Source organism: Aythya fuligula, chromosome 2 (assembly GCF_009819795.1).
Source record: "Aythya fuligula isolate bAytFul2 chromosome 2, bAytFul2.pri, whole genome shotgun sequence".
Taxonomy (NCBI): Eukaryota; Metazoa; Chordata; class Aves; order Anseriformes; family Anatidae; genus Aythya; species Aythya fuligula.
This window is the reverse complement of record NC_045560.1, coordinates 135,276,766-135,348,654: the sequence shown is the minus strand read 5'-3', so window position 1 is coordinate 135,348,654 and position 71,889 is coordinate 135,276,766. Positions and strand designations below refer to the sequence as shown.

Sequence of the window (71,889 nt, the reverse complement as noted above, 5' to 3'; positions counted from 1 at the left end):
AGAGCCATGCATCCCTCACAGCAGACCATATTTAGCTGTGCTTTGGTTGCTGCTGATCTTCTATACAGTAAAAAGAGCACGGGAGGGGTGAGATAGCCAGACACTGTGTTATAGCTACGGCTTGATCTTGCTTTGTGTGATGAGCGTAGCTGGTTTAGCCATCATGATCCAACATGTGTTGAGCATTTTTACACATCGCCTTCCTCCAGGTGCAGATATCAATAACAGTCTAGGTATGACTTTGATTGAAACTGAATCTCAAAGTGGCTGAGGCCAGCAGGGACCTCGGAATGACATCTGGTCCCACCCCTGCTCCTGTTCCTTCTCCACATCCAGGCGGCTTCTGAAGGGCTCCAAGGAGGAGACCCCACAGCCTCTGGGCAGCCTGTGCCAGGGCTCCGTCACCCGCACAGCACAGAAGGGCTCCTGGTGCTCAGGGGGAGCCTCCTGGGAGCCAGGTTGTGCCCAGTGCCTCTCGTCCAGACAGGCTGAATTCAGCTGTGCCTCAGCTAAACCTGAACCAAGGGCCACCGCCTTTTCTCAGGCCCAAACTCCTGTGAGTGCAGGATGGACCCAAGCCCTCAGGCAACATCTTAGGATGCCATGGGCTTGCAGTGGCAGAGGATATGACCCATCCTCCCTCTTACTGACTGCTGAAAATATGTCTCCTATGCAAAAGGCATAGAGAAGTGCACCAAGGGGGTGTCAGACCCTAAGGGTACCCACAGCCTTGCCCATTCCTGCCCCCCCCAGGCCCAAGGGTCCCCTTGCAGCCCCCCAGGACCACCAGTGATCCTGCCCAGGGATTATCACGCCACCCGCCTTCTCCCAGCCCACATGGCAGGGACTCCTCCATGCAGATAACAGCCCCCAGCTGATGGGAAACCAGAAAAAGTTTCACAATCTGATGCTTATGTGGGCTGCAGAGCAAAGTGCTGTGCTCGGGAAATGAGGCGCTCTCTTCCCACCCTAGATGGGTTTATCACCGAGATAAATGCAATCAGAGAGCAAACCGGTGGGTGCTAGTTGGTGAATGTGTGTCCATGCATGGAGAGCTGGAGAAAATGGCAATAAAAACTGAGAGGCAGCGATGACAGCTGGAGCAAACCTCCCTGGAGATTGTGGGACCGTTTGCCGGGAAGCCTCTGATGGTACATCTCTGCTTTCTGTCAAATGTGGGGAAGTTTTTGAAGGATAGGCAGGTTTTTGTGACCCAGCACCCCCGAATCTTGGCAATGAATGTTGGTTGCCCTTTGTGTGACAGCTTCGGGTATCGCAGGGAGGAAGGAGAATTTGTGGTTGGATCAAAAGACCTTTTTCTGGATTTCTCTTTAGTACTTCTGAAGATCAGAGACCCGGGATATTCTGCTGAAGCTTCCAACCTATGTTTTGCTGATGCAGAGGTTGCTTATCATTAAATACCACCACGGCTTTCTACTATAAAAGCAAGTGGGATTTGTTTTGGAAAGTCACGACCCCAAGTTGAAAAGGAGACTGTGACTCACGAGCCAGACTCCACGGAAGACTGTGACGTGCTGCAAAGATCCCAGCTGCAGAAAATGGTCTATGCTGCTACCATTTCTCTAAAGGCTTTTTTAGCTCTGCATTCAAAGAACATTTACGGCTAACTCACATCCTGCTATTATTAGGATATTATGATTTAAAAAAATAAAATAAAAATATTTGCATCAATTCTACTTGAAAAGTACGTTTATTTATGTCATGCATGACTTAATCCTGTTCTCTGGGCAACTATCAGCAGAATTCTTTAATGTCATTCAACGCAAGGGTGGGAAGTAGGCCCTCCTTTTTCTAACTCTTGCTGAAATAATTCACTTCTTCCATTTGCTTTTTGTTATTGTTGCTTTTTTCCCACATCTGATAGCTGTTTTATTTTATTTTTTCAGTTAAATAGTCTAAAAAGTAACTTATAATTTGCAATTTATTATGGTTCTGACTGCATTGCTTCCTTTGGCTGCTCATTTTTCACCCTCTACTTAATATTCGTTTTTGACACCTTACCGTATTAATGGGGAAAATACTTTTTGGACACTCATCACAATTACAAAAGCTCTGCAGAGCTCAAACGTGGAGCACACCTTCCTTTTGGTACATCAGAATCCAGATTATCTGCCAGAAATAGACTAATGAGGGGTTCCCTAATGAGGCAGCTGATTAAAGGCAATCCTATTCCCTCAGAGCTCTAATGCCAGCTTTTCCTGCTGTCTTGCACAGAGGAAGAACAGATCAATGCTTCTCCCCCATCCTTGTGCTCCACCACCAAAAGATCATGTTCTGCTTTTACTGTCCAAGTAAAGAACTGTAAAATGCTGCTGTGGTGTGGGAGAAAAGGAGGTGCTGGAACAACGTCAGTACCCTTTGCAAGCAATTGCTGAGATAGAGGCAACCAAATCTGCCCTTCTAAGGGGAGCACTGGCTCATTTATTAAACATTTTTAGGTAGGGAAGCACTTTCAGGAGCATTTTTTGACTCTCTTTCCAGTAAAATAGATCAAAATTTTATTATTCCTTAGTTTCGGAGTCTCCTTCTCTCCCTGTCCCCACTTAAGACCCTCAGTAGTTATTCCCAGACACACGATCCTTCATTTACCTGCCCCATACCAGTGGGTCCGCACTGTCCTGCCCAGCATCATGCCTGTCCCCCCCCCACATTTCTGTCCACTGGCAAGCTGATAGATGATGCTACATGGGGACTGCGAGTTTCCACGTGGCCAGCCAACACTGAGGGATATGGGAGGTGGAAAAAAATGTAAAATGCTGGTATGGTGTGGAGGGAAGAAGGGTGGTGGACTGGATTCACTGCCTTTGCAGGCAACTAACTATTGGGAACACAGGCTGCTGAAGTAGGTCATTTACAGGGAAAACCAAAGATATACCCTTCTGCTGAATGTACAGGGAGCAAGTGTACTTTCAGACACAGCATTCAATTTCAAGCAAAATAAATCTGAGTTTTGCTCTCCTTGGTTTTATCGTTGTCGTTGTTGCTTTTCCCTTGCATTTCCCTTCCCCTCCAAGCTGATTCAGACCCCCTCTAGCACGACCTTCGTGCTAGATGGCGATTTGAGGAACTACTTTTGCCTTCATATGCATAAATACAAAACAGCTAATAAAGTGCCAGCCTTAAAATGCACTCCTGTTTTATATCCAATGGAAAATTTCTGCCTAATTGCTCTGGGCATCACCTGGTGTAACTGTAAGTGGCCAGAGAGGGATTGCAGAGCTGTTGCTCTGCAGTGTTTATTTCAGCCTGGCTGCAGGGAACATTCCTCCAAGTTGCGATTATTGAAGCACACGATGGATAAGATGGGCAAAAAGCAATCACTCTCAGTTTAGTATTGCACCAGCCAGCAGCATCCAAGCGCTTGTGTGTTTTACGACAGCACTTGGCCTTATGTTTTTTCTCTCCTTGTACCTACGTCTCAGGCGGTTTTTGTTGCAGAAGTGCTGACCGGCAAAGAGTGCAAGAGGACAGAGCAGTCCGGGACCGCAGAACCACCCATCAGTCTGCGGAGCTGTATTTGGAAGTGCAAGCCGATAGCCAGCCCCCTTGGGAAGGGCTCAGTTCATGATTCATTAATCAATCTGCTCCTATTCCTCGTAAGCAAGTAGCAGAAGGCTGAAAATGATGCAATTTTCCCTAACTTTTTTTTTTTTTTTTTTTTAAAGGGAAGAAAATGTTTTCCCCGCAGTTGTAATGATGGATTCATGAGGTCTGAAGGTGTTACCTGAGGACTAAGAGCTCTCTGTCACGTGCAGACCCTATCCAGAATGGGGGCTGCAGGGTTAAATGTCAAAGATACATCAAGGCATTGCTGGAGAGCTGTGTTTTCTGCGTCTGCCTTGCATTCCGCGAGGAAAGTACACAAGATGATGTCCAACGACTCCTGATCTAACACTAACCATAGCTAAACACGAAGGCTTTTCTGACTGTGCTTTATATCCACTGCCTGTGCTTTCTGCTATGATATAAGTTAAACATTTGGACAAGATGCTTGAGCCTACAGTTCTGCTGGCAGCAATCCGACCATAAATATCTCCAGCCCCGTGGCAGACAGGTTTTGCTTGTGTCACACGTGGTGACAAATGAAGGCAACCTAAAGAGAGCTCAGTGAACCCCGGGTGCAGCACACACTTCTCCAGCCACCCACTCACCTACATCACTTCCAATGTTTCATAAAATTAAAAAAAAGAGCAACTGCAGAGCTGAGTGTACCGGCAGCACAAGAGCAAAGTGCTCCGTGTTGGTTTCCACTGGCCATGCCATAATCTTCCCCTGATGGAGGTTTTGCTGTGTTTTTCCATGCACAGTGAGCACAAACAGCAAAGGGATGCACTGCTCCGCGTGGGGATGCAGGACCCAGGGTCAGGGCAGCTGCTGGTGAGCAGGGTGATGCAAAATCAGGGCAAGTTTGCATTCAAGGCTCCCCCCAGTACCTCTGACTAATTTCCACATCTACTGATGAATGTGCATGACTTTGGGAAACGCTCTTGGCTCCTTGAGGCTGGGCTCAGGAGATACCTGAAAATACTCATGAAAGATGCAAGAGGACAACAGAGGCAAAGGGGGAAGAAAGCAGGCATATTTCAATGGAAGAATTTCATAAAGGTCCACTATCTATCCACTAGACAGGGTTTAATCAAGGCATGAAAATATAGAGGTCTGCTCCGTAAGTGCTGGGCAGCAACCAGAGGTTGTTCTCCTCTGCAGCTTGCTCACAGGGAACAGAGGAGAATGGCACCACGAAACAAAATGCTCCTTCCTCTGCTCAGAAGTGAAATTTTTCAGAGTTCCTAAGTGCAAGGCGAGGGATTGTCAGCAGTTCATCTGGGAAGGAAGGAGGGGGGAATGCAGAGGGCAGTAGAAAAACTAGGAGTTTGTTAAAATAAGAGAAAACTGTAGGCGTTTTCCATAATTTTCTGTGTAACCAGTGCTGTGCCTACCAAGTCGTTTGTGGATGTTTATTATTCTTTCTCTGTTAATCAAGAAGTAATTTCCACATTTGTTAGAAGTGTCACCCAGGGGCATACATTATGGCTTTGGATTTACTCTTTTTTTCTTTTGCCAAGGAGTTATGAGATGATAAAAATTTAAGGAGCAGGCACTTGTTTTATGGCACCTACACCATAGATTCGTCTCTCCTAATAAACTACGGGCAGAATCAGCACTACACTGCCCAGACTTTGTGCCCACTAGTGCTCATACATCTTTTCCAGTGCCAGCATCCTGCTGGAGCAATGCTCAGTGTGCGGCCAGGTGTTTTGGCAAGCCCTTGCTAGTGGAAAGCAATAGGAGCAGAACTAGGAGCTGGTTATGCAGGTCAGAAAACTGGGTGCAGTGACTTGGAAGTTAATGGAGAAAAATAGAATTGTATAAATTCGATTTAAAAAACAACAGGGTAATATTCTTACTTGTGATGCAATTGTGAAATAACATTCAGATACCTTATTCCAAAGAATCATTTTGTCCAGCAGGGAGTCAGCTGCATTCTGCAGACAGAGAACATCCTACATTTACAGCATTTTATGCATTAATGAGATGTGTCATTTTTAAAACATCATCGATTTTAATAGCGTTTGCTTGAAAAACTGAGGTGGACGGGCACGTATTATTATGTGTTTTTCCACTTTCCTGTTTTCATCGTGTAAGACCTAAATGTGTTTGTTTTGCTGGCAGTACTAAGCCAATCATATGATTTCAAGTAAGTCTTTTGAGCCTGTTTGTAAGTTTTTGCTCTTCTGCATGTCTGCTTCCTCCCAGCTGGGGGCTGGCTGTTGTATGGAAAGGCCGACCACGTCACGGAAAAGCCCTGTCTCTGATCAGATGGGCTTAATATAAACCAGGTTTGCCGAGAGGGAATTAAAGAGGCAGCCCGTAAGCGGGAGAGGATTTACTTGGGCAGAGCAGCGCGGTGTAGCACGGTCCACGGGGAGAGGAGGGCAGCGCGAGCCGACTGCGAGCAGGAGCCAGGCACAAGTAAGACACTGCTGGACGAGGTGCCCTGGGTCGTGTGCGGTGTGTAGTGCCTAATTTGCTAGATCTCAACAAGCTCCGGGCAGCTTGTGGCACCAAAACCAGCCTGCACTCGGACCACGATGTGCAATCGTGCCTTATAAGCCTTGGTCTCGCTAGGATTTGCTTAGCAAGGGATGGTAGTTTGCTGGAGAAGAAATCATTAGATGATCGTGAGTGAGGCTGCTCAGGGATTGTTTATTGAAACTTATCTTTAGGTGTTGCTGTGTGGCTGAATTAGAGCTGGCTTTTCTCATCTGATCTTTTAAGCAGGGAAACTCCAAAAAATATATATAATTAAAATTAAATTGTGGTTAATAATTCACTTCATTTGTGAAGCAGTCTGCTTGCTGCCTGGTCTCCAGTTAGATCTAATTTTGCCTCTCAGCACTGTGCATCACAGAGAAATATTGCATATGTTGTACTAAGCTCAGACAGTGTGCTGTTTGTTGGTTTGTTCTCTGACCTGCCGTGTGCTTTTTTTAAGAAGTTTTCAGAGTGTTGTGTGAAGTGGACCAGCGACTTGTACATGTTGTTTTGATGTGTTGCTGTACTTTTTTTTTTCATTCACCGTTTATTATTCAAGTTTGGAAGTGATCCGATGAATTTTATGGGCATTTATCCTGCCTACTAATATGGAGAAGAGAGCTGAGAAACTTCATATATATATATATATATATATATATATATAAATGGAAAGAAAAAGCAAAATGTCTAAATAACTGTCACTTTGAGAACTGGAATGCATCAAAGTAACTTTCCTAAAAATGGTAGCTGTTGGCCAGTGGGAATGACATCACTGTCCTCTGACTCCAACCAAGGCAAAATAGAGTTTGCTAAATAAAATGTAATTAAGAGCCATGCTTGGACAGGAAGAGCTAACCTATTTAGCCAATTGTGCAGTAAATGAAGTTGTTGATTTAATATCTTTAAATTTATGAGCTTCTTCTCCCAGTGCTACCTCCTGTAGTAGCTCAAACCTGTACCTCCTCAGAAAAGCCATTGGGCTTGGCTGTGTCCCTCCTTTTAGCAGCCAGAAAGCCACCACCTGGAGCAGTCATTGTCCTGCCATAGGGGAGACCCAAATCCACCCTCCCACAGCAAGGCTTGCTTGCTTGGCTTTCTTCTCTTATGAGGGTTTTCTGAGTTTGTTAGCTGGAGGCAGCTGGGACTGGTTCCTCTGTTTGCCCCCAGGCAGCCACGAAGGGTAGGGAGCGGTGCCTCCAGGGCTGTCCCGGCAGAGATGCAGCAGTGTGTGTGCTCTGGTCCTCCCCATGCCTCCCCCAGGCTGGGCTGCACCTAGCACTGCAGTGAGCTTGTAAAGGATGGGATTTAGCATGTGAGGGTGGCATCATCCTTAGGAAGAAGCCTCTGACTCACTAACTAGAAATATTTCTTTGCATACCAGCGACTGCGAAAGAGTGCAAAGCCTCAGTTTTCTTCTGTTGTATACTGGATACAAGAGCAGGACGCGCTGCCTTGAGTTAACACGAGGGTGCTAGTGCATTTGTTTTGTGGGTAACAAGTGTGATTTCCGTATTTCTCACCAGGGGTAAAAAATGACCCTCAACAACGTTACCATGCGTCGCACCCACACCAGCAGCCTGCAGCAGCAGCAGCAGCGGTGGAGCATCCCCGCTGATGGCAAGAACCTGCTGGTCCAGAAGGACTCCAACGAGTACAACGCACAGAAGCGATACACCATCAGCCCCGATGAGTACTACAGAAGGAGCTGGTCCTCGGAGTCGTCCGACTCCGTCATCTCCTCTGAGTCCGGCAGCAATTGCTACCGGGTGGTGCTGATCGGGGAGCACGGCGTGGGCAAGTCGTCGCTGGCCAACATCTTTGCGGGGGTACATGACAGCATCGACAGCGACTGCGAGGTGCTGGGAGGTAGGTCCTTGTGCTCTGGGGTGTTTGTGCTTGCTTGCAATGGGCCCTGTCAGCAGAAACTGGCACAGAAAATCAGAGAGGCCATTTAAACTAAAATTGATGCAGCAAATGTTTGAATCTGATTGTCAAAACTAAGCAGAACAAGCTCCATAGAGTAAAATGCTCTCCAACAACAACCTAAAGCCTCTGAAAGAGGACAATACAGATTCTCATGCTCTTTCATTTCAAAATACCTGTTTGAAGCTGTTCAGATTTCATGCTGGTCCAGCACTTGTGTCATTGCAGGCTCCGTGGGGTCACCTCCAGCTTTCTATAAGGCACGGAAAGCCACTGGAAGTCCTCACGGTCTATGAGAGTGCAGTGCTTAGAAATAAAACATAATGAAAAATAAAATAAAATAAAATAAAATAAAATAAAATAAAATAAAATAAAATAAAATAAAATAAAATAAAATAAAATAAAATAAAATAAAATAAAATAAAACCCTGCCCAGTCCTTCAATCACCTCAAAAACTTTTGCCATTAGAAGTCATCTCAGTCTTATATATAATGGTGTTGCCTCAGTGTAGGCTGTATGGAGTTTGAGTAAATATTCCTACCCCTCCTTCATGCTCCTTGCACAGGTTGGGTTCCCCCAGGAAAAAAATAGATAAAGATGCTTCAGCACTGTAGGGAAATTTCCGTTGCCCAAACTGGGGGAAAAGTCAGAAGCTGTAGGGTTTTCTTCAGTGCTTTCCCTTTGCTATTTTCGTCTGAATTTCTGAGGATTGTGAAACCTTCCTTAGTCCCAAAGACCAGCTAATGCATGGCACCCAGCTGTTTTGTTTTGTTTTGTTTTGTTTTGTTTTGTTTTGTTTTTTGTCTTTATGCCAGGATTTAACACAGTTTGGATTTAATATAGCCCAGGGCTAGGAAGGTGGGAGCCACCTTCTTGCTTCTCCCAGACTGGAGGTACAGCTCTTTGTGCCTTTGGGGAATCTGATGTTCCCCACAGTGCTGTGACCCTGGGTCAGTAATTCAGGCAGGCTTTGACTTCACCTTCCACTGGCTTTTCCTGAAATTCCATCAGCTTCACCACCTGCAATATCTCTGATAAAACCTTTCCTATTGCTGCTCCAGCAACCTGGTTAGGACCCCTGGGCAATCATTCAGAAAACACAGCTGATTTACTTCGCACACTTGTCAGATGGTTTCCTTCTCCTCCATGCAAAGCAGTGTGGTTTCTTCCTTCACTTGCACTCCCAGAACTATTGCTTGGAGTGTAGCCATGACAGATTTTCAAGGTCAGCTCATTGGAGGTATCAGAAAATTTGCTGTTGTTGTATTTCTCCTTTATTTTTATTTTTTTTTTAGTGTCAGCTTCAAAATAAGCATGAGATGAACTAATTGCTCACTTTCGGTGTCTTTTATACCCTATAGAAGTTCCTTAGGATTGTCCGAGGTGCAAATCATTGCTGAGTATGACCATTTGGGGCACAACATTTTCAAGGAGTGTGGTTATGTATTTGTAGCCCCTCCCTGTGCCACAGAGAAGAAAGTAGTCCTCTAAATGTTGTCCTCTGGTGCCTATGGAGCTTGTTCCCATGCAGATGCTTGATCAGTTGAAGAAACTCCAAACTTTAGCTTGCAAAGTGGAAATATTATTACAAGAGTTGATGGTTTCTGGACAGCCAATTCACAGAGGGAATACAGCTGCTTTGTTGGAGTAGTTTTGCTACTGGCAGCGAGATTAATCAAACTCACAATCACAAATGTCATGCTCTTGGGCCTACAATGGAAAGGGCTCCCCTTGATTAGCTTTGTATTTTGAACCCCTCTACTTTAAGCTGTGCCAAACCTGAGCTCTTGTTTACAAAGTTTGATTTTATTTTAAATGTGGAATACTTTTGGCTGATTCTTCTGCATGGATGTAGATTCCTGGCTTTGAGGAAAGCCTGTGATTACAATTTAGGGGAAAGTTCACTCTGCTAATACCCAGCAGAAGTTTTATGACTCAAGAGTTAAGACATGGCTCTATCTACAAGCATGGTTGGGACAGATCCCTGACACAGTGCCAAGAAAGGTGTGGTACACTCAGAAACCCTAAACCCAACATTTTCACTGACCAGCAACACAGGACTCAGGATAGGTCCGAACCCCATATTGCTCATCAAAATGTCCCTGGATTTGGGGGAGAAGAAGGAAGATAGTATTTGAAGTGGAAGCTAGATTGAGATTTAACATCACGGATTGATTGTGATTGAGTGGAAACAGCCACACACACACACACAAACACTGATCTAAGCAGAACTTAGTCATGTGGTGTTTATAGTCTAGATATGAGTTTTTGTGGTTTCGGCACAAAATAATTATCTTCTGTGGTTTGTTGACTCCTTTGCTTTTTGACATCAAAGGTAATGTGGGAAGCTGTGAAATGGGAAAGAAATGGGATGCAGCAGGCGTTTCGGTCTCCCGAAACTCAACAGCTCCCGTCTCACAACCCCCTGTCCTCTTTGCTTGGTAGGCTGTTAACTGTATTGCTCTCTCTGCAGCAGTGACTGTTCACCCGTAAACTGTCCCTGCTAAAGAGAAAGCAAATATTTTCCATTACTCAGCCTCGCTGGACTCCGCTGCTCCCATGGGGCAAATGTTCAGCCTTTGGTTATTTCTTCCACTGGTTCTATTTTCTCTCTCCCACATAAGATAAAGAGAATATCGACCTAAATAATGAACATTTCGTTTCCTGATCTCTCTGTCTCCTTCATATATCATGGAAAGTTAGACAACCAGTAATGAGCAGAGGGCAGGTTTAGTGCTGATGGAAATGAGGAAAGAACTGAATGTGAGCCAGCGCAAAACTTGGCTCAATAACTTGAACTGTGAACAAATTATACATAGTCAACTATTTGTTTTTTTTATAATGTACATGATGCCACAAAATAATGTATTACCAACATTTCTGATTTTCTTTCCAGAAGACACATATGAAAGAACCCTGATGGTGGATGGGGAGAGTGCGACCATTATACTGCTGGACATGTGGGACAATAAGGTACTTTTATTTTTCGTACGCCAATCACATGCCAAAAGAAAAGTGCATATAGATGAGTATTAATAGAAAAAGTAGGTATCTTTTCAGAAAGAAAGAAAGTGTTTTCCATAATTCAGCATAAGAGAAGATACAGGATCAATCCCCTCCCTGCACCAAGCCAAGCAAGCCAAGCTCTGTAATGTGAGCCTGAGAAGAGCAAGCCTTTATTTTTTTAATGATAAAACAGAACATTCAAGCCATTTTCCAGACCATGTTCATTCCAGCCTAAATCCAACACAATGAATTATTCGGGGCAAGTTTTACCCTCCTTTGTGATGAAGTATTCATATGGTCACCACTTTGGAATGGCTTTTAGTACAACTGTGATTCAAACCATACCCAGTGCAGCTACAGCAGGAATGTATTTGGATTCGCTAATGTTATATTTTCTGAGTAAAACCTGTTCGGGGCATAACATTGTCTGACCATTTCGTTTGAACAGCGTGAAGGAGAATGGATTCGAGACCACTGCATGAAAGTGGGAGATGCATACCTGATTGTCTACTCCATCACAGACCGAGCAAGCTTTGAGAAGGCCTCCGAACTCAGAATAGAGCTCCGCAGAGCTCGCCAGAAAGAAGATATTCCCATTATTTTGGTTGGCAACAAAAGCGACCTTGTCAGGTGCCGTGAAGTTTCAGTGGCAGGTAAGGAGAACGATGAGGATAAAAACTACACAAAATTTGAGTCGTATAATAGCTTTTGAGCAACATAGGGAGCTCTGGCTGAGGGAGCACACTGTGATTGGGACCAGGCAGTAAGAGAGCAATAAAGCAACAGAGGAACAGCTGACAGAGGACTGGGGAGGGTCTACCATTTTTTTCAGCAATCCTTTTCCCAAATTTAAGTTCCATCATAAAAGCAGTTTGAATTGTTTCCCTTCCAGCTCCTAGCATAAGACCACTGCAAAATGAGATTGCTCTGGTAGCTGGAAACCCCTTGGGTTTCCAATACATTTATGGAAAACCCCCTTTTTTTTTCTGATGCCAAAGATTTTCTCCTTGATTAATGAGTTCCTTATCCTCTCAGACATTTTACTACTTGATGAGTTAAAATTCCCTCTCACTTTTCATTTCAATAACCTGGGCAAGCACTTCACAACCTTCCAGGAGAGCACTCCTTGGTGCCTTGCTCTGGGATGCTACAGCAGTCCTCCCTCTGCTGCAAGTAGAGGGATAAATAAACAGCCTGTGCCCTGCACCCAAAGCATGGGGAGTCCTAAGCCTATAAAAAGGAACAGAGAGACCACCAGGAAAGCTGCTGCCAACCCTCAAGCTCTTCAGTCAGTAAAATCTCTTCTTAGACAGTCCTCCCTGAGGTTTAGGTGGCTTAACACAACACACAGCGGTGTATTAGATAATCTCATCTTGGCCAGAGCCAACAAGAAACATGGGTTCCTCAGCTCAGCATTCCTCTCTCTGTAGCTGTTCTGCTTTTTTACTTCCCAGTTGAACTAGGCTTTTGTTTCACTGGGGATATGCACAGTCCCTCTAGCCCCTGTCACAATTGCTCTAAGTGAAGAGTTTGAACTGAAGTAGGTCTTCAGGAGCCCAGAGATGACTATTTTCCTTCTCATGCCTCTCTGGCCTACTTGAAAAATCCTTTGAAAGATGGCAGATTGGTTAGTGTCATTTTAGTCATCCTGGAGATGAGTTCACACCAAGACAGGAGACAGCATAAATTGGCTTGCATGTGAAAGAAGGCTGCTAGGGTTAGTGTATGTTCGGGCAGTTAAGGATAAGGACAGTGATTTCACATGTACCTCTGAATTTATAGGCATAGTTCTGCCTTTATTTAAGGACTTTTGTACAATTTCACACCAAAACTGATACCATCTGAAGACCCTGGTTTATACACACAAGCTATGGAGGGGATAGGGTCCTGCCTGCTGTGGTAACAAGAGATGTGCTGTACACATGGGTGGCACTACCACCGTCCTTTAAGGTGACCTGGGGGAGTCTGCACACGAGGTGACCAGGTGATTTTGAGTCATGGCTGAGCTCTCCCCCCTTGATGTCTCAGCACGTCAGCCAGCCCCGGCTCCCTTCCTTCACAGCTGATGACAAGAACCGGGCTTCTCCACAGGGAGACTGACCCCCCTCGCTGCGAAGGGAGTGTGACACAGACCAGATGAATCATGGCCTACCAGGCAGCATTAGATGATTAAAGACTTATCCCTGGCTATATTAGGCTCAAGGAATTCCCCCGGTGGTGCTGGCTCCCCGCACGTGGCAGCCCGCAGCTGTGCTGTCTCCCTCCCAGGCTCGTGACATCTCATGACATGTCCCTGTTGCCATTTTGCAGAGGGCCGAGCATGCGCCGTTGTGTTCGACTGCAAGTTCATCGAGACCTCGGCAGCCGTGCAGCACAATGTGAAGGAGCTCTTTGAAGGCATCGTGAGGCAAGTCCGGCTCCGGAGGGACAGCAAGGAAAAGAACGAGAAGAGGCTGGCTTACCAGAAGCGGAGGGAGAGCATCCCGAAGAAAGCCAGGCGGTTCTGGGGCAAAATAGTTGCCAAGAACAACAAGAACATGGCCTTCAAACTCAAGTCCAAGTCTTGCCATGACTTATCAGTACTTTAAGAACATTGGACTCTGCCAGATCTTGTGGCATTTTGTGGACATTACCTAACGATGTTGTGGGAAATAATCAATCTATATTAGATTGGGTTATGAAAATGACTTAGATTCACAGTTGTGATTGTGATGATACGTGCTGGCATAAGAACAGCACAGTGCATGGAAATATCTCTTTCTTTTTATGTTGGTAGTTTTAAAAGTATAGACCAGAATGACCCAAAGTTATGCTGGGAAGTGTTCTGGGATATACCTATTGCTTCTCCTCTCGGCTTTGGATAATAGCTTAAGAACCTCAAACTGTCATCACTTGGGAAGTAAATACTGCTTTCTTTACTCTTTCTCACTGTCATTATTCTTTCCTTTCTTTTTCTCTCTCTCTTTTTTTTTTTTTTTTAATTGTGTAAAGAATTGAGGAACTGACCAGGGATTGCCAGGGATTGGTCCTCTGCCAGTTGGCTGGTCAGGTTTGAGCACCCGCAGCTAAAAAATTTGCATTTCTGTAGAATAGCCACCAAGCCACTTGTTTTTATTATTTCAAGGATTGGTTTCAATGAGTTTACACATCTCTTACTTTGAAAATATTTAAAGGCAAAATCCTGTAATCAAACAAATTTTCCTCTCATCTTTCCATTTTATGGGACTGTTTAAAAACCACGGTAAATATAAAATTAAAGCACAAGTTGTATCAAAGTACATCAAGTGCAAGATGCCAAAACTTTATAAATCACCTGAGCTTTTTTAAGAAACCATATGGACTTCTTGTATCTAGTCTTGGCTTTTTTCTATGCTAGAGCTATGCTGTATTTATTGTCATGCAAAATAACAAGCATTTTAATGTTGAGGGGAAATGTATTTATTACCAAGTTTCTTAAAACAATAATGTTAATTTTATTACTGTTTTCTATCTGGTATCTTTTTTTTTTTTTTTTTTTTTTTTCAGATATGCAAGTTTTTACTTACATGCCTTGTAATAAAATAAATAAAATATATGACTGCCTTTGAGCCTCAGCAGGAAATCCCTAAGAATTCTTTCAACTTGAGAAAATATTTTGGATGCTCGTGAAGATTGCTGCACCACAACTACCGGGAGGATTCCTTGTGTCTCTGAACACAGAGGCTACTTAGCAACCTAAATCACAAAGCAAGAATCACCCACAGCCTGAAAGCTATTTGTGTACGGTGTCCCTTATGAGCAATTGGAGTTGTGGTGTCAGAGATAAAAATAAGTCATTCTTAAAAAAGGTATCTGGCCCTGAGTCTGAAAACACATCAGAAATGTAGATAAGTACCATTGTCCCTATTTTGGAGACAAAATTAAGTGAAATGTTATGTTCAAGGATAGAAAACATCAGCTGGCACAGCATGCCCTAAACCTTAACTTACGTTGGAAATAATGATGTTAGCATAGATTTTCCTCCTGACTATACGGGTTATGTGGGCACATCTCTGAGTTCCAGGTAGATGTAGAGCCATTTCACTTTGCCAACAGATAGCTCAGGAAAAACAAACCTCTAGCCTGACAGCTTGTCTTCCTTGGGAGAACAGGAGACACCTTAAGATGAGAACTGCCTTCCACATCTCATACTGCAGCTTTTTTCCACCAAACACTCTGGAAAGGAATGAGCTTGCTGAGTGTTTGCCCAAAACTGCCTCTGCTGAGGGGATGATTAAAGGGGCAGGAAAAGAGTTTTAGGGGTAGAAAAAAGAGTTTGGGGATTTATCTAGGGGTAAAATATCATATTGCAGGGTGGCTCTATGCATGTGCAGCATTCAGATCTCCCTGGAAGGGAATTCCTTATCTAGAATAAATAACAGAAGACAATATTTTGAATACTGCATTGACAAGTTTCCTGTCATTGGATGTTGACTGAGAACTTCTGAGCTGTCAGGATGCAACTTCAGTTCAATCCAGAGCACTCTAGAGAATACAGAGCTCTCCAGTACAAGATTTCAGAACTTTTTAGCTATCAGAACTTGTTTTCTGTTCATGAACAGAAATAAAATGGCACAAATTAAACAGATGTTTATTTTCAAGAACTGAAAGTGTAGCTGAACACAAGGGGGGCAATTCCTTAGCCTGTTCTGTATCTGTCAACCTATGGACCCTACAGTTCTAAACCAAGCAGGTTTTGAAGAAATGTAAAGTGTCCACGTTGATCATATAGCCATTCATATTCACAGCATTGCTTCATGCATAGCAGGTATCCATAAAAATTTGGAGTTACCTAATAAGTTTTCATGGCCTTTACTTGTCTCTGACCCACAACAATTAAATTTCTTTTTAAAACCTGTAGGCTCCTGGATTGTCCTAAATTTTGGGGCTGAGCATGGGGGAAGCTGTGGGGTGAAGAACCACCAGCAGCAGCATCCCCTCCAGGGAGCTGTTGCTTCAGCTTGCTCAGACACCATCAGGGTGTGTTAGTGCCTGACCTCTGGATGTGGAGTGAGAGGGATGGTGCTGGGCATCCACACCCTGAATACTTCAGGACTTTTCTTGCTGTGGATCAGGCCTAGTCTGGTCCTGTGGACCAAATTTCCACCTGGGACTGCAATGTAGTTGCAGTAGTTGCACTCCTGAAAGGCACCCTGTGTTTCACCTGAAAGGGACCCCTGTCACCTGTGAGCTGCACACAGGGGAAGGACCAGGGCTTTCTTTTGCAGTGTAGGAGATGAATTTGATTTACAGTTTTAGCTGATAATCACCAGATTATCACATACAGAAATACTCACTGTATATAATAGCCAGTGTACATGGAATGGCTAATTAATACTAATTTAATCTGTAATGCTGACACTTCAAACCCTAAATATCCACAGGCCATCTGTTCATCTCAGATGTGAGTGTCCAAAACCATGGAATGGATCAATCAGTGATTCTAATCACCGCTCTATTTATTAAGTCAGAGCTGCAGTGACAGGTCCTAACGCGATAATTACAACGTCGGCCTCAGAGATCTGGCAGTAGCTGTGGAATACGTGAGTCACAGCAGTGAGCGCACCAGGGCCAAAATGGCAAAACTCAGAGAGTCCAGACAGCATAAAACAAACAGAGAGAGAGAAAAAAAAAGTCTAAGAGCATGCAAAATACCAATTATAGTGTAATAGCTCTTATAAAAAGCTCTTTTTAGGAAGACGGACCTGCAAGAGGAAGCAAGGAGCATGTTCAGCTTTAATTAATTTAATCATGACAAAGTTACTGCAAGAAAAAAGGTTTACTTGTGCTTTGGTGCAAAACTACACTAAGGAACTATTATTATTACAACACTATATGTATTTGTAGGGTGCTATATGCATTCAGGTTTGGGAGAACTATTGACAAAATGTAGTCAAGTAAAAGAATGATGTTTTGAATAAAATCAACAGATACAGTGTGAATTTAACCTTCACATATACAAGTTTTTCAACATTGGTTCCTTGGAAAGCATTAACCAGAGTTAGCTCACTTGTTGGAGCATAGATATAATTTGGAGAAAGGGCTCCTGACAGCATCATTCCTAGTGATGATGATGGGATCTACAGAGGGCTGAAGCAGAGGAAGGAAGCAGGTTATTTCTATGCAGTATTGCCTCTAGGATCAGCTACAGGCCTTCGTTCTCTCTGAAAGGACTTAGAGAAAGCACTCAGGGAGAAGGTCAGATGGTAAGGAGGGTAAGTGATGGGTGCTGTTCTTGAGTCACAACAGCCCTGTGCAGTGGTACAGGCTTGGGAAAGAGGCTGGAAAGTTGCCCAGCAAAAAAGGACCTGGGAGTGCTGGTCGATGGCCAGCTGGACATGAGCCAGCAGCGTGCCCACATAGCCAACAAGGTCAGCAGAATCCTGGCTTGTATCAGAAAGAGCATGGCCAGCAGGACCAGGGAAGTGATTGTTACTTTGTGTGCAGCACCAGTGAGACCGTACCTTGAGCACCATGTTCGGTTTTGGGCCCCTCACTACAAAAAGGATATTGAGCTGCTTGAGCGTGTCCAGAGGAGAGCAACAAAGCTGGTGAAGGAACTAGAAACAAGACATATGAGGAGTGGTTGACAGAACTGGGACTGTTCATTTTGGAGAAGAGGAGGCTGAGGAGAGACCTCAGCACTCTCAGCAACCACCTGAGCAGTGAGGAGGGAGTTGGTCTCTTTTCGCAGCTGACAAGCAATAGGGCATGAGAAGAAGTTACTAAATTGTGCCAGGGGAGGTTTATATTGGTTATCAGGAATGATTTCTTCACAGAGAGGGTGGTCAAGCACTGGAATGGGCTGCCCAGGGAAGTGGTGGAGTCCCCATCTCAGGAGGTATTTAAGAAATGTGTGGATGTGACACTGAGGGACATGGTCAAGTGGGTCTCGGTAGGTCAAGTTGATGGTTGGTCTTTTCCAGCTTAAATGATTCTGTGATTCTATGAGTACTAATATTGTCTTACTGGCAAGATCCCCAGATGAATAAATTCTTGGATCTCCAGAAGTGCACCCTGCACTCATTTCTTGCAACATCTCTGAAGACTGCATAGCTGAACATATGACATAAACCATTCCCATGTCTGACCCAGAAATGTTTTCACTTACACAGGAGATAAGAGGCAGCGAGAGCTGCACAGCTGCTTCTTCTCTGGGTCTTTTCTGGACTCACCAGAGATCATTGCTCAGGTAGGAGCTGCAGGTTGGGTGGTGTTCAGCACACTGCTGGAGCTCAACAGGTAGGCCTTCCACATGCACAAAACAATATTTAATATTAAATAATTATTTAATATTAAATAATATTTAGTAATAGTCCACCTCACCCGCAGTCCCCCTCTGTTCCTGTTCAGTGGGATAGCACAGGATGGGACATAACATGGTTTCCTTGGTGGTTGTCTACTTGTTGGACCCATGCGGTATGAAGTGTGTGGTAGCACCCAAGGTGCATGTGGCATCCTGTGTTAAAGTTATGCTAAATATCACAGTGCTGGCCATACTCCAGAAGCACTTTTAAAAGTGGCAGACTCTGTGGGATATTTATACGCTGACCTTTAGGCCTGTAAATGTGGCCTCCTCCAGTTAAAACAGGCATATTAGGTTCTTCACTATGTTCCAGAAAGCCTAGAGACACTGAGATTCGGTGAATTAATTGTGATTTTAGCTGTCAGACAGCTGCAGGACAATGCACCCATATGACACAGCACACCGATACTGTGTAGCTTGCTTTGCTGCGCCAGCACTGTCTCGTCACCTGGTTAATAATTTGCTGAGAAAATGGTTGGTGTAGCACACTTCCTCTATGTTTTGAAAATTATGCCTGAGTAATTTTACAATCAAATGATTTTCTCGTTTCTGCTGTGCTCCAGTGCAGGGTGAGGGGAGCTCAGCAGCTGCCTCTGTGGAGGTAGGACCTCCAGCTGCACCGAGCTCCCTCTGACACTGTATGATTTTTGCTGAATTACTTAATAGCTTAACTTCCACTGAAGTCATAATTGACCTCCCAATAGTTTTCACATGGCCAGGACGATATTTTTGTGTCTAAATTCCTCACATCCAATGTGACTTTCAATGCAGTGTGCATATTTTTCTGATTCACAGTTTTGCTCTGAAGGTGCTCAGGATATATTCCCTCCCTAAACACTGTTGCATCACTGAGTGATGCCTAGTTGGATGTTTGCAAGCCTTGACACCATAATATCATTTTAGTCACTTTTTAGTTCTATTTTTGGTCTTCTGTGCTATCAGATTTTCCTCCTCCCTTTGATGCAATCTTGTAGCATGAACAACTGCATCTGCTTCTCTCCACTTGCTCCTGGGGCTGGGATGCTTCCTTAGTGCTCATGGCAGCATTTTTGCCACCAATGGTACCAGTGTCCCAAACTTTTAATGTCTTCCCTATGGAAGCTGCTCCAACCCCTTGCCCATGTGTGTTGACTTTCTCTGTTCCTTCTTTAACAGTATCCCACCTTAGAGGCAAAGACCACAGCAGTATGTACTACTCAAGATGCTAGGTTTTAGATAGTGACAAAACATCTTTTTATTTGCTGCTTTCAGTACCCTTTCTGATTAGATCCCAAGGGTGTTTTTTTTTTCTTCTTTGTTTTTGTCACTTTTGGCTGCCGTTTTATAAAGACAATGATTTCAGTCAATGATGATGTGTCACCTAACATCTTTTGCATGCTCACTTAGATTTTACAAAATCCTTCATCACCAAAAATAGTTTTTCATGTAAATTATGCTCCATTTAAATGTACTGTTCAGTTATTTCATGCATTACTTTGAAAACAACTAGGCAATTTGTACTGTACTGTTGTTGTCTTAAATAGAGGCCTAAATATATATGTTTGGTTGCAGGATACAAGTCCTATATTCTAGGTACAATAAAACTCATGTTCATAAGGATTATTGGATCAAAACCTTGCAGATAAAAATCTTGTGTGGAAACCTGAAAACAAGTGTCCAGTTGGTAAATGGCAGCTCTTTCAATCCTACTAGTGTCTGGCATTATGTCATACACGGAGCATAAAGAGGGATGCCTGCAGCTAGTGTTTGCAATGTTTGCTTAAGCAAGTAGTCCAGCTGATGTAAATCACACCAGTGGTATCCCAAGAACTAGACTGTGTCCTTTCAGGGACTGGATCTGTTGTTTCACACATGTGAGTACAAAGTTATGTCATTCTCCCACAGGAATAGGAAATATGTCATGGCTTCACATGGTTCATCAGATACTTTCATTACGTGTGCTCTTATCTCTGCTGGGTGGGACCTGGAAATGCTCAGTACTTTGGCGGGCAATGAAACAAGATATTGTATTGAAATGAAACACAGACTTCTCTCTAAATGGCTCATAGCTGTAAACACGTTGGATGGAGAAAAAATTACATGTGCAAGTATAATTTTCCATGCAAGTTGTATGGGCAATCTCTTCCATGGCTTGCTGTCCAGATTACCGAAAGCTATCTAAAATGCCTAGAAGCCATGAAATAGCATGCAGATACACCAGCTGACTCACTTTGCTTTGAAAGAGTAATTTCATGCACAGAGTTTGGTTGGAGAGAGGCCTCTCTGAGGCTACAGTGACCTCAGGGTTAAAGATGACATCTTAATTTTATTCCTGTTCCTAGACTTTCCTTCAGATCCAATTATAGCCGGGCCACACAAACAAGTATCTAAGTTTGCTCTCTGCATCCTCTGAGAAATATTGCTTCAGTTTCTAACCTATATGGTTGAAAGATGTCATTCTGAATGTCTTTGCAGGACTTGGTTCTACCTGCTGCCTTTTGGCAGAAGAGTAGGTGGCCTCCAACCCTGCCAGCCTCCCCCCCAAGCAGCATAGCTCCCCTGCTCCCCAGGAACTGAAGGATGATAAAAACATGGGCTCTGTAACGGGGAGGCTGAGGAATTCTGGGTCTGCCAGCTGGGAGAGGTCCAAACAAAGCTTGCCCATGGTCCAGCTCCATATCCGAAGGGCACTACTTTAATAGTTCCTACCTGCAGTATTTCATCAGCATGGTGATTGAGCATTTTTATTTAAGTAGAAGAGAGAAATGGCCAGACTGCTTCAAATGCATAAAGGGACTCTTGCTGGCTATAAATACTTGGCTCTGGAAGGTAGGATTTGCTGGGAGTGCAATACAGACTGTGTGGAACATCTGCATCCCTGGTAGATGGCACCTGCTGCAGGACTGCTAAAGTACAAGCTAGTAATGACATTTGTTAGGTTTCTAGAGTGGTAACCTGGAGAGGAAAGATGCAAGTTCCAAGGCCTGCTGTGGGAATCAGAAGATTTTTGCTACAACAGTCTAGACTGATGTATGCTATATTCTAAAGGAAACACTCGGGCAGAATTGTAGCCCCAGACACTGTTCAGGCTCCATCATTGTGCATTTACCACAATGATTTTGGCTATGTTTAGCAAAATCTTTGCCATAATTTACTGATATACAAGTAAACTAACAAACAATCTCTTCCTTTTTTAACTAAAAAAAGTTTGCATGACTGCAGGCCACTGTATTTAAGATACATACATATATAGAACTGACATTTTGACCCCTGAAGTTGCATGTCTACAGAAGCCACATCATTGATTGCATGCAATGTGTATTTAAAGCAGTTACAAAAATATTAACCACATTTACAGAAGTAGAATATTATTGTCAGCTATTGACGCATGAGTTAATGTCAATCATAAAAAACAGTCCATCTATAGAAAGTGAAACAACTTCAAATCTAAAGAGGAAAAAAAATACCGTGTTTTAATAGGACTGTTCATAGATCTGCAAGGGTTTTAGCATAGGATCCACCAGCAGAAGCATCCCTGCACAGCACCTTTGACAACCCCTGAGGACACAACCCACAGCCACCACCCAGCTCTGCCTGCTGAGCTCTTGCCACCCTGAGGTGTGTAAGTAACACCTATGCTTCTCCCTTCCTATTGCTTCTCCTTCTGTTGTGGTCTTTGCTATTTTGCAGCAGGACTTTGCATCAAGATATCGGCAAAGAACATGCAACCAAAGGTGCTGCCCAACTGCCAGGCCACCACCTAGGTGGTCTAATGCCAGCCCCAATGGTCTAATGACAACTCTAATGGTCAGCTGGAAGATAATCCCTGCTGGTCCCTGCCTGCTCAGTGAGCAGGGCATATAAGTAAATGACTACAGGCTCCTTGTCAAATTGGCAAGCAAGCAAGGATCTTGAGGGCATACAAGAAGTACTGCTGTGTTTGGAAAGAAAAATAAAGGAGTGAGCCAGCGACCTGTTGGCTTTGAATTCTCCCAAGCCAGTATAATTAAAGCCCTTGAGAACATTGTATTTTCTTTTCTTTTCTTTTGTTTTTGCCTTTTCTTGCCTTTCTCTTGTGTCTTTCCTTTCTGAGCGCATGCAAATGACAGTTAGATGTGTCTTGGAACCCTAACATAGCCGGTCAGAAATTTTCCTTTATGCCTATAACAATAGTAACACAATGATAGAAGTGATATAAATTATTTGAATTAGTAGCAACACACAGGGCCAGCATGTGGCTCAGGAATTATGTGGCAGCAGCAGCAGATGAAGAGGACAGCAGACTTGCTCCATGCCAGAAACCCGCTTATCTCAGCCATGCTGGCTCCTCTGGGCTACAGCAGTGCCCAGGATGTCACTTGTATGGCTGGTCTCTCATGTTCCTCCTCAAAGCCCTCTTGTTCTCAAAGCTAAATTCTCTTTCTCTTAAAATAATATATTAGGCATGTATCCAGAAAGTTTGTTCCTCCTCTTAAATAGCTTTATTATTCAAAAAACCCTGCCATGTTTTTGATTGAACCAACCAAGAGAACATCCCCAGTGATCAACTAAACTCCAGCTTTCAACAATCAGAAGAAACCACCATAAGTCTTGATAGCAGTTGTAATCTGCTTAGGCTGAATGGTAATTCATGCTTTTGCAAAGATCCTCACATAATAGTCACCGTTGTCTAAACACAGAAGCAAAAGTCAGCCGAAATTCCCAATGCCATGAAAATATATTTCTGAGGGACCTATGATAAAAGCTTTGTTGTGCTCTTTCTTAGACTGGGTAAAAATTAAAAACAAAAATTTAGAACACTACTCTACATGTATTGAATTTTGCTAAAGATAAGAAGTGTTGATATTAACCATATAGAGAGCTAACATTTACAAACAGATGAAGATCCCTTGCACTTACACATTATACGAAGACCTTGACTATTTATAACAACGACAATAAAGGTATGCTATTAAAATAGAAGTTATTTAACATTTCTGTAGCACTCCCTCTTATGTGTCAGTCACAGCATTTCTATCATGTCAAATACTTGTGATTGCTCAACAAACTGCTCTCTATTCTGCAAATAACTTGGAGAATGTCTACATAAAAATATACACACATAACTTCCATAGTAGCTAAATATTAAAAGCAAAGAAAAACAAACCTAAAGACATCAAAAGTTGACCTTCATTCTTGGAGTACGGCAGAAAGTCTGCAAATGTGGCATATTTCAAGCTGGATTCCATTATCAGACAAAAAATAAAGAACAAAAATTAATATGGAAAATAAATTTGCTTGTCTCATACTCATTAAGGTTAATTTAGTAAAAAATTGCAGTGATATGAGGTAAGAATAAATAGTACTTTGCAGGAATTAACTACAAAAAATCTGTTATAGTCAAACTTGCATATAACTCAGAAGTCTAGCTTTTATATTCACCTAAAATGCTATAGCTTTGTCAAAAACTGCTTCTTTTGGTATGCCTGTTTTCAATACATAACCAGAATATAAAATACTATGAATGTCTCATGTTTGCATATTGCTTTTCAAGTTAAGATGTTTCTGGAAGCAAAAGGGCTCTTACTTAATGGGGATTTAAAATAACCTAATCTGCATTTTTAAAGTAAAGATAATTCCATTTTTATTTTAAAAATAAAAAAAAAAATAGAGTTATAAATCAAGATAGAATTAATAAAAGTATCAGTGTCTGACAAAGGTGGTCTCACAGTTGATGCTGTTGCCGTTTCAGAAAGGATTCCTCCTCAGCTGCCCACTCCACTGGCAATTGCTGTCTTCACAGCAGAGTACAAGGAACATATCCAAATGTCTCAGACTGTGTTACACAAAATGCTGCATAGTGCTGTAAATGAAGTTGACATGAACATAAAATGACAGTGTTTGCCCTTAAAGCAGCTGAGGCTTAAAGGGAACACCCTTCCTCCTGCCCAGCTAGCTGAGATGAGGTGGGTGCATACAAGCACTCATCTGGGAGTGTCTCCCTAAAGCACTACCCAGACATGATGGGGCATTCCTCCTAGTCAGCTTTTCTCAATTCCTTAATATGGGAAGTAAAATATTTGTTAGACGCATTTGCACAAGTAATGAACAAACAAATAAAATGTTTCCAAAATAAATAGAAATATATTTCTGTTTCAGAAATAAACATAGTTTGGGCAACAAAGAACCACCACTCCCAACTTTTTTTTTTTTTAAAAAAGAAACAACCAGCTACCACAAAGAGCAATGCCCTATACTCCTCCCACCTCTCCTCTCTGTGATCTTGTCACAGTAGATTGCACAAGCATCAAAGTTAGACATGCATTGCTTCTCTTTCTACATTAGATGTTCACTCTGCTCTTTAATTTAGCAGCAAAAGTGATTCATAAAAATTTACTACCAGTACTACTGTTTCATGGATGCAACTCAAAGTCCTTAGACTGATAACATTTTTTTTATCCTTTAAGCTAGCTAAAGATAGCAGCTAAATATCTCTGTAGTTCCAAACAACATGCTAATTCATTTGAAGAATACATAGTTCAGACAAAGTTGTGTTTTTTCTTTCAGCACATTGTGTTGAAACAATCTTACTTTTTGTTTTATAGTTCCTACAATTCTATGAATATGTGAAGTTTCCTTTTGTTCAAAAAAGGTTGAACTTCATAACTATAAAGACACTTTATGAGTCACACAGCAAAATGAGAATACAAAGACACTCATTCGTAATGTTCTTATTAAGACCTTTTTCAAACTATCATTTTATTTTGGACCTGAATTACGTTTTTCGAATTCCTGAAATTTGTGAAAGGGAGATAACTTTTCTTAACAATGGATTAATCCAAATATGCAACGTGTTTGGAACTCCTAAAATGCATAATCTAAATGTGAATGTACTACTAACCATCAACTGATATAATTTCACCAATTTTCCAAGAACTGTTGCGTCCACTCAGCATTTACAGGAGACACGTAGAAAACAAGAAGTTCAAAGTGGCAAATTATTCCTCTCAGGCAAACTATTCCTCAGCAACTTTTTTGTTTTATCGAAGTGCTGCTGAAGTGTGCTGGTCTCCCTTTGGACTGGGAGGAGTCTACACGCCACAGCAGTGAGTTCACTAGGCGCCGGGCACTTGTTTGTTCAGCCCTACCCTCCTGTACCTGTGCTGTGGGAAGTAGCTGTATAGAAAGGAAATGCAAATCTGAAGCAGACAATAGATGATGCTGTGACCTGAGCCAATTGCAACACTTTGCTGGAGCCTTTGGGTTAAAGGAAAAGCTTTGCATTTTTGTTTCTTCACTGAAACCTTTAACCCTGTGGTTGGGCTCCTTTGAAAGAAGTCTGAGTTGCCTTTCTGTTGTCTTTGACCACAAAATTAACCCCTGAATGCAGAACATTTCAATCTTTGCAGCCTTGGTGGTCCTGTATTGCTCTGGTCTATGTTGTATGTTGACACTGGCAACCTTGGCCAGCACCATTTCAATTCTGCTCACAGGCATTGCAATGCTAAAAGTATAGTTTATTCTGTGGCTGTGCTAAGCTTGAGATGCAATAAAGCCAGATATAGCTCTAAACTCATGGATTTATCCTACTGACTGCCCTTTTAACTTGAAAGTTAATGGGACGTGCAAGTTTGAGACCGGGAAGAGCATTAAGTCATAGTTTTGTAGAAGAGTCAAGCAAGCAGAGGTGTATATTCAGGGAGGCATTTCCATATAAGTCACAAATGAGGCAGGGAAAGAGCTAAAATGGTTGCACTGCAATCTTCGAAATTATGGAAGAACTGAACATGAAGTACATAAACTGATAGCCCAATACCACAGCTATTTAGTCACAGAAGTAGTCCCCTGGGGTCCCAGCTTGTGTATGGCGTGCCAAGGAAAGCTGGTTATCCACTGCTGGCAGAAGTTAAAATTATGTGGTATTTATGGCATTTTCTATTCTAAGCAGAGGAATTAGTACTTTAAATAATGTTCATCGTAGGTGGCTGCAACATAAAATATGCACGGTCCTCTCTTGCAGAGTAGGCCTTATCTTCTGGTGGCTCATTGATGTGACTAGGCCTTGATCACAAAACTATGGAATTGAAGCAAATGAGATTATGTATGTTTGGCTTGGCCTGTAACACATGCAAAATTTCTTCTAATGGATACCACTCAGTTTCAACATTGATTCAGGTTGGTGATCTGTGCCATATAGTTTGACTCTGAAATGAAATTTTCAGATCCCTAGAACTCTCAAGCCTCCTTCTAGCACCTCTTAGGGAGTTCATAATACTTGCGTTGGAAGGCACTGATGTGACTAGACCTTGTGGTCCTGCTGAAATGAGAGTAATAGAACTTCTCTGTGGCAATTTTTCCAGCAGGAATTACATTTCTGCCCATCTGGCAGTACCTACTGAGAGGTGTGCACTAAAATGAACCTTGAATTTAGACATAACATACCTTCACTTCTAGCCAAAATCAATGCAAATATTCAATCCCTACCTACAAACTCTTGCCCTTTTCAAAGTCTTTATGGAAGCCAATTTAGCATTAGAAATGCTGATATTATTTAGAGGAACGTACTCTGGGAACTCAACATCACTAGCTCTTGAGCTGAAGTTTGCTGCTTTTCTCCCTGTTACAGTTGCTGGTACTAATATGTATGAGAGATACCATACTCAAGGTACCAATTAGTATCTTATCAGGCTGTGAAAGTCCCACCCAGTAATGTAAAGCAGTGTCATCCCGAATACTGTGTACACAGAGGAAAGAAGGGCTAAAACCAAGGGAAAATGAGGCAGGATTACTTGATCCCTGCTTAGGGAAAGAGTGTGACTTTTTTTTAACCCATCCCAGCAGAACAAAGCTGGTTATAATGAATAAAGCAGGAGCAGTTTTGTCTTCACCGGTCAAACAGTCAGTTTCTTACTGTTCTTTACTTTTGTATTAGAATGCGAACAATAAAATTCACCCGTTAGATGACCCATCAAACTTGAGGTGAGGGTGTTGGACTGATCCCCTTTCTGCTTATACAGCCTGGGCAAGGTGAGAATCTGTCAAGTCTGAGAGGCAGAAACTCATTTTGTATTCAAGGGTGTGCAGGTAGGGGAGAGAGAGAGAAAAACAACATCAGCTACCAGCTGCAGAACCAGGGCCCAGCTGCTTGTGCTGGTGCTTGAAAGATGTTTTCATTCAAAGGACAGGTTTTCAGGCTTCCAGCTGAGCTGTGGAACCTGTGGCTGTCTGGTCACTACAGACGCATCTGTGTGTAGTAGAGTGTTTTTTGGTTTGGTTTAGCTTTTTACATCAGTCAGCACAGGATATGGTTATAGTGGTTTTTTCAAGAGGTTGAGAACCAGACATAACATTTCTGAGGACCTCCTCAGAAGAGCACCTAGAGCTGAAGAGCACCTAGGTCCTGCTTCAGTTTGCAGAAGGGAGTCTTGACATCTGGGTTCTGCTCACAGATTTATTTCTGGGTTTTATGAAGTGGTTGCTATCTCTAACATCCAGACAGCAGTGTACGTGATCACAGTGATAAACACAGCCCTAGAGACTAGATTGTTTTACTGTGCTCATTTCAATGTCCTACAGGTGGGCACATTCATCCAGGTGACTGAATGCTCTTGGACCATCTGCTTCATGGGTCCTAAGGCCACCTGCATTCACATATGTGTGTGAATAAGCAAAAATTTGTGTCAGCCTGCCAACTCACTGGTTGTTTCTTGTCATAATATTGTCTTGCTGTTTTCTAAACAGAGTATAGCTGAGAAAGGTCTCTGGTTTCCTATTTTGTTTTGACACAATGTTATGCTCTGTATTATTTTGAGCCTTGCGAATTGTGGATGTGTCTTTGTATGTATTGAGTACTGACCGAAAGATTTTTTTTTAATTCTTTCTTCAACATTTATAGCAAAAAAATCTAATTATGAAAAATGCAGGTCATAACTTCTAATGCGTATGACACTCCAAGTCCCCTTGAAAGAAGACACCATCATTCTGAAAAAACATGGATTTCCCTGTGCTTCAATATGGAGTGCAAGTTTTAAACTCCTTTGGAGGTCTTACAATAAGTAGTGTAAACACAAGTAATCTCTAGAATATGCATTGTTTATTCCAGAAGAGCTATTTGGTTCCATTATGTCATTGCTTGCATGAAGAAAAAGGGAAACTAAAATCTATCATCTTGACCTGGGCAAGTTTAATAGCCCAGGAGTTTAACAGCATTAGCTCAGCAACTAACAGGGGCCAGGGCCTGACAGCAACAAACAGAATTTCACAATGGGTCTCCTGTTAGCGATGAAGAAGTCAAGCTCATGTGCTCGCTCTGTGTGCTGAGGGAGAGGTCAGACATCTGTGTCTGGTGAGGTGGGGATGTAGCTGGGAGCACAACAGCTGCAGAGCTTGGGCTGACTGATACCTTCAAGGAGACACTCCAGGAACAAAGGTGGGGATGTGCTGCCTCATCAGAGACTGGCATGCTGCTGATTCAGCTTGCACCTACTTTATTGGCGGCCACATGTACTTACAAATGAAATCAGCCTCAGATATCTCCACCTGTGTCATGGCTGGGATTTACTCAATTGCAGTGTATCATCAGTATCAGTGTGAGCTGGGAACAAGACACTGCGTGGGTGAAGGGCTGCAGGAGGACACGGTTAGGCTGAGATGCAATGGTGGCCAGGAGAATTTCATCAAAGTAACAGTGATGGAGTCCTCCAAGGACAGCCAAATGAAGGTGCTGGAGACATACAGCAGCATCAGCGAGGACAGAACAGGCCCTTCAGTGTGGTAGAAAGAGGCTGCCAGCTCCCTGATGAAGGAAGGACAAAGGCTACATTTCCCAGCAGATAGGCAATTCACAAAGACAGCTCCAAAGAAGAAAGAAAGCAGAAGATAGCTCTGTTTCTGAGATGGGAGGGCTTGGAGGGGTGGGGAAATGACCCTTTCAGACATCTCACCTGAGCTCCAGGTGGTCTGTTACCAGCTGCCCCAAACACGCATGGTTCTGAACTATGGTTCTGGCCAAGAGCTCAGGGGAGCAGTTCAGAACTGGCTGCTGAGTTCAGGGAGTAGGGATGATTCAGGTGAGTTTTTCATCATCCAAGGCACAGGCATTCAAGGGCTAGTCAGAAGGATATATCTACAAGGCCTGTCATTTTGGTTCTTTTCATTAATTTCAGTGAAAAGTGGTTACTACACAATCTCTGAAATTCTAAATTGAAAAAGTTTATGGAAAGCATCCTCAACTGATGAGAACACTGCAGGTTTCTTTTTTTATATTGTTTATTCAGTAATTTGCAGTTTTCTGAAAGACATACTTTATCACTTAAGTCAGCAGTCTCTTCCTCAGTTATCAAGTACTTTGTAACTGTGAATGTCATGTGACATTTTTCATAGTGTATACTGACCCTTTTACTAGTACATTAGATCAAATTACTCAAACTGTAGTTGAAAGTCTCAATAAATACATATTTTTGTGTCTTTGTTGGCTAAGCTAGCAAGAAGAGTTTAAACTAGGATGAAAGGGAGGTGAAACCTCACAGTACAAGAATTACACTGAAAACTTGCTGAATAGTCAGTTCTGTCCTTCATTCCTATCCCAGCATGTGCCTACATAGTTAGCCCCCCTTATTTCCTTTACCATGTTGCCTCTTGTTAGGGATTAGACATTAGAAACAAGTCCCATTCAGAAGGTGGTGAGGCACTGGCCCAGGTTGCCCAGAGAAGCTGTGGATGCCCCATCCCTGGAGGTGCTCAAGGCCAGGCTGGATGGGGCTTTGGGCAACCTGGGCTGGTGGGAGGTGTCCCTGCCCATGGCAGGGGGTTGGAATTAGGTGGTCTTTAGGGTCCTTTCCAACCCAAATTATTCTGTGATGCTGTGTGATTCTGTGGATGACTTAGCTCATTGCTTACAATACTGTGTCCTTCTGATCTTCCCAGTTAGTGTTTTTTGTCCAAGTTCCCTTTCCACAACATGATATCTTGTACCATTTTATAAACATAAATTATCACAATGTGGACAGAAATCTAAACAGTAGAAAGGGCAAGGCTATGCAAACAGAGTGAGAGATATAAAAGGAAGGCCTGAAGAGCATCTTAAATTCAAGTAATGCGCAGCCCCGGAACTCTTAATATGTTCTGAGGATTATGAGAAGCATGGAGACTTGGCTGAGTAATATGAGACTGGACTGTTTGTATAGAAGGGTAAAGTGCTTCAGAAAGAATTGTTAGGAAAAGAAGTGAAATGTTGATGGGGATGAATATATTTATTTTAAAGTCCGGAGTACAGAAGATAAGGGTGATGTGTCTGGTAATTATAACACAATGAGATTCCACAATCCTTGTAAATGCAGAGAGGGAACAGGAAAAAATGACAATGAATTTGAAAAAAAGAAGATTTTATAAAATAAGACTATTGATAAGAAGGATTTCATAGGAAACAAGACAACGAGAGCATTAGTAGGAATGACTATGTCTCTGTATAAATGAAATAAAGGGCATAATATGTTCCAAAGAAGAAATAGTATTAGGAAGGGAATACTCGGTTAAACCAGAGACCTTCAGTGACCTCAAGATCACATAAAGAAGCATAAAGAGAGTCATAAGAAGGTTACACTACTAAAAATGATAGCACAAGCAAATGCAGGCAAAATTGGAATTACTGAGGTGCAACTACCAGTGCAGCGAAGATACTATTAAAAGTGTTATAAGCAAAGCATAAGTGCTTTGGTGAGAGTTGCATTGCTCAGGGAATATTGTTTGTAGGAGCCTGTCCTCAGCAGCATCAGGAAGTATTGCCTGGAGAATCTGGGGCACAGCTCATCAGGAAAGGTGGAGAGTGACTGAGCATATGACAATGATATGCATGAGCAGGTATCTCGAAGTGCCACAGTGGATTATCTATAGACCAGGCGTGGCCATTATTTGCGTTTTTACAATCAGGGAGGTTCTGGGTGTAGCTGATTCTGCTTCTGGAGAAGTGAAGGAACCAGATGACTAGAAACTTGAGATCCTTTCAAGCATTATTTTTCTACACTTCTTTTTCCTACACTAGTGCATTTTGACACATATTGATGATGTTGTGAAATTATCATGCCCCAGAAGATTAATAAAAAAAACCACACATTTTCTAAACAAGCAGGAAGGGAAAGCAGCTGAGGTCAGAGAGTTCCCGTTAGTTTTGGAAATTGAAGTACATGGAGAGACATGAGGTGAATCAAAACAAAAAGTAAAAAGACAAGGCAAAAAGAAAAAGGAAAGAGGGAGGGATGTCAACACTGATAAATGAGAAGAGTAAAAAGGATGTGACTAATGAAATGGGAAGAGTTGTTTCTGGAAAAACTGACTCGTTGAACAATGATTCACACAATAAACACCTGGACACTTGCCTTCTTTTCATCAGATTTACTCAGAGAAGCAACTGGCTCAAGGAACCAATCTCAGTGCTCAGTTTCTTCTTGTGATTTTATCTGTGGCACCATGTTATGACTGCTGTAAAGCCTTAAGTGCTTCTGGACTTTGTAATGCTTTTGACATAGGAGATTTTTCTTTTCTGTGTGGCTACAACCTGTAAGCAGTTGCTCTGCTGCTGGGAAATTATTTCACCCAGAGAAAGATGCTCAGGGAGAGCAGGCTCACCTCTTCCAGGAGCTTTAAAAAATGTGTGCATTCAATTAAGCGTATTAGGTATCTTAAATCTGTATTTAAAGTACCTCACTGCACTTCTCAATAACAGCACATCCAAGTAGACTCTAACACTTTAAAGACAAACGTTAAACTTGTTTATGTGACTGACTTAATATATGTGACTTGACTTATTCAGCATTTTTTAATGAAAAAGAAGGCTAAAGATGATGTTCAGAACTTGTTTATATGATTATTATTTTTTTTTAGTTTAGGCTTAATTTTGAAATGATTGGTCATTCGTGTTCAAATAATATACAATTGATCTGCATGTAAGTCACTTAAAGTCAACATATTTTCAAGAATGTCCAATTCCCTCCCACTTATTATATTTGCTTTGAAATCATTAACAATGAGTTCTAATGCTTTAAGGGAAACTGTTGTTTTCGAGCTGTGCTCCAAAGATAACTCACTGCTTGCAGGCAGCTTTTGAGAATGTCTGAATCACTCTGAGTACATGAGCAAATGGAGAACAGTTGCGTTTGAAAGCATGCTGAAAGCACTGTCTAGATGTTTTTTTCCTACAGAAACAAATGCTGTTTTCAAGAGAAAAGTGTGATCTGGAGTAGAAACAGAAAGTTCACCCTTCCCAGAATTTACACCTTCCAGCTGTAATTGACTCTAACCCCTTCTTTCTTTGGATGCATAATCCAGAAAACTCTTAATGCACTGCACAGATAATTAAACAATGTTCAAGAGTAATTTAACATACTTAGGAAATTGCAGCCAGAAGTCAGAACCTGGATAAAAATTAACATTTGATGAGAGAATAAGTCTGTTCAAAACATCTGAAATAAACATGATATTACAAAGTGAGTTAGCAGAAAGCAAAACATCGTAAGGATTACTATTTTTAAAAAACTATTTATTTCCAAATATGATTTCAGTATTTTTATTTTATTTTATTTTATTTTATTTTATTTTATTTTATTTTATTTTATTTTATTTTATTTTATTTTATTTTATTTTATTTTATTTTATTTTATTTTATTTTATTTTATTTTATTTTATTTTATTTTTACCATAGCCCTTTACAATCCAATTGATTTCAGTTCCCCTTATTATAGGTACTGTAATGCACAGAGTAGCAGGCATTAGTTGCCCTGACGGCCTGAAAACCTAAACAGACATGAAAGATAACACACGAGGGAAAGGTATTATTACATCCATAATGAGAAGAGCATCTGGAAATGGGCAAATAGAGTGATTTCCCCAAAGTTACCCGAAGTAAATTTGCTGCAGAGCTTAGGCAGAATTTGAGCTCTCTGAGACCACGACTGAGGAATTGTTCTTACAAACAGGCCGAGTCCTCCCCACGCACAGGTCTGCTGTGAAGACAAGTCACCTTTATCTCCAAAAACTTGTCTTCCACATGTGAACTATTCCTGTGACTAGCAAGCAGCAGACATCTCCACCCGAGGCCCATGCCGTCTCCTTGCAACCTCCTGTCCAAAAGGACAACTTTCACCCCGTAGCTCCAACCCGCACCCTGCGTGTTAGTTCCTTGCAACCTCACTGAAAAACTGGATTCAGAGAGAAAACCCCAAAGGACATAAAAAATACTGAAGGCTGTAAATTATCTCGGAGCTATACTGCTTCCTTCCGTGGCAGCCATTTCATACCACACCTAGTCATTAAGAATCAATAATTCTCCATGCTGTTAATGTTTGAGCCACTGAACCTCTAGGGCGAGTCTCAGAAACTATAAACTGTGTGGAGAAGCACACACAGACACTGCCAACCTGCACAAAGGTGAACCCCACAGATGAAAGAAAGAAGTATTTTTTAGTCCAAAACAAGCTTTTCGTGTTACAGGTAAGGGATGATCTAGCTGTCATTTCACTGCAAAATTGTAAAAGCTGAAGCAAGGGGCTTACTGAAGGTTTTTGCTGGCAATGTTAGAAACTCAGCTGTCCTTGTAAAATGGATGACTGCTGTGCTAAGGCTTAGTCTTTGTAAGGCTTTGTATTTCATTTGGATCAATTTCCTCTGTTTTCTCTTTACTGAATTTTAACATCTGAAACCAATCATTTAAAGAAAATCAACTTTTTTTTTTTTTTTAATCTTTTTTTTCCTTCTTTTTTCCCATGGAACCAAATAGTTTTGATTGTTCCTGATCTTTAACCTCTGGGAATATTCTTTGTTCTCTGAAAGTTTATTACTGAAAGTCGCTGGGATATGTGTATGCTGGCTATACTAGAGATTTCTGTTCAGGCAGCAGAATCAGAAGGGATTCTGATTCTATTAGGGATATAGCAGTGAAATGAAACAGAGAGATGAAGGGGGAAATACGGGTCCCGTCCTCACCCAGATCTCAGGCTGCTTTTAGTTAAGTTGATCCTATTCTAATCCTGAAACTGTCTATTGTTGAAAACTTCTGTATGAGTTTATATATACTGAAACTCTATTCTGAGTGACAGAGGAGTATGCAGTTCAGGGCTCTGGTCCTTGGCAGTGCCATGACTCTGTGGAAGCTTCCAGCCATACAACAGTGGGCACTGAAAACACCCCAGACATTCAGGGTTCAGTTCAAGAGCTGATCAAGCCACTCATCATGGCCATACATGTAATGTAAAGGGCAAAACATTAGGGCATGATATTTATATTCAAAGTGGAACTGTAAAGGCACTTTACCCACATCCCAGGAAATGTCTGTATTTTCACTGCTGCACTTTGTAGTCAGCTTTGGGCAGAGACTCTTGGCCAAGACACAGCATAGATGGACAGCAACACGAAGGAGTGCATTTTCCAACAATTTCTGTCCCCTACACTAAGGCTGGATGTGTCCCATCCATAAATTTTCTCCTAACGATAGTAGGTCTTGCTGTCTCTCTTCTCTCTAAATCCAAACTATGGTATCCCCAGACCTCCTCATATTCTTTTTGCTGGCCTCTTGCCCTCCTTCCCGCAGTACCCTCAATTCCCAAGTGTCCCCCCACTGCCAGATGGCCAAGGGGCACATATGGACACATATCTCCCAGAGGGTCAGATGAAACCACACAGCTAACCTCTGGGTGCATACTGTAGCATTACCCAGGGAGGGCATGGCTTTGGTCTTCTGTTCCACCTGCCACCCCAGATCAACAAAGAATTAGTTTTTCAAGGTTTCTGCCTGCTATCAAATGCAGTTGAAACTGGCCAATGTATTCAGAAGGTGCCAGGAGGAGAGGAGAGGTTGTGAGACAGACAGGAACAGAACAAATCTCCATACACTAACTGCAATATCAGCAGCGGTTCAAAGTATCATCTCAGGCGGTTCAAAATGTCTCCTCTACCTCTGTCCTGTTTCTGCCTGATCCCAGTTCCTCTGGCTGCAGGCAGGGTGGTGAGGGACCTGATCAACAGCAGCACATCCAGGCAAATGCAAGGATTTCCCCTTCAGCCCTACTGTCCAGACAAATATAATTATCTTCCTCATCACCACTGGTTTCAAAGGAGTGCCATTTTATTTTCTTCCAGTACCCACTCAGGTAGCTGTAGTCCATGGGAAAACAAAACAAAACAAAACAAAACAAAACAAAACAAAACAAAACAGTAATTTCAAAGGGCTTAATTGCCCTTGACGAAGCCCTGCTCAGAATGGGATTTGCAAGACAAAGTCCCATGTCACATACTAAAATGAGTGCTAAAGAAAACAGCAATGTGGACATTTTCTATATTTGCAGGTCCTATTTTTGTCAGCCATTGAGGAGAGAAAAGTTAAAAAAATTAAATAAAGATATGATGGAAATCCCAAGCAGGAGGGCATCTGGAGGGAGCTGTGCCTCCACACTTTTTTTTTTTTTTGTTTTGTTTTTGTTTTGTTTTGTTTTGTTTTGTTTTGTTTTTTATATCTGTGAGTGCCTCCATGGGCTGTGGTGGCTGAAGGATACCTGTAGGTGTGAGCCAGCTAGCACGGAGCACCATGGAAGACGACAGCATTTTACACCAACCTCACGTCTCTCCAGAACTCACCCCAACCTTTTTGTTAAAATCTAGAAGTAATGAGAAAGCAAGACTTAACTTCTGAGGAACCCATTTTGTTTGCAGTCACTGCACTGTGTGCTCAGCCTTTTCTTTCTTTCTTTTTTTTTTTTATTTTATTTTTTGAAAATCAGGTTGCTTTGAGGTAGGCAGTGCCCCTTGGACTTGGAAATTTCATTTACAGTAGCTGGGTTGTTGTAAGGGGTGCAGAGGCCTACTCCCTCTGCCTCTGCAGGCCTCACTGAAGGGATATTTTTCATAATCAGAAGACGGGGGCCTCGGGATGGCTTCCACAAGACCTTCAGCTTCCTGTGGTTATAATCTTCCCTGTGAAAGTGTCATTGCTTTCAGTAAAGCAGAAATGAAAGCAGGGCTTGTGTGACACTGGTCAGCTAAGCTGCGAGGCCGCATGACTTGAAGTTTCATGCTGGCTTTAACTTCTTTTTGACAGCAGCTGAGGCTCTCACGGGACCTCTGGCAGCCTAGGGAACAGGCCTGATGGGTTATGGCCACCCGGGACGCCAGCTCTGTGCCCACTCTTGCTGCCCTAGCAAACGGCAGCTGGTTCTCCAATTTTGGGAAAATTTAGCTGTAACCTCTAGGCACAGAGTTGGCCAACTCTATAAGGGTTAACTTGACTTTCACATCTTCTTTGCAGGTGCTAAAGCAAAGCATATTCCAGTATGTTTAAGCTGTGTGGACTTCAGTTTCTGCTTGTCATTCAGTGGGTGAGTTGCAGTTTTTCCTTCATTTATCTGGGAGCAAACAGCAAAGGTTGCCCAGGAGCCTCTGAGCTCCAACCTTGAAGGTGCCCGGCAAAGCAGCTGTAACCCTGGGTGCGAGAGGACATCCCAGCTGTGAGTGTGGTCCCATGGCCAAAAGTTAGGCAGCCGTGTCAATCATTAGGGAAAAAAAAAAAAAAAAGTTAGAAGAAACCAATTTATGTATTTTGACTCTTGTAGTCCCTCCTTAGATACTATTTTTTTCAATAGATATGTTTCATGCTAGTTAAAATTTTAAAATACTGCAACAAATCACCAAAAAAATGAGGACATCTGCATCATCCTAGTGCCTTGTTCTGCTTTATGATCCATATGCCTGCTGCCATATTAAATACATTCTAGAACATATAATGGCATATGGTTTAAACCATGCCTATTAATTATTTAACCTCATTATTCCATGTATGTGGATCCCTTCTCAGAGGATTTTCTCAAACTGAAATGTATTAATTACGCTATTCGTGGGCCTCGTCTATTAAATTCTGTAGATTTACAGATGTTTGTAAAGGCTTCAGAGACAGCTCCAGCTTTATAATTGAATTCAACAACAATGATAAAAAATGAGTCAAATTCAATTCTGTGAAAAGAATGCCTTAAAATACGGATGCCCTGGGACTGGGGCTGATGTGCAGCAGCGAGCACCTCTGTGCCTGGCAGTGCCAGTCCCCATGAAGCCACACCACAGCCATTACAGCTGTCTTCAACTGAGCTGTCAGCCAGATACAGGCCAAGGAGTAAACCTTCATTCCCCTTCAGGCCCCTGAGGAGTGATTCATGCTGTAGACATACGTTTGGAAATATTTATGGTCCACATAAAGTAATTTTAATTGACAGGAAGAGATATCTTTTACTTGCTTCAGTGCCTGCACTTTGAACCTGGTTTTATGGTGTCAGCCTTTGTTCCTCCATGGCGGGGCAACTTCCCCTGTCAAACATGACCAAGAAGAAAACCTCCCCACAAAATGGCCCTGGGAAAAAACTCCAGGAGATTTGTCCTCCTCCAGGAGCCAGGCTGTACCCACCAGGTCAGATCCAAGGTCCTGCTAACCTCGTATCTTGACCCTGGCAGAGACAAACTGTCAACATTTAGTGAAAAAGCAAAGGGTAGCCATAAAGTACTATTTTCTGGTATCCTTAGCCATTACAGGGCTTTTTGGGGTATGCTTCTACTGTCATTAGCATTACTAGCATCCTTCCCCCTCCCCTCGCAGCTCTTTCCCCAGTTCTCACAATGTTCTAGTTTTCCCGTTTGCAAAAAGAGTCACAAATGCTTGCAGGCGAAGAGGACAAAATCTCTGGCTATTAATAAGCAAAATCTGGCATTATTCAAACGCAACTTGTGACACACACACACACACGGAGAGCAGTGCTTTAGGGTAAATTGTGCTGAACTTAGCTATGTTTTTGTCATAGCTGGAATTAAGTTTTCCCTTGGTGATATGTAAGCCGTGCTTTTCTGCGAGAGGCCAAATAACTGTCCCAGCAGCAGCAGGACCAAATCCAGGGGAAAAGTCATGCAGCAGAGAAGGGGCACTTCCAGAGCCTGACTCCATAGCGTAGTGGACAGTGTGACAATGGCTCTCAGGGTCCATACAGCAGAATAAACTCTTTTTTTCCTCTGGAAGAAAGGGAGGTAAACTCTGTAAGACTCTCAGCAGGGAGTTTTATCTGCACTGCCTAAGGACAGAGCCCTAATTCTGGCAGGTGGCTCCTCAGCACTGCCAAGACCTCAGAGACCAGGAGAGAACTGTAGATGTTTAAGGGATTTTGGTTTTGCCATTTCAGAAGCAGGAAGATTATTGGAACTGTAGGCTGAATTGTCTTGTATGCAAGAGCTGCTCTAAGAAACTTACTTTTGCTTTGCTTTTTTTCTTTTGGAAGCAAGGACTTCCCTGAAACACCAGGGCTTTTAAGAGTCTGTCTGGAGGTCTTTGGGCACTTGGGAGGAGTTGGCTATAAATCTCATCACAAATTTACCAGAAAAAAAACAGCCCGTGAAGGCACTGCCAGTAGGACAGTAGTAGAAATTACAAGGGGTGCATCTGCAAGTCTTCCCCTTCTCCAGGTGGGGTGCTGGGTGTCCCAACACACTGATGGCCACAGGATTGTACAGCTCCTGGATGGGACGTGGGAGTGGTCCAGAAATGCTTCTGTGAATTTTCTCTTGCTCTTAGTCTACCTTCAGCTCTTTGGTGTGTCTGTCTGCTCTTGAAGGTAGATCAAATCTCATTTTGTTATGTAGTGGTTAGAAAAGGGCAGGACACAAATGTTTGTTTTTAAATTAACCTAAAAATAACACTGCCTTTAAAATGGATGCATGCTAAAGAACCATGAGATGTTCAGTGCTGGTGTCTCTTCCCTTGTACTGGAGCAAAATAACTTGCAAGAGGCTCAGTGATGGAGGGTTGCTGTGTCTGTGTGATTACAACAAACATTCCTCAGCTGCTCTCCTCTACCATTCTTTCTCTTTCTCTCTCACAGGCTATGTGCCAGAATCTCGGGGACCTGAATTTGGCTGGTCCTCTAAAAGACATGAATTTCACTATTCCAGAAGGTGCAGGAGTACGACCCATTTACCAGGTAATCAGCATCTCTTGGTACCCATTCCTTTCAAATTGAAGTCTCTACATGTGAAAAACAGGAGACAAGCCCTTCTCTCAAACACAGTTTAGGGGCGTATTGTAAAACAGAGATTAATAAAATCAGCATTCCTTGAGAATGGGTTTCCATGCAACTTGTGTCATCATTTTCCTTAGTCTCTGAGGTTTTCTTCCCAAAACCTTAACCACAGATGGACAGATCCAGCTCCTAGGCAAATGGAGGATGTGTCATTTATTTTCCATTCCCATGCTCAGACAAAGTCCTGTCCTAAGCAGACGTTTTCTTTGGAAAGAAACCACAGTTGGGATTTCCTGCAGCAATCAGGAAATAATGTGAAAAGTTCTCTGTTGCAGATCAGAAGACAGCAGAATTGTTTCAGCAGGCTCTTGCAATATCATTCCTCCAGCCAAATGCACTGTTGGCAACAGGCTTTAAAAGACACAAAAGCAAAAAATTCTTTAAATGATGGTAATAATGCTGAAAAAAAAATAATGATTTTTCCCTCTGATTTTTCCCTATACTAGTTCATATCTGAGACACCTGTGATTTTCAGAGCAACTGGTGAAAAAGATGGAATAATTGACGTTGTGCCAAAGACAGGAATGCTGTATCTCAATGGGTCTCTGGACTGGGAGACTAAAGCGGTGCACAGGCTGCAGGTAAAAACTCAACGAAAAATAAAAAGGAAAGGTTTTTCATATTCATCTTGCTAGTTATTCATGAAGAATGGCAGGGTAAATTCCATGGCTAGATTGTGAAAATAAACTATTGCTATCTATTTAGAGAGGTTATAATCTATTTAGTGAAAATGATGCAACCAGATGATATTTACACACAGAAGCATAGACCTCACCTCTATTAGATAGAAGCAGAAAGCTGTTTGGAGATATCAGGGACTATGTGTTTGTCCTGTTATCTTCTTTCCATGAAGATCTTAGCATGAATGCTGCTGGGAGTGGGACAGCAGGTATGCAGTCTTTTTGCCTCAGTACAGCCTTGTGCTCTTCTTCTATGTCAAGAATGGCATTGCCTTTTTTCTGAGGCACTAGCAACTAAGAAGGAAATGGTCATGAGAGGATCAATGTCTGAACAGACAAAGGACGCGGTGATGTTTTAGTTAGCCTTAGTTATCTTTCTAAAGAACAAGATGTCTAGCACTTCAGGTTTAGTAGTTTCACATTCTCAGCTCTAAGGCACACTTGGATTGGTGAAGTATTAGAGAGGACAATTTCCTAGCCCCAGAAGTTAACTCTAAACTTGTGAGTCCTTTACAGACAAGAAGAAACAGTGACAGAACTGAAAAATGATCCTTGGTTAGGCATAAATTATCATGATTTGATCTGTTGTGTGCAAACAAAATAAAGTCCAACAGACATAGTATATACTTGATGCTTTAAAGTCAAATGACTGAAAAATGAGAAGTCTCATTATTCAGAACAAAAATGTCATCAGAACTAAGGATTAAGTTTTATTGACAAACTTTGGATCAGCCTGCTCTTCTGGTTGATGTTAACAACATTACAGTTGAGTCCACTAGATCATGTTGGGTTTTCTCCTTTTTCTTTAGAAAGTATCTATTTCTATTTCAAGGAGATCTTCAGGTCTAAGCTATGCAAGAGTACAGGTAGTCTGATGAGGCTGGAAGTTAGAAATTGCCCTCTGAAAAATGTTGGTAAATGCAGGAATAGGTTATTCTGTTTTGTTGGTGTTACATACTATGGTGAATCATTGTCAGTGAGCTACTGTGGTAAATTTGTTCTTGTAGATGGAGCCACCCAGTGATGGCTCTCACCAGATCTGCATGACAGTAGAAATCACTTCGCATTTGACAATCATTTGATTGTCATTTTTATTTAGGTCTTTACATCTCAAATTTATCTATGTGAAAATAATTATTCGTTGTTCCTTCTTTTTTTCAAATCAAGGTGGAATGTCTGGATGAAAATGGAGACGTAGTGAAAGGTCCATATGCTGTGACAATATATGTTGAGGATATCAATGACAACCCACCAAAATTTGACCAGACATCATACACTGGAGTGGTGAGGCAAAACTCCCGTGCAGGTAATCATTGCAATAACTAAATACTTTAATTAATAGGAAGTTAGATAGATTAGTTAATAAGTACGATAAATTGGATGTTATACTTCAACAAGCTGAAAAAAAAAAACACACAACAGTTTTCCCTCCCACAAGATTGTTCTAAATAAAGGTACAAACATGTACAACAGAAATGAAAGTGCAAACAGGTGACCACAAATGTCTAAAATGTAAAGGTTGCCAAAGATTATGCAGACAGACAATGTCAAGAACATGTAAGTCCTTGCACATCGGTGAAATAAAAAGCCAGTGCATAAATGGGGTATGTGTTTATGACCGATGGTTCTCAGAACCTGGGGTGAACATTAGTATTTACCAGAGAGGCCTGGGTTATGGATTGCAGTAATCCATTCCAGACATAAGGAAGTAACAAAAAGCAGTTTGAGACCTACATCTTGGAAGTGAAATGAAGGACTCAGCCAGATGTTATCACTGTGACCATGGAATCAAGAAGAAACTTTCATTAAAGAATGTGCATATAAGGCTCCACGAAGCCAGAAAATCATTCTGCAATATTTTAGCGTGTACTTCAAATGCATCCAAGTTGAAAAGATTTCGAATGTTGCGTGGGTGCTCAAAAGGCAAAAATGTGGTTATTTTACCATGCATCTCCATTTATTCTTTTAATTGTGTGACTGTTCATTTATTTACAAGTGTGCCACAACTGTGCATTTTTCTTAATGTGCTCTGTGTTGAACCGCGTTGTGTAAGGACTGTGAAGTATCTTTAAAGTAATAAGAAATACCAGGTGCAGGCACTCTGGCTAGTAGATAGGTGCTCTCTGAGTGAGCTCTGCCACTTCTGCATCTACTGGTCTTCACCCCTATTGTGATCCCATTAAACATTTCTCTGCTCAAATGGGCTATGTGTTGAGGTTTCAGTCATCTCTTAAAACTGTTTCTTCTCTAATCCAAACAGGCAAGCCCTTCATGTATGTCCACGCCACTGACCTGGATGATCCTACAACCCCCCACGCACAGCTGACATACAGCATTCTCCACCATTTTCCCAACCCTTATTCAGAAATGCTTTTCCAGATTGATAGTACAACTGGAGCAATCTCACCAAGTAGGACAGGTATGTCAAATTACTCATCTGTCAAAAAACGAGCATGAGTTTTGGGGTATACATAGAAACGAAACAATAACTCTGATGTTATATTCTAAATGAACTCAGTGAGACATACTCCATGGAGAACTTGGTTTTGGTGATTTTTCTTTATGTTTCCCACCAAATTCAAGAGCAGTTAGAAGGAATGGAGACCAGGATCTGAAAATATGTTGAGTAGACAGATAAATCCTCTGACCCTCTGGACTACACTGAGTTAGATCCTGGGGTTAGTTCTCTTCCCTGAAATCTAGAAAAGCAGAAGCATTAACATAAAACATGTAGAGAAAGGTCAGCCAGCTACATAATCCCACATAAACTTAAATAATTAAAAAAAATAAAAAAATCTCTTCTGCCAGGCCTACTATGTTGTGCTGCATTGTTCAGAGAAGCCAGAGGAAGGAGGTTGTTGAGATTTGGCACAGAGGTCTATCTAAGCAGTGATCCTGGAGCAGATGTAGAAGCAAGATGCATGTAGGAGGCAATGGGCAGGTGAAACATCTCCCCAGCCTCTGCTTCATTTTCTCACAGCTCTTTGTTCTGTCTCTAGGCTCCTTTTACTTAGATCCCCAGAAGCAGGACACCTTCACACTTGTTGTTGCCGTGAAGGATATGGCAGGGATGACAGAAAATGCTTTCACCAGCAGCGCCGATGTGATCATCGATGTGAAGGAGAGCCTGTGGAAGGCTCCCCCCACCATCTACATTCAGGAAAACTCGACCGAAACCCACCCTGTGAACATCAGCCAGGTAGGGCCCTTGGCCACAGTCCCTGCAATGCTCCTCAGTGCCACAGGGTTATTTTCTCTCATCTGATGGCACTCAACAGTGGATTCTCCAGAAGGACTTTGGCACCTCCCCATTATTTTCCATATGGTAAACGATCTTTAGGACAATTCTCATTAACATATTTTGGGATGAAATTAATGGTTTGACAGGGATTGAGATAGGGTCAATACAAGCATCTGAGTGACTAGACTTTGCCTTTCAGCTTGGAGAGGCTGGTGGCATCACCTGTGTACAATAATATTCCATGGACAGAGGAAATTTTGGAAAAGGTCATTTTGAGGTTAGCTTCTTCTGTCTACAGAAGATCTTGTCAGGGGTCCAGCTCCACTGCAACCTTGTTGTGAGTAGTTTCCCTTACTCAGAGACATCTTCTGTGGCCAGTTTTGTGTGGCACAGTGAACCTGCCATGTCCAAAGTACCTAGGAAAGATTTGAATAGCCTCCTGCAGCTTCCTGCATTCCCATGGTATTTCTCTTCCTCTGATATTTCACTGGGCAAACATGAAACATTTTGTCTGTAACTGCAGAGTGGGAGTGATGTATGTACCACTAAATATTAACCAACAGGCCAACAGCCTTTCAGAAATGTTTGACTTTGAAAACCACCTTGGCACTGGCACCCCCCAGTGCTGTGATCCCCTGAGCATGGCAGGATTTCTTCGTTAATTTGGCATCCTTTACTACATTTAATTTTATATCTCAAATATCCCACTAAAGTTTCCCTGTCACAGACTTTGAGGCATATAAGGAGCTTGCACACACATATGTGCACATAGGTTCTGGATGTTTGTTTTGCTGTTCCACATCACAGAATTAGATAAAGAAAAAAAGAAAAGAGAGGGATAGGCAGTGTAAGGAGATGGAATATATTAGTGTCAGGACATTCAAATAGTAATTCCTTCTCCTTTACCACCATTTACCTTCACAAAACCCTTCCACAGAAAGATAGGCATAATAGCCCATCCTTGACAGCTGGAGAAACTGAGATAAAATGGCTTCACCACAACAGTTCAGAGAGCAGGGATGGACTATTGGTCTGGTTTTCTGAGGTTTATCCCAAAAGCCTGCCAAACTGTTAATTTTCTGGTTTATGAAGCTAACGGGAATGCAGTCTTTTCTGTTTGTGGCCCAGAAATGATCCCTGTTAAATCTCAGTCCACACTTGTGACTTCCTATCCTGACTTATTTTTGTGTTTTTTAGGTGCACTCCAATGAAGCAGATGTAATTTATGAGCTTTTTGAAAAAGAAGCGCTGGCCAGATTCCCATTTTCCATTGATCGGAATGGGGTTATTTATGTGACTGAGCCATTGGATAGGGAAAAAAAGGATTCTGTAAGTAAACATGCACAACCTAACCGATGGGAGGGAGCGGCCGGCTGATTACTGCTGGGGGAGTAAACACAAGAAAGCTATGGAGGATGGAGAGGGAAAAAAAAAGAAAAGTTTTGTTTCTTAACAGATTTGAAAGTATATTCATCTACTACACGGTAAACGGTTTTTAGTTTGCTACCCTAAAATATTTCTCCATGGGTCTGGTGTAGTGATCACCACCTGTAATGTTATGTATAATGTGCAACACAGAACACACCATGCCGGGGTTGTAGGTGCATAAGTAGAGGGCAGGAACTTCGCAAATTTTAAATCTAGTCCAGATCCCAGGGACCGCAGCAGAGGAGGAGTTCAAGTTGCAGCTGGAATTTTTAAGTTACCCTGAAGCTCTCCATCTTGGGGGTTTCTATGCAGAAAACCCTCTGTTGCTTTTTTCTTGGAAGAAATCTGGAGACAGAAAGGCCAAGGATCAGCTATGCTGGAGGAATCGCATCTTTGTATGTGACAGATTTGTTTGTAAAGTGACAAAAATTAAATGTTCCTGCTTTTCATGATTTTTTTTTGAGAGAGTAAGTTCACAGGACAGAGAATTGTTCAGAGAATTGTTCATTGACTCACTTCTTTTGAGAACTCAGACCTCGGACACAAAGGCATCATGGAAGAACTCTGACATAAACAGAGGGAAAATAGCAAGCAGACAAATGAGAATATTTCATTTGCATGGAAGGCACCCATGGTTATCCATTTAAATGCAAAAATGTCACTGTGGACATCCAACACATCTAATCTTGCTACCCTCTTTGCAGTATTCGTTCTTTGCGGTCACAAAAGATTCAGTGGGAGAACTGGTGGACAAGCCTCTGCAAATTCAAGTTATTGTGAAAGACATTAATGACAATCCCCCCGTGTGCGAGAATGCCCTCACTGTATTTGAAGTTCAAGAAAATGAAGGTGGAGGTAAGAAAACAGCTTCTACTCATTCATACACATCATTCTACCCCTCTTACTGTTTCCAGCTGGGTGCAAACAGCTAGAATTTCTCATCCCAAAGAGTAAAATACAGCTATCCTGGAGGAACATTCTTCTGTGCCAACAGCCCTGTTGTTTTTGTTTTGAGAATCCATGTGGAAATGATATCAGTAAACTGAGGAGGACAGACCCCAAACCAGTATTTAAAAAATGGCGTTCAATTGAAAACATAAATTTGCATTTTCCCATAATTGGATTAATGCTTACAATGTAAACAAAACAACAAACAAACAAAAACTTTTATTATCATTTCAATTGCTATAATTTCAAGAAATACCATTCTAAAAGTGGCTTGAGCCCTTTTCCACCCATGCCTGTGCTCCTCCAGTGTAGCACCTTTGACTTCAGTGGGCAGTTACTGAAACCTATCCCTAAGTTTTCACATTGGTTATTTGGTTTCAAAGATGAAAGTGCCTTCTTCAATGGCACAGCCCTCTTGGACTGCCCCAATCCCAAACCAGCTGTTTGGGATGTTAAAGGAAAACCCTCTAAGAAGTCAAATGATTGTGTCCAGCACAGTGTTTTCCACACAGCTGTGTTCTTATCACCACCCTACTTGCATCGGTGTTACTGTTATCACTGTGCACCTCTGTGGAGAAGTAAATGGGAACCCTGCATTATCTGACTGATTCTGATTTCCGATTTTCTGTCACAGGCAGTACTATTGGCACCCTGCATGCTACAGACATGGATGAGAAGGACACCCTCAATTCTCGCCTGAAGTTCAGTATCGAGAGTCAGGTTCCTGCTGTTCCTGCAAGTAATATGTTCATTGTTCAGCAAGACACCGGGACTTTGCAGTTAAGGAGTTCTTCGTTAAATAAGCAAATTGCAGCCAACTATTCCTTGAAGGTGATGGTGACAGATGCAGGTATGTAATGCCTAAGTTTTATGTTGAAGTAGTTTTGTTCATGTTGACATCTCTGACGCTCAGTGTCCAAGGGACAAGAGGAGTCCTAGGGAATTCTAATAACTGGAGATATTCAAGGCCTGTCTGGACGCCTACCTCAGCAACCTGCTCTAGGGAACCTGCTTTGGCAAGGAGGTTGGACCCAATGATCTCTTGAGGTCCCTTCCAACCCCTACAATTCTGTGATTCTGTGAATTCACTGGAAGCAGCACAGGGATCTGGCTTGTCCTGGCATTGCCCTTCCTTGTTTTTGAGGTGCAGAGATGTTAATTGTGATTCATAATGCAAGTATGGAAGGAAACCAGCTCTAGGGCAGTGCATGGTTCAACTGGGATTGTTCGTTAACAAGCAAATCTCTCTGGTAAGATATTTCCTTTCACAGGGGAAAAAAATAAAGAGATCATATGATTGATTGTTTAGATATTGCATTTTCCCCCCTAAATTCTCTCAAAGAGACTCACTGAAAAAACTGAAGTTATTAAACGCAGCTGCCCAGAGAGTCTAGATGGTGTATTTTAAAAGATTAAGAGCTGAACTTTATCTTCAGAAAACAGTCTTGTCCATTAGGCAAGTTCCCAGGAGTCCTTTGTGGTTCACTGAGTGGAAAGGAAATTAAACCCTGTGTTAAAGCTTAAAGCTTTGTGCTGGAGTCCTCACAGTCAGGCAAAATTTGTGCTTGGAGAAGCTTGCTAGTACATAAAGCAGTGTGACGTATCCCTTAATGAAATAGTATCACTTAGATACGAAAACCTCGCTGGGGGAGAAGCCAGTGAATTGTTTGGGATGCTTGTTTGAATTCCATCCAAACGTTTTTAACTTTCTGCTTATGGAGCACACATGGAAAACACTAAAATCCAGCTACACTGGAATATCACACAGACAGAGAGAGTATGGTTTCAAAATCACAAATCCCTTGCTATAGTGCCCCTGCTCAGGGAGTGCATAGATTTATGCAGATCTGAGGTTTAAGTTTGGCTATAATGAAAGTGAAGGTGCTGTCTGATGGCTCACCAAGAGGACATGGTAGAATAACATCCTGAGTGTTAGTTTTTATATGTAAAACTGATGTTGAGAAAGATAACACAGTTCATAGCCAGGATGTGGTTAAAAAAAATAAGGGAAATGAAACAAAAGAGGATGGGCCAATGTTCAGAAAACTGGGAAAGTAATATAGCGAGTGAGGCTTTCACTGATTACAAGATACTGGAAATTGAATCATTCTTACAGTAGCAGGGCTCTGCTTGACTCAAGCAATTTGACAGTGTTCGCTTTTGCACATAGTGAACCCTTCTGAAGCAAAGTTATTTTTGGCAGAAGGGCTGCTGTGACATTGCTTGTTCTTTTACCATGCAGATTTCCAGACAATCTGTGAAGTACAAGTACATGTCATCGACATCAACGACCAGATTCCCATCTTTGAAAAATCAGATGTGAGTATTTTTGACACCGTCTTTGATGTTCCTAACAAACTTTTGACAAATGTTTGAGCATGCACTCATTGTCTACAGAAGTCAATGGAAAACTAACTGTTTACAGAACAGGTAACAGAGCAAACCACCAGTGAAACTAAAGGCAAGGTATTGCTGGAAAGCCTGCTTATGAGGTCTGCCTAGACAATAAACAGTGGGCCTAATTCATAGTTAATTATGAAACGCAAGATAATTTTCTGTGCAAAAAAACCCCTATGTGTATAGAAATAAATTATTCTGTTGGCCCAAATCTCACTGCAGTGGCCGTCATGCCTACATTTAGGTGCCTAAGCTCCCACTGAGCTCAGAAAAGCTGTCCAGCCCACCAGGTGCAGGTGGCCTCTTGGGGAAGCTGTATTGGTTTCGGGGCTGTTGATTTTCTCATCAGAAGGTCTCAGTTCAGGACCTGGTCTCAAAAATGAGATTCTGTCACCTTTGCTAAATGTACAGCTAATAAAGGGGGTATAGTTTTGCTCTAGTGCCCCTCTTGCAGCTCTGGGTCCCCCCGTGCAGTGAGGTAGCTCGTTTCTACTGCTGAGCTTGTAGCACTCAGCTTTTTATCTGCAGATGGTGCTAGGTGTGTTATGTTTCAATGATCTCTCTCTCCTCAGTATCACAATGTGACTGTTGCAGAAAGTATCCCAGTAGGAACAGTGATATTAGAAATTCAAGCTACTGATACGGACGAGCCTGACACAGGGAGCTCCTACATCGTTTACCAAGTGGAGGAAGGAGATCCAAACCACAAGTTCATCATAGAGACAGATCCTGAAACAAACCGAGGGTTTGTCAAGATTAACAAGGTGAATAGATGGGTTTCTTCTCTTCTCTCTCTTTCTACATGTACATTTGTCATATTCAGTACTTCACTGGCGCAGTGCTCAGGCACACCTCTCCTCCTGCCTTTGTTGTCCTCCACCTACCCTCTGCTGCTGGCCCCTGCTCTGGGCTCTGGCCGATGAAGGAGCTCTTTATGCATCGTGGGGAAAAAACAACATTAATTGAGTGATGCAGATTTTCCTTCCTGCTGGTGATCTGGGCCATTGGTGGCTTTTGCCACCAAGTGGAAGTGAAACTCACTTGTCTCAGTGCCAGTACAGCGAGGCAGTTTGTTCCTGCTGAGGCCAACACTGACTGTGACAAAACCAAGGTCAGTGTGTGCTGAGGTGGGTGATAAATCCCATGTTCTGAGTGTTGGAATCAGAAACACAAGGTACATTTTCCATTGCATCCATGTGTTTCAGTATCAAAAGGGTTCTCCCTTTGAAATCAGCCTTCTTGGAGGCATGTGAACAACGGGTCTGGAAAAATGATCACTCATTTTCCAAAGAGTTACGCGTAGTTTGCATCAAGTTCATGTGCCACTGGCCATGGGTAGTGATCGGTGGATTATCTTTGGGCTCAACCTCAGCATCATTTTTTCCTGAAAATGCAATTGTGAGAAACTCCGTGGTGTAACAACCCTTGCAAGCAATTCTGTCAGCCAGAGGTCATCCAAGGCCTTCTAGTACAAGAACTATAAATACTATTGCTGTAAACAGGATATAGTTATTAAACTTAGGCAGGTGGCAACATTATTAGGACATGCAGTTGCTGAGGAAGCCTCCAAATGGGCATATGGTTTCACTTACATTGACTGTTCTCAGTGTCATTTTACTCTTGACAGCTCTCCCCTATTTCCTCTATATCTTCCCTGGGAAGAAGAGGATTTTGCCATTTCTCATGGCCAGAAAGGCAGGGATGCTCTCCTCTGCCATCTGACAGGGGCAATGGGTCTCTGCCTGCATGTTGCTGCCCCATCGTGGGTCAGGCACAGTCAGGAGGGCTACAGATGAGAAATGAGAACACCCTCACATCTGCCTGGTGCTTGCTGAACCAGACAGCAGTACTATGGCTTAAAGCACTTTTTTTTTTTTTCTTTTTCTGATTTACCCAGGCTCTTGATTTTGAAACAGACAAAGTGCATAACCTGGTGATCAACGCCACAAACCCCGAACCTCTGGTGTCAGGGGTGCAGTACAATGCCAGCTCCCGCACCCTCTTCAAAGTTTTTGTAACCAACATGGATGAGCCACCTATCTTTCAACAGCCAGTTTACACAGCAAACGTATCTGAAGACATTCCTGTAAACACTCTGGTCGTGAAAGCGGAGGCCTATGATCCTGAGGGGGATACTGTAAGGTAAAAAAAAGAGTGACCAAGATTTATTTATTGTATGTAAGATTTAGAATTTTTTCCTAATAGAGGTACAAGGAAAAGCATACAATATTTGGCATAGAGGAAAAGTTTTTGTTTTTTTTTTTTTATATATAAAAGCTTGTCTATTCTCAACTGCTGGTAGAAATTCAGGTGTGGTTGGGTGGTGGCTGGTGACCTACCTGCAGCAGACTACTGGGCAGTGCTTTTCTAACCAACTTTCTGTCTGTGTTGTGACAAGCATCACCAGTGGGGCCCTTGAACAAGGAAACTAAAAGTGAGCAAGGCCAATGTGTGTCTCCAGGAAAAAGTCAGAGCCAGTTTGAGAATAACAAGGTTTCCAAATACACCTTACAAAATGCCTTTAAGAAATGAATGAAGTATGTACTGAAATGCTTTCAGGAACCAGTAGGACAGTAGCCAATTTTCACATCAGTCAGGAAACCACAAAGGGCTTTTATCCACCAAAACACACAACTCATAGCGAAGCTCAAGTTCATGACTGATCATTCATTCATTTACTTTTCTGACTATCAAAGACTAAAGGTCTACCTCCACCATGGATGCAAAGCGCTGTGCAAGCCAACTCCTGTGCTTGTGAGTGGGATAAAAAACCTCAGACTGGCTCATTTGGTGGCTCACTTTGTCATACAGTCAAGTCACCATGAGCCTCTGCCAGAGCACAGAGCCATGCAGAAAGCTGTGCAGCATGGTATAAATGTATCTTCTCCAGTAGTGTCAGGCAGAACTGTTTGTGGTTCTTGCTGCATGATTCCCAGCTAGAATACTGAACAGATCAATCCAAAACAAACAGTCCTTGAGATTTAACTAAAACTGAGCAAAACACCAAGTAGTTAATGGAGTTGCAGAATATGACCATTAGGCCTCCTGTGGATTTTTATTCCCAGAGGTTTCTCATCTGGCTTTCTACTTCCCCCTAACTTTTGGGAACTTAGCATGTTTGGCCTTCTGTCAAGCTGGTTAAACAGTGAGCCACATAGTCCAGAAGCTCTGGGAGATGATGACAGAGACAGATGACAGAAATTCATGTTTACATAAACCACATCTATGTTAAAAAATAGGTTAAAAGAAGTATAATAAAAATTATAAAAAGTAAAAATTCACAAGCATGCCAGCATGCTGTTTTAATGCAATGGGCACTGAAAGAGCAAAAGAATGAAAAAGGTCACATATAGTCAATAAATGGCTTTGTTTTAACTGGGTCATATGTTCATGGTTAAATTTGTAGAAGTAAATACCCACAGACCCTGTGCTTTTTCTGCCTTTTATGTATATAAAAGCATAACCTGGTGATCAATGCCACAAACCCTGAACCTCTGGTGTCAGGGGTGCAGTACAATGCCAGCTCAGTGCCCATATATATTTTAAACAATAATGGCAATTATGTGGTGATGCTTAAAACACTCCCAAGTCCCTATGGTAATCACAGCCTGCTCCAGACTGGCAGCAGGTGACCTCTGCAGTCTATCTCAGGGTGCTTGGTCCCTCATTTATCCAAAAAAGGGTGCCTGGCTGCACTGTTCCTCCCACTCCACACACTTTGGCTTGTGCCCCCATCAAAACCAAGGCATGACAGACATGATGAGGAGAGAGAGACATGAAGTTAGGACAGAGCATCCCTCTGGACCAGCAGCTCAGGAATGCCACAGGTTTTGCAGTTACAAGGCAGGTAGAGTTGTAGCATATACATGTATAAGCTGGAGGAGCCGTGGCATTCCCATAGTTCTGCTCTCACTCTCTAGTGTCTGAACTTAATCCCCACAAAAAATCAATGGGTTTGGCCTCCCTTCTTCTGTCTGTCCCTCCTGGATGGCTGTACTATTAGGACTCTTCCAAGAACCCTCTCTTCAAGTGCAATAGCAATCTAGCTACTTGCATATAATCAATAAAGTATATGCTTTGTCAACGTTTTTTCTTGATTTGGTATAATATACATGATTTTTTCCTATTTCCTTCCAAAGATACTCCTTAGAAGGTGATGTGAAGAAATGGCTGAAAATTGATTCAACCACTGGGAATATATACACTGCTTCCGCTTTGGATCGAGAATACAAAGAATTGTACGAAGTTGATATTGTTGCATCAGAGACAAGTAAGCAATGAAACGGCTACATACATACACAGAAGAATCCTCTGCCCTTACTGCTTTATGAGGGATTATTATACTTCCCATGACTTCAGGAGGACAGGGCAGCAAAACTGAGTGCATGGAAAGCACAGGAATATGTGGTGTATCTTTAGAAGATAAATTCCTTTAGAATTTAACTTTCTTAAAAGACATTTTGGTCTGGCAGATAATGACCAGTAAAACAGCTTTCATGCAGTTAGCTATCATATGCCATTATATTTGCTTAAACAACATGGCATACACTGAAGGCCATAATTTCTTCAGTGTTTACAGCATCAATATTTTTTTTTTACCTTTTTTTCCTCTACACATATAAAGTTTTTAATCTTTCTTTTAGGTATGTTTAGGTTTCCTGAAAATATATCTGGAGAGTATTTTTTAAACTTGTATAGAATTTAATTTTATTGTAAATAAATCTAATACATTAGTTAGCCTGAAATACATTCAGGCTCCTGTTTCCAGCTATTTGGATATTTCAAACCATTTACCTGGGGAGATTTCATTGTGTATTTTACATAAAATAGGGGTTAAAAAGTCTGGACTACATCTGACTGAATATGGTGTAAATATTGGTTTCTCTTACTAACACAGATAATGCTGGCCACTTTTCTGGGGGACCTGGGTAAAGCTGCAGTTACTGTATGTCAGGAAGAAGGTGTGCTTCCTCAGACATTGAGCTGGCGAGGGACCAGTCCTTCAGGAATGGGCAGGAGAAATGACAGGGCTCTGAGAGCTTCTCTTGGGTCTCTTATCATGGCCCTGGGGCAGAATATTGACTTGAATTTCCTATATACAGAAGATGGATGGGAAACTTTTGGAGTTCCACACTTTAAGAAGTGTTCCAAAGAGTGAATGCTCTGACCTCGGACATGACCACTTACCAGACACAATGGTCTAGCTGCCTCCTTTTGCTTGCTACTGTTCTCTAGTTAGATGGGGGCAAACAAACCATACTTTTTAGAAAGTGGTAGTAGCTAACAGGAGTCCCCCAGGACCTCCTGAGACCTTACTTTGTGTCCTGCAGAAAAAATACCACTTCCCACCCCTGCGTGATGGTATACCAGGCGATATGATGGTGTATCGTATAGGTGATACATATACGGTAGCTGCAAATGCCACAATCCAGCCTCTAAGTCCAACCTGTGACTTTTAACTTTGCATTCTGTTAAACTCTACAGAAAATGGTGCTCAGAGATCCAAAATACCCCTCATACTACACTTAAAGGATGTGAATGACAACCCTCCGCAGTTAGTTATGGATTATCCTACTTTCTTTTGCTACCCACTTCGTGGAGGAGAGAAAGCACTAATTCAAGCTACTGATGTTGATGGATATGTATATTTTCCCAGAATTACTTTTTCTCTCGGGGATGATAAGGATACAAAAAATAATTGGGAAATCTCAAAAGTCAATGGTAAGTTAATAAAGCTATTCTTGTAATGATCTGGGATTCTCTAAGTAATCTGGGAAACACAGAGAAATGTTGAATTCCTTTCTATTCATACTTTTGCATATCTAATATTTCAGGTAGAAAAGAATGTAAGTTATTAAGAAATTCCATACATTTTGGCATGTATTTATTTGAACACCTAAGTCTTTTTTTCTTCTTCAAGAGATAACATTTAGTATGCTGCAAGCTAAAATTTTTCTAGTACTTAGGAGAGAAAAAAGATGTAAGAATAAAATGTACTGCATGCTTAAAAGAATACAAGATGCTGGCCTAAAGGGACATTTGGACTGACCCCAGTGGATGTTAGACTCTTACATTTCCAAGTTTTGAAGCATCTTAGATGTGGTATAAGTGCTCTAGAAAGGTGGTCTCTCCTACTAAATTATCTTGGGAACAGTTTAAATGGGTTATGGCTTATAAAAGTATGCGATGAGTCTCTTGGTTTAGATGTGATCATACCACTGTAGTACTGCCCAAGATTAGATTTGGCCCAACCTAGAAATTAAACAGGAAATTCTTTGAGCATATGACACAGAAAGCTAGACTAAGCATTCAGACAGTCCATTTTGACTTGAAGTCTGCAAACCAGTAAGATCTCAGAAGACAAGGAGGGAAACAAGGAACTGCCATCAAGAGGAAAGGGGCCTTAAGAAAGAACACTTGCAGGTGTATTGCTGACCTAAATGTTGTGCTTGAGCTGACACAAATATCCCATTTTTTACTTACAGGTACATACGCTCATCTCTCTCCAAAACATGGTAACTTTGAAGAGAAGGTGTACATTGTTCCAGTGATAATTAATGACAATGGAAACCCATCTTTGGAAAACAAAGTGAATCTTGAAGGTATGCTACGCACTGCTATTATTTCAATATGCAAAATATTATTTCAAGACAACAGTAATACATAAGAGCAATCAAGCTGCACTACTGAACTTCTTGTTAACGTCATGGCATTTCTTTTTGCAGTAAAAGTCTGCCAGTGTTCAAGTGAAAATTCTTGTTATATAAAACTACAGCATGAGAACTCCAAGCCAAGCGTCGGCCAGGCAATTGGGATTCTTCTTGGTGTCCTGCTAGTTATTGGTAGGTGACTTCTTAGCTGGTATGAAGTGAGGTCTCTGAGATGGTGCTGCTGCATTTCTGACACTGATTCACTCCTTTGGTGAACAGATTTCGTGAATGTTGCAGAATGAGTAAAAAAGCAAAGATCTCATATCTGAGATCATGATTGGTGCAAACTTCAAATGTTTTGATCATCGGGATACCTTTCTTTGGATTGTGCTTCTGCACACACATACAATGTCACAGCAAGCAGTTATAACAAAAGAAAATGCTGCACTGTAGTACAGCATTTGTACAGCAATGTAGTACATTGTGACTCCACTGCTAACTACCACCTTTTTCCTGTCAGAGAATGGATTGGAGCCCCATCTTGGGCTTTCAGATTATAGTGAAAATAGCAAAGCATCCAAGAATGTCATGTTATTTACTGCCTGTAAATTTCCAATCAATTGCTACCCATAGCTTATAATTATGACTTCTTTCACCTACTTCAGCTTTGCAGGTTTACACGTGCCAGTGGTAAAATTGCTTTGAGCTGTGGGAAACTGGCATTTACGTTAACTAAGTATGATTATATTGTTAAGCAGTACTGAACAGTATTATGTTCCTATAGGCGTGAGCTGATACAACTTTGACAAAAGGTTTAAAACTTTTTTCCAAAAGAAGACAAATTCTTTTTTGGTATTATTTTCATGAGCATATGTGCAAAAGTGGTACATGTTGATGTTCCCTAGGAAATGAAAAGCAAAAAGAACTCAGTGCATAATGCCATGTGATTTTTGACTGTGAAGATCACAAACACTAGACTGGGAGACTGAGAATGAGCCATGGAAAGGGAAGGGAGCGTGAAAGACCCATGGAGAAAATCAAAGCAAAGAAATTAAACACTTTACAGATCTCATATTCAAAAGAGTAGGGTGAAATTAGAGGATAAAAGGGGAAAAAAAAAGAAAAAGAAAAAGAAAAGAACAACAAAAACAAAAAAAAGAACTTATGTAAGCAATAATTAATCCAGTTTGAGAAGAAAAGAGAACAAGTCCCTGAGAACAAGTTCCCGTTCAACACTTTAAAAGACAAAGACAAACCTCTGTGCTAACTTTTCTTTTGTAATACACAAACCCCTAACACTAGGTAGGGTGCTCATGCATATTTGATATGTGTTCATCTTTTGAAGATAAAAAAGAGAAGAAAAAAAATTATTCCAAGAAGCTAAAATGGAAGAAGCCATGCTCAGACCAAGCAATTGACAGAGAAAACCCTCAGTATGCATCTTTATCATTTCTGTTCAAGCTTCTCAAATAACTTGTTTTCTCCCAATGCCTTAGCATGGAGTCATATAACAGTGAAAATTATGTTGGGTAATTGACTAAGGTTATTTTCATTGCAAGAGATCTGGCCAGCTTTAAAGAGCACATTAAAAGGTGTTTTTTGTTTGTTTGTTTGTTTGTTTGTTTGTTTTCTGCATTGTAACTTAAGAAAGAAAAATGCAGTGAATATTTCTCATAAAGTTTTTTTTAAAGAATTCCTGAAATGAGTATACAGAGTTTGTATTTCAACATGATTTTTTCCACTTTAAAGGTAAAATCAGATGATAGCCTCTGAGGTGGACTTAACAGGGATCTGGGATCAGATATGGGCAAAGAGAAAAGAATGAAGGAGGTATCTAAAAACTTTTTGAAACCGGGGGATATTACAAATGTTGAGTTTGACCTTGAAGCTCAGAAGATATGACTGTAAAAACAACCATACCTTGGAGGCCTGTCTGACACAAGGATGAATTCTTGCATGAGCTAAAGGCTGTCTCAGACCTCAGCACCTGTTGTGACGTGCACAAGGATCCTCTGTAGTTTTACTTTCTTGTAAAGAAACACAAAGCATAGACACTGGAAATTAAGATACAACAAAACAAAAAAAATGAATCACAAACCCTCAGCCAATCCAGTCTGATGGGACTTTCCTTAAAACGAAAGTCCTTGTTCTTGGAAGGTGTTTCTCCCTTTGACAAGAGTGGGAGAATGACAGAATTGCAGAATTGTTGAGGTTAGAAGGAACCTCTGGAGGTCATCCGGTCCAACCTCCTGCTCAAGCAGAGACACCTACAGCACAGGGTCCTGTGCCTGGGACCACATCCAACTTGGTAGATGCTAGGTGTGTTCTTTGATTGACTGCTCAGGGACTACAAATATAAATGTCAAATATGAACAACTACAGAAGAGATATTCAGAGCAATGCAGAGGGGAAGGGGAGCAGCAGGGCACTTCCCCATAATTCAGCGTAAGACCTACGGGATGTTGAAAGTGAAAGAAAATCTAACACCGATAAAGAGGAGATACATTTATATTCAGTGCAACAAGCTCATTTTGATTTTAAAAGGATCAAACATATATATGTTATGTACATAATATACATATTTTCTGTGCATATATATATATTTGATTAATGAAGACATTTACAGACACCTTAGATTGGATACAACAAAGGATGATAAAGGGTATAAGCACTTCTAATTCAGACCAGAAGCAAATCCCACTCATTTTCAGCCATAGGTAAACAGACTCTGGCATCCATCAGTTATTCTTAAGCGATACAAAGGAGTTCCATAAGAAGAGAAATTTCACTGTCAGTAGTCTTAGCTTTGCTGTGACAGAATTGCCACTCCGTTGGGGAAAACAAACAAACAAACAAACAAACAAAAAGGGGACTACGATTCATGACAACAAATCACTGCTCAAAGGAAAGAGGGTTAAAAGAGACACTTTGTCATCTGGTCAGGTACCAGAGGAGAAGTTCTCCTCTAGGGAAAGTCTCCTGAGTGTTGAGGCATCTCATTCTCCTCACCAGTGCCTCAGGTCCCTGAAGGTGCTGTTGACCCAACACTATGTGGTCATTCCCCAGAGCCATTTGGTTCCATTCAAGAAGTAAAGCAGTTTGTATATCACAGTATGGGTGTCAGACCCTTTGCTGAAATACCTTCTCAAGAATGTTTTCTCTTGGCTTTACTGATGAGTGCTCTCTTTTTCCAGGTGCCATTATAGGGGGTGTATTTTTTCACATGAAGTACAAACAGAAAAATGAAAAGAAGAGCCAACAGAAAGATGCAAAGGATCAGACTGAATGTGTAGAACTGAATAAATGACTGTATATTTCATCAAGCTAAAAATGCCCTTTGGGTTGGGAAGAAGTGGCATTTGTATCTCCCAAAGCCCTGAAGTGTATTATCATCAACTGAGGATGCAAGCATGCAAAAGCAGACTCCCAGGGTTTGGTCCTCACTTCCATAAGTAATACTACTCACTCACATAACCAAAACCAAAGATACACTTCAGCAGCAGCCATTACTCATCAGCTTTGACAAGTGTTAACTCATGACACCACCAAATGCTGAGCTCCTGCAAGGATCAAACGCATGGATCCAGTCTTTGTTCGGCAGCTAAAGTAAACATGGACTTTCCAGAGGACTACACTGATTGCATATCTATGGCTCTTTACATCTCAGTAAGTAACTGAAGAGCAGAACAGGGAATAAAGTCCTGTGCTACGTTTGAAGATGTCCCATGAAGTAGCAGGAGTCTCTGACTCTCAGCAAAGTTGCTCTCAAGCATTGTAGTCTGTAATCTGCCCTGGGTAATGCCTGCTTACATTTTTCTGATGATTTTTTGCTAGAAAGATTCACTGGCAATGTGACAGTTCAGTTATGATACCCAGGGTATAACTGGTTCGTGAAGTGCCATAGCTTGTCATTACAGTTTTGAGGTTAAAAAACACATTGACTCATGTGGACACTGGGTGATGTGCTGTTTTATCATACTGCTGCCAATATTTTGCTTGCCCCCTACATACGTGATAAGAATAAAAATCTTCTTTAAAAGTTTTAGAGTCTATTTATTTTTAAGAAGAGAGAAAGAGACAGTGCATGAGAGCAAACCTTGGCTGCTTGGTTATCTATTGTATTTAACCTTTGCTTTTACGTCATAGAGATGCAAAATGGCTCTCAGGCCAGAGTGGTATACGGCTGTCTGATTTTACAGATGCAATGATTGCTGGAGGCATGTGTATATTGGTTTCAGTAAATGTATCTGGGCCCAGGATGACACTCAGGGAAGGAAAGCCTTCCTCCTAACAGCATGCCTATAGAAGGACATTTCTGGTGACAATTTGAGGGAGATTTTTCTTTTAAGCTATAAATAAAAACTGACAAATATTGTGCTAAACTGGAAAGACAATATACTTTTGAAAACACTGTAGAAAAGGTCATATGGAAAAGAGTATGCTTGTTTATGCAGAGGTTTTTTTTTTTTTTTTTTTTTTTTTAATAACTTTTGCATGCAGCACAGAACTAGAAAGAAAAGAGCGCTTTTTTGGTAGCATTGCATTATAATAGGTTTTCCTAGAATGCTGCCAGCAAAAACTGTGCTTTTGGGCTTCAGCGACACAACCCAATTGTTGTATCTCTTACCCCAGCTTCCCCAGCTGTCAGAGCTCTGTTATTTGCTGTGGGGCTCGCTGCTGGAATGTATTTATTTTATGATGGGAATGCAATCCATTATATTTGGAAAGTATGACATTCAATTACGTCAGTGTGTCCAGAGACTGGGATTAGTATATTGTTTTATAAATAAAGGAGCCAAAGTTCAGGAACCATTGTACTTGTGTATATCAATATGGCTTTATCTGAAGATGGGGAAAATGTGCAGCTTTCCTCTTTGTTTTATCTCCCTGACCTGTCCCGTTTGCTTATTTTACTGAACAGCATCTCCTATTTTCATCAGTTTCTTTTCTAATAAATGGTCAGAAAATTCCTTGCCTAATTTACCTGCATTCCTGTCACTGACACTTATCACTGTGGGATGGTGAAAGGAATGCAGGTAAATCAGGCAAGAAATACATTGCAGGACCTAGCTGGGACAGGGGGCACAGGCCACTTCTAAGGGCTTCTTGTAGCACATGTTAGCTAGCCCTACCCTCAAACAAACAAACACAACCGAAAGAAAAAAAAATTCCAACCCTGCTCAAGTATTCTCATTTCCTTCACCCTGCCTTCCTGCCAGGACTTCATTCCCAGTCCTCTGAGAGTTGATTTAACCCACTCCTGCTCTGGCTCCTCCATCTTTTCAGTCTCTTTTGGGAGCCAGACAAAAGTTCTCACCCAGCCTTAACCTTGTCCTGCAGCAGGCTGCCATCCCTGGCCTCCTTTCCAGAGGACAAATTCAGTTTTCATTAGGTCTCTGGAGAGGGAGAGAAGCAATGTTTGTTATTGTTCCTCCCACCATGCTTCTCCACCAGCCCCAGCTGGTTCCCAGGTCCCTGCAGGGGCAGCATATACTGGGGTGCTTTGCCCTTGTGGATTACAGTTTGCTCTGAACTCAAGCTTTAAGGGCCAAGAACTTCTTTCTGAGCTCCTCAAGTTCCTGTCAGTGTCTGTTGGTCACTGCATCCTCCAAAATATAGTTTCACTGAATCCTCTTAGTAAGGATCAACAACAGATAAGCTGTACCTTACGTGTAAATGTGTAAAGATGCAGACAGCACAGAAAACAAAATTTAGGACAAACCTCTAAATGATAGTTTTCTGAGGTTGGCCATGTTCGTTTTTAAAAACAACTTTGAAATATTGGCCTACATTTATTTTTATTGCTTGAATAATACGTATGACATCCATGCATGACTTGCACAAATGTAAGCTCCACTACAAAGAAACTTGTAAATTCTGCAAGCATCAAAACAGGATCAGGTCTTTAAATGTGTGATACTTGAAAGAAAACAGTAGAGAAGCTAAAGCTCTTTTACTTTATACCCACAAATTATTAGGACAACTTTATACATTGATAGCAGAAGAACAAATTTTGATCACTTTGGATTTCAAATACAACCTTCCTGCCAAGAACAATATCACACAAGAAGCCCAGTGATGAAATCTGCTGAGAACATGTCTTCTGGCACTGTTCCTTCCCATGGCTCCTCCTTTAAGTATGCAACATCTCATTACAGGGTTCAAAGATAGGAAGAGATGTTTCAATGCATTCTAATTCTTTTCTACAAGATTAGAGACTTATCAGGGTTTTGATTATCTCTAGGCTTAATGGCATACATTAATTAAACTGTCGTTAGGCCTCTTTTTTCAACCCTTTGGTAAACACAAACTTGAAAAGTACAAAGAGGAATTTTATCTGGATTTACAGAACAAATGCCACAGAGCAGCAGCAGCTCTTGGGAAAAAAATAATAAAAAAGCTGTTGTAAATCCCTGTTTTGAAGAATAGTTCATCAGTTCTCACACGATCAAACCGGGGTGAATCCACCCCAAGTAGCTACTGTGGTGCCTATCAGTGGGGCTAAAGATAGGGCAGCCCCAGTGAGCCACTGGCGCTACTGGAGAGACTGGTGCATCAGGATATGAGAGGTGCAGGGAGAAGTGTGTATTTTGGCTTGTAAAACAGCTCTGTAGTGAGCTGGACTGTTAGAAAGGCAATTGTCATGTGGATAGCATGGAGGACATTTGGGTGGGACTAAGAAGCTGACTTGTAAAGGGAACTGGCTTTGGCTGAAAGAGGATGGAGGCTCTCCCATGCCCTCTGTGGAGCAGGTAGGCTGAGATATTCACCTCGCTAGGAGTTGGAGAAGGCTTTACATGAACAGAAAAAAACATGCCTTTATTCCTGTTGTTGTTTCATCCAGATTTACCAGAACTGGGAGCTGAAATTAGGGAATTACTTGTGCAAGCGAGAACAAGGAACCACAAAATTCACAGTCACTGCTCCTTTTAAACACCAGAGATCTTGTACAGTCTCTAAACATTATTCCAATGACGTTCACCCATTCACCTCCCATACATGTCTTCCTTTCCTGTTGGTTGACTTGGTGCTTTGAACAGAGGAAATGTGCAGCTTAAACTGCAAGACAATGTCCCAGAGGTACAGGTCACTGCCACATCAGGGGAACATCCTCTGAGAGCTCAGAAAAGGGAGGCACCACAGTTTTTGCCCAAAGGGTTACAATGATGTACATGAGCATCCATCAGTGCAGTAAAAAACAGAGAAACATTCCGAAAAGAAATGGACAACAGTATAGTGTCAAGGACCCAAAGCCAGGAAAAACACTTCCAGATCTTTAATTACATATTCCAAAAGCTAAACAGAAGATTAAAAGGAGAACAGCAGCAGAACTTTGAACTCCCTGCTGAACAGTACGTTCCTCCACTGATAGCAGAAGATCGTGCAGCGCAGGGAGATGAACTAGCTGAGCCTGCTCTGTTTACAGCTTGGGGGCCAGAGATAGGCCATGAGTACAGTTGCAGAAGAAAATCATGCCATAGTTGAACGCAAGGAGATGAAATCTCATGCGTTTGCAGCTGGGGAGATGACAGCTATTACTGCTATGAGCTGCTTGTATGCGTACATCCAGCTCATTCAGTTATGGTCTGAGTATCCTAAGTGGACTCCTCTCACCATTCCTAAGCCATTCCATAAGACCCATGTCAGTGCTGAAAAGGGAATACGACCAACAAATGCATTTCCACAACTTCCTATTCCAACACATTGGTCCTCGGGACTAACATCTAACTGGCAAGTACTTTAGGGGAGCGTAGGCCTGGCACATAATCTGAGTTATGACTCAAGAAAACTTCCCAATGAGTTTGTAAGAGCAGAAAACCTTCTCCCAGCCAGCTGAGCAGAACAACAAGTGCTAGGCACTGGTATAGCTGAGGCTGGGTTGTGCCACCCTGTTCAATCTAGCCAAGGATTACGAGAACAGGTGATGGTGGGAGAACATCAAGTAAAAGAGGAAACACGAAGGTGGCACCAAGAAAAGTATACTGAAAAATAAGAGCAGAGGTGTGCTCAGAGCCCCAGCTGCAGACTGGTGTAACAGCACCTGAAGGCATCATTCCTGAATCACCACTGTCTCTCCTATCTGGCAGGAGGTTGCTGAACTTCAGGACACAGATACAGCCTTCGGGGTCTGCTGGCTGCCAGAGAGCTAGAGGCAGCAAGTGCGGTGGCTTCGGGAGCTGGGGCATTTCCAGGTGCCACCCCTCTGAAGCTCCTTTCACTGGTGCCTTCTGCTGCCAGACCTGACTGGGAAGGGACCTGGTTTTCTTTCACATTTGGCCAACGTCTGAAAGGCTATGGATTTTTTTCTCTCTTGCCCTTTGGATAACTCTGTTGATGTTAAAATCTACTCTTATGAAACTTTTTCCATTTCCCCAGGAAATATTTTGTGTTAATATATTCTTATTGACTTTATCTGCTGCGCATTTTGCCAAGTCTGATTTTTAGAGCCTTACGTTTATTGTCATAGGCCCCAGTCATGAAGTGTTTTGCTGGGCTCTTTTATTTTATTTTTTTATTTTATTTTATTTTTTTTTTCCACGATGCACAGCGCACTGCTTTCAAACGAGGCTTGGCTGGGAGCAGCTTGTGATTTCTGTGTAAGCCAGGCTGGCAGTGTGGTCTAGCAGGGTGAATGAGCAACAGATAGGGCAACTTCCTACGTGCTTACATCAGAGGGGCTGAGGCCAGGAGAAAGCTGAATGATGCTTAATTAGTTGAGATAAGATAGAAATGAGAAGGGGACACACAGGAAACACTAGGCAGTGACAGCTCATGCTTATGGGTACGTGGGATCAAGTACTAGTAAAACATTTTGTACCCACAAGTCATTTAGTTAAAAATACCATGTGTTTTAGGAGCACCCTGGCTGCCTGCAGATCGGTCAGCCACTCATCTCTCCTACATTTCCTGAGGTCTGTGACACTGTGGGTGATGGTGACCCCTGGGCAGAGGAGCTCTGCACACCCCCGTGTTGGAGCAAGTCACAATGCCCCTTCTCAGGTCTCTTACACATTGGTCCATGTGCTTGCTTAGTGTTTTTTTAGGGCCTACATCCTGAAAGCTGCAAGCTGTAGTTGCAAAGGCAGGTGTCTTTACCCAACCTACAAGAGCAACACCAGAAGGGAAATGCTTTTTAAGTCAATCTGTGGAATTTCATCACTTGCAGGCCCCGACTCCTCCTCACCTTCTGGGCTGAAGCCCCCAAGAGGCTCCTCTCACGCTGTTTGCGTGATGATATACCCAGCTCTGACAACCATGCAAACTCTGTGTGGCCCAAACAAACTCCAGACACAACCAGCAATGAGCTGAAGTGGTGGGAGGGTGGCCTGAGTGTTGGCCAAGCCACAGCAGAGGACCTGGAGCACTCAAGAGCTCTGCCCAGAGAGGCGATGCTGCTGGGGAGGGAGCTTGGCCGGAGCCACGAGGTGCTGAGCAGCTCCGTGACCACACAGAAGGCGTTTGGTGTTCAGGGAGCTGGGGAAAGCTGCTCTCCCGCGGGCCAGGGAGGTGTTATCACAGCAGAGCTGTGACGATAGCCACTTTCGCAGAGTATTTGGAGTGCGAGATACCCCGGACATTTAAATATTATTGATATTGATACCAGCAGCCCCCAGAGCTTGTTTAATTCACATGGGCCTATAACCCAGACCCAGCTGGCCTTTGATGTGCATTCCTGCACACGCACGAAGCACATTCATTTCCTTTTGCAGTGTTTTGCTTTGCTGCTAGAAAGCCTCTAGGCCTCTCAGATGGGCCTGTGGCTATTCAAACAGTGTCAGTAGTTTTCCTATCACTGAGAGTCTTAAACAAACTCTGCTAGTTTTCTCCTGCTCTGCATACCAGCCTTTTACCATGGTCAGAGAATTTTAAATTCCCACAGTGCGAGCTACGGCTTCTCTTCAGAAATTACCCACCCTCACCGCTGCAACCATCCAAAATATCCGCCTGAAAATCGGGTCCTTGGCAACACCCACCGTGGAGTCCTTCTTTCTCACACTGTAGTATAAAACAGGGCATCTATCTCCAAAAGTGTGCCACCAAAGCACAGTAAGGAGGAATAAAATGAAGTGTAAGCACAACTCAAATATATTCTGAAGATGCTCTTAAGCCGCACATATTTGTATGTGGCAAGGTTAGCTGGACTTAGCCTTAAAAAAGTGTTCCCATAAAACACTTTTGCAAGAACAGATGACATGCATGGGAGAAGAAGCCATTCTCAGGCATCATGCAGTTCCCTGTGCCACCTGTGCTTGTGCCCTTGTTTGTCTTTATATGATGCCCACAGCAAAATTCCTATAACTAACATGCCAGAGGCATTGCTGTTTCTCAGGGTGTACCACCATGTCTTCAGAGGGTGGTGGCATGAAAAGACAGGCAAATGTGTTAAAACCGATGTGCATTACCAAGGATGTAGGGTGGAGCAGCTAAAACTGGAGGAAAGCAGAATTAAAAGGAAGTGGAAATTTGGGTTTGTATTGAAAGAGGCTGGGTTCAACACCAGGGTGGAAGTGTCTGTCTGATGGAGAGGCCTATGGTCAAGGGCCTGGTCATGATTCAAAAAATCAATGAGCCTTGAGCGTGGTGCGTGAAATAGAATCACAGTCACATCCAGGCAGCTGAACCTCATGAGCCCAGACTTTCTGGCACTCAACCCTGCAGTGAGATAGCTGCATTAGGTACCTCCTGTCCACTCTTGTCCCTTTGCTCCTGGGAGAGGCATGCATCATATCAGGGAAGGGAGTGTCTTCTGCTCATGTCCAGAAATGGCCCACAATGCCATAAATCTTCTGAGCCCTTATAAATGGGAGCTTGTGACAGGACCTTCTGAGGATCAGGATGTGTTTAATTATTAACCCTTCATGACTATGGACTAATGGGGGAGGGAAATGAGGAGGTGTGAACAAAGAGAAAGGGATAAGCAGTGAAACAAGACAGTCCTTCCTGGACTGAAGGGAAGTGACTGGAGTTGGTTAAGAAAACACAATGAGCCTCGTTGCTTTAGCTGAAAACGGGCTCAGGTAACATGGGCGAGTGCATCTGTGCTTTGGGGACGTCTAACACTTACCTGTTCTCTGGGAAATTAGGAGCTTTCAAGGAGGAGCAGTTCAGAGGTTCTTGCCAAACTGTCTTGGCATGGTGGCAGCTTTGCTACCCTAGGGATTCAAACAGGTACACCAGGTCCACTGAGAGTAGGGTGCAGGTAGGGAGGAAACCCCCAGCTGATGAAGAAACACCCCAGAAAGTGAAGGCACGGAGGGCATCATCCAGAGCAAGTGTGGCCAGGGGCTAGGTGCCCACCACATCACTTCAGTGAAAGTTCGAGAGGGGAGTGGTGTTACCTGATTTCCATTGCAGGGGGCTAATTGCCAGAGCTGTGTAGATGAAATTGAAGATCATATTTAGAAGACTAAGGATTTACTTAAATGAATGTGTCAGCCTGAAGTTTTTCTGACTGACACCACAGGGAACCAGATGCTCTAAAGAGCAGTGGGCAGTGGAGGATCCTTGCATGGAGCCACCCTGTTCTTACGACAGTGTTCTCCAGGTACAGGCTTGTGAGCAAGGTGTTTCAGAGAAGGTTTTTGAAGCCAAAGCCACTGCAGTCTGGGAGAAAACAAGGGCTGTGGGCCTCCATGGAGCAAATGTGAGCTTAGGTACAACATGAGTCAGTAGATATTCAGATCTTAGGTTTGTATGTCTGGCTGCCAGAAGTTGACACTGTTCCAGTATTTCCAACCTAAATTGTACCTGCAGAAGGAAATCTCCCCTTTTTTAATGATAAAGCAATCTTAATTTAAATCCAAGACAGCTGTTTTTGTCTGTCAAGGTAAGACAGATCTGTGCAAGGATTTTTACTAGAACTGTCTTACTCGGATAATTCCAGTGGAACGACTTCTATAAATTGTACATTTTTTTCAGTGTGGTAACTGGGAGGTCTCAGAACAGCACAACTCGCATTTTCCCTTCACAGGGTGTTTGCTTTGCTGTTTTGATTACTTGGCTGATAAGCAAGCTACAGGAATCTAAACAGCGAGGAGAACAAGGACCATGCCGCCCACTGCTCTGATAGCACAGCCTTAACTGTGGTTAGAGGCATCTGCCCCCCACAAAGAAGAGCTCTGCTGGGTTTCTGTGTGTCCACAGAGGGAGGAGGTGACCATCTGCTTCAGCTGCTCCAAAGCAAAACAGGTTTCCCTGGAACACTGATTCAGACACACTTTGGAGCGCGCAGTTAGAGGGGTCACTCACTTGAAAGGCCTTTGATGAACCCGTAATGTAAGTCAACAAGGAATTTAATTATTTTTTAACTATTTGGAGCAGTAGCCAAGAGCACAGTTTCGTAACTGTGATCCAGAAGAGGAACGTCTGTGGTCCCTTGGAAGATGTTATGCAGCTCAGAAATACCACGTCTGTCACTTCCTTCTGATTAGGTAGACAGAATATCTTGACAAAAATGTCCCAGAGCTCAGGAAACATGAAGATTTCTAGCAAAATAATTGATTATTGTGTCACTATACATAGATCTAATGCTAAAATTTTATGGATAAAATCCTGGAATATTGCTGGACATTAAAGACATTTGGGTATTTCAAGATACCAAAATGTGGAATATGGTCTCCCATTCACTGCCTTGATAGATGATAGTATGTTCCCCAAAAGCGAGCTTTAAGTTAAAGACTTCTGTTGCCTTAAATATTTAATGATAGCAATTTAAAGAGAATACCCTTATCACTTTTAGGGCAGGGGTGAAGATAACTCCAGGAATGGATGAGACAATAAGGATGACAATACCTGAGGTTACCTTGCTTGTGAAACCCCTCCTGATGTAGTTGATGGCACAGAGTGCAGATGGCAAGTGGTGACACTGGAGGTGGACAGGACATGCAAAAGGGCAGACACCGGTGTGAGAAAAGGAGCCAGAAAAGTGCATTAGCAGTAGAAGAAAATACCAGCTTGGATTTGGCTAATAAGAGAAATACTGTCAGTGAGGAAGAAAGAGAAAAAGAGCAAAATTATTCAGGAGTACAGAGAGGAAAGTAATAAAGAGTAATAAAGTAATAAAGAGGGTATCATTGCACTTACCAGAAGAGCACCTATTTCCACCAAAAATAAAGGAAGATAAAAAGATACAAGAAGATAAAGAAGGTAACAGGTCGTTGACAAATGAACTCTTATGAGAAAGGTTTTGACATTCTGAATCACGGACATTTGTGGAAAGGTTACAGATGCTGTCTCAGTAGCTATTATCAAGTAGTACTAGCATCTGAAATAGAAGTGTTTCAGCTAAAAAAGCAGATACAGGTTTTGGGAGAAAGTGTACACTTCATGACAGGTTTGAGAATAGATGATAAAATTAGAAGTACCAGTGGACAAACAGTAAAGAAAAGTAAAAGGATTGCCATTAAAAAAAAAAAAAAAGAATTCAGAAAAAGAAAACAAAACTAAAGGGTTGGCTAATCTGACCAAGAAAATATGGGGACAGTATAAGATCCTCAGGAGCCAAACAACAGCATGGAGGAATTTGACCCACCCAGGTAAGGCATCAAGCAGAAGCATGGTGAAACAGCAATGTATCATGGATATCGGGGGGCACACACCTATAATAAAGGTATAAATAAAGGCATATTACTGACACAGAAGTATGTCATTGTGCACTAGTGAAGTTTGAGACTACTGAAACAAGATAGAAGGGATAAAGCAATCTATTAATGTGAAAGCCATTCAGGAAAGGTTAAAAAAAAAAAAAAAAAAAAAAAAAAAAAAACACGACATGGTTACAGCTGGGAACACGTCTTAGGTCTCCAGAATGAAGTTTAGATTTGGATAATGATCTCTTGTTAATGAGTGAAATACCGTCAGCAATGATGCAAATCGATGATGATACAAACATGGGAGGCATGCTGTGTGTTTGTTATGATCTCAAGAAGTTAAGCTGAGATCTGGTAGCAAACCACATGTACAATCTTAGTCATCAGACTGCAGCAGAACATAAAGGTTTAGGATACAAGGAGACTCAGACGGGTGTAATCATGTGAACATACTCTTATTCTCATAGTTCAGCTTGGAGAACAAACTCTACTAGAGCCTAGATGTTCCTAGATGTGCTAGCTGGAAGATGCCTTCAAAAAGTTACTAAACAAACATAAGCAGTACTGTTTTAGACATCAGTAAGTGGGAAGAAACTATAGAATGCATTATTATAAAAAATAATTTTAGAAATGATATTCAAAATTTAAGTTTTCTGGAAAGACTGTCAAAGATAGGCCTATAAACAAAGCTTTCAAGTCCTAAAGCACAAACTTCTTTGAAATACAAAAACAAAAATAGTGAAGCCAAAGAACCAAACTGAAGAACTCAGAGAACTGAATGAGGAATAATCTTGGAACTGATTTATTTCAAAGATGCAGAATCTATTTGTAGACAGAGAATAACTTACGGAGAAGCACTTTGCACTTAATTGGGTGAGTATCCTCTCAAAGCAGGTATTAGGAATAAGCAGAGTCCTTAAAGAATGAAAACACATTCTTATGAGAGAATAAAACTGTTTTGCACATTAGGATGTGCAGAGGTAAAGTAAGAACAGGCCAAAATTCAGAACAGATTTAGATGCTTCAAGGGAAATGATAAATAAATAATTATGATTAATAATAATAATAATAATAATAATAATAATAATAAGCAATATGATAGAGAAGAAAATAACATGGAAAGAAGAAATCGACTCACAACAGAGCAAGGACTAGATGGTTAAAAGATCTGATTCATACCTTGCCTTTGTTTCCCCCCCAAAATAATAAAATAAAATAAAATAAAATAAAATAAAATAAAATAAAATAAAATAAAATAAAATAAAATAAAATAAAATAAAATAAAACATTGAAAAAAGTGCAATTGTGAGTGGAGAACAGCAAATATGATGCCTCTGTTTCAGGAAGAAAAAAATAGTGTTCCAGGTCAGGACCAGTACTCTCACTTCAGGAGGGGGCATGGCTTTAAAGAAAAAGCACTATTTAAAAGAAAGAATAATTAAAGACATGTAGATAAATGCAGAATGGGATAAAAGATGACATGGGTTTACAAAGTTTAATTATCTCAAGCTGACTGAATTTCCCCAGAAAAATAAATAGAAGAGATCTAATCCCACTGAATGTCAGCCAATATTTTGATAATCTGTCAAACAGGAAATGATTAAAAATCATACCAGGGTTTCTCAGAAGGGAGACAAAACCAGGCCATGCTGAAAGAGAAATTGCTGGGCTGAAATACACTGTCAGCAGAGTTTGTCAAAGATCAGTCTTGGTTTCATCTAATTAAATATTTTCCTCTGGGGCTTCAGCAAGAAGTGTAGTTTTTACCAATGATATTTGCTAGAGACACAAAATAGTGAGTAATGGGCAGTACAGTGCAGAAGGAGAGTATCACGAAGGAATAAAAGGTGACCTTGAGAAATGAGTAATAGAAGTGGGTTAAAAATTAATGATACAAAGGGTGCTGTCACTTGGGGAACAAAAAAAATCTGCTGTTTCTGATACAGTAGATGGGAGCAGTGGGAGGAAAGGTGCAGCATATCACCACGGTGCTGGGTGGGCAGGAGCCTGTTGCAACACAGCCGTGAGAAAAGCAAATATGTGACCGGCGTGTATCAGAGGAAGCAACTTTCACTGCAGACAGCACAGTGTGAACACAGGTCTCCAAGACACGGTGAGACCTCACCTGAAACACTGTGGACATCCCTGGTCACTCTTGGAGAGGAAAAATTAATTAAAGTGGGAGCAGATGGAGACAGCGATGAGGAGAATGGGCACTGCCCTGCAGGAGGGAGCTGAGCCTGCCTAGCAGGGGAGAGAGGAGGAATACAAAGGGTTTCTATAAATACTTCAAGAAGAAGTAAACACCAGTGGAAGAAAAATAGCTATATAAGGGAAAGTGGCATAAGATGGGAATCTAAACTAGCTACAAAAAGCATTCGTGTGGAAGATAGAATACGGTTTTTATGACTCAGAAGAGCAAAACTGTAGCGCAGCCTTCCAGGAGAAGCAGTGAAACAGGAAATTTGCCTGGTATCAAGGTACAGCAGGATCCCTGTGAAGGACTACACCTGCAAGGGTCACCTGAGCAGGAGGAGACAGCACTTGGTGCTCCCATGGGCTCCTGCTGTAGGAGGAGGCAGGAGGTCCCTGCTTCTGGTGGCGTGCCACGCCCTGGTTCCTGCGCAGTCCTTGTGTCCAAGCAGGTAGCCTGCTTTTGGTGGAGCTCTGTGGTTCTGCCTTGTCCTTGAATTATCATAGAATCATAAAATTACAGAATCATAAAATTACAGAATGGCTCAGGTTGGAAGGGACCTTAAAGCCCACCCAGTCCCAACCCCCTGCCATGGGCAGGGACACCTCCCACCAGCCCAGGTTGCCCAAAGCCCCATCCAGCCTGGCCTTGAGCACCTCCAGGGATGGGGCATCCACAGCTTCTCTGGGCAGCCTGTGTGTTCAAGAGGCAACCAGGAGTAATTGCCATTACTCTTGACTGCCAGAAACATGTATCCCCTCACGGACTACACAGTACCGACTTCTTGCAGTGGAAGGTTATCTCTGTTCAAGTTGCAGCAAAAGCAGATTTCCACAGTCCACACATTAAATAATAAAGCTATAAGCTGCAAGGTTTTGCTATCTATTTTGCTTGTAGCAGGACATGTCTTCAGTAGTACAGTGGGTGAAGTATAACAAATACAGGCTACGGTTAGTGAGTAAATGAAACAAAACATGAAGCGGATTAAGTGCTACCATCACTCCATCACAGACGTGATTAGGAGAACTGCTTTGTTTAAAAGTTACAAAATCTTTTTGAAGTCTCAGCTTGGATGGAGCTAATCTGCACAGGAAGCAATCATTTTTCTCTCCTTCTCTGTAACTGTTGCTCTTAACATTTCAGCTCTCTTAGAGTTTGTGCCTTTTTAAGCAAAGATGCGGATGGGAACTGGGGAATGGGTTGGCTGTAAATCCCTCGTCTTGCACAGCAGTGGATGCGTCCAAAAGCCTGGGTTTGCTCTCCTGTTCAGAGCACAAAACGTCACGGGTCAGGTGTTCAGGGTCTGAGTTAGCCTCATGAAGTGCACAGCATTTTGTTATAAATTCAATGACCCCACAGTCAGGTGCTCTGCTGGGGGGTCAGAGAGCTGTGATCCTGTCC

General features: G+C 42.0%; 2 protein-coding genes across 2 annotated transcripts; both read left to right on the top strand.

The window, feature by feature from the left end:
- Positions 1–5,912: 5,912 nt before the first annotated feature.
- Positions 5,913–13,934, top strand: GEM (GTP binding protein overexpressed in skeletal muscle). The gene is made up of 5 exons (XM_032182320.1): positions 5,913–5,994; positions 7,581–7,923; positions 10,878–10,954; positions 11,436–11,640; positions 13,298–13,934. The coding sequence occupies exons 2-5, from the start codon at positions 7,590–7,592 to the stop codon at positions 13,573–13,575; spliced, it is 894 nt and encodes a 297-aa protein (XP_032038211.1). The 5' UTR covers positions 5,913–5,994; positions 7,581–7,589; the 3' UTR covers positions 13,576–13,934.
- A 22,649-nt stretch (positions 13,935–36,583) lies between these two features.
- Positions 36,584–58,012, top strand: CDH17 (cadherin 17). The gene is made up of 17 exons (XM_032181146.1): positions 36,584–36,628; positions 39,164–39,262; positions 39,808–39,942; positions 41,209–41,347; positions 42,302–42,460; positions 43,041–43,240; positions 44,480–44,611; positions 45,415–45,565; positions 46,293–46,508; positions 47,901–47,977; positions 48,628–48,819; positions 49,953–50,197; positions 52,195–52,325; positions 53,540–53,776; positions 54,541–54,657; positions 54,781–54,897; positions 57,900–58,012. The coding sequence occupies exons 1-17, from the start codon at positions 36,584–36,586 to the stop codon at positions 58,010–58,012; spliced, it is 2,505 nt and encodes an 834-aa protein (XP_032037037.1).
- Positions 58,013–71,889: the final 13,877 nt, after the last annotated feature.

Bases quoted from the DNA above. Each gene is read 5' to 3' on its own strand.
- GEM (XM_032182320.1), top strand. From the start codon at position 7,590: ATGACCCTCAACAACGTTACCATGCGTCGCACCCACACCAGCAGCCTG. The intron at 7,924-10,877 runs GTAGGTCCTTGT...TTTTCTTTCCAG, and splicing joins CGACTGCGAGGTGCTGGGAG to AAGACACATATGAAAGAACC. The intron at 10,955-11,435 runs GTACTTTTATTT...TCGTTTGAACAG, and splicing joins TGGACATGTGGGACAATAAG to CGTGAAGGAGAATGGATTCG.
- CDH17 (XM_032181146.1), top strand. From the start codon at position 36,584: ATGTTTAAGCTGTGTGGACTTCAGTTTCTGCTTGTCATTCAGTGG. The intron at 50,198-52,194 runs GTAAAAAAAAGA...TTCCTTCCAAAG, and splicing joins CCTGAGGGGGATACTGTAAG to ATACTCCTTAGAAGGTGATG. The intron at 52,326-53,539 runs GTAAGCAATGAA...TAAACTCTACAG, and splicing joins TATTGTTGCATCAGAGACAA to AAAATGGTGCTCAGAGATCC.